General features: G+C 31.5%; 3 protein-coding genes across 7 annotated transcripts in view; 2 read left to right on the plus strand and 1 right to left on the minus strand.

Annotated features, from left to right (window-relative positions):
- Positions 1–8,999: 8,999 nt before the first annotated feature.
- Positions 9,000–45,647, minus strand: LOC107449777 (uncharacterized). Of its 5 annotated transcripts, none has more exons than XM_016065423.3 (6): positions 45,524–45,647; positions 20,561–20,842; positions 17,882–18,011; positions 14,128–14,239; positions 13,065–13,349; positions 9,000–9,447 (listed from the first exon to the last, which is right to left on the minus strand). In XM_016065423.3, the coding sequence occupies exons 2-6, from the start codon at positions 20,820–20,822 to the stop codon at positions 9,106–9,108; spliced, it is 1,131 nt and encodes a 376-aa protein (XP_015920909.1). In that variant the 5' UTR covers positions 20,823–20,842; positions 45,524–45,647; the 3' UTR covers positions 9,000–9,105. The 5 variants fall into 5 exon arrangements, with proteins under 5 accessions (XP_015920909.1, XP_015920911.1, XP_071039726.1 ...); XM_016065425.3 differs by lacking the exon at positions 45,524–45,647 and adding an exon at positions 41,154–41,303; XM_071183625.1 differs by lacking the exon at positions 45,524–45,647 and adding an exon at positions 35,203–35,321.
- A 5,911-nt stretch (positions 45,648–51,558) lies between these two features.
- LOC122270627 (uncharacterized) lies at positions 51,559–53,065 on the plus strand. Its single transcript, XM_043048726.2, has one exon. It carries the CDS (start codon positions 51,725–51,727, stop codon positions 52,913–52,915), a length of 1,191 nt encoding a protein of 396 aa, XP_042904660.2. The 5' UTR covers positions 51,559–51,724; the 3' UTR covers positions 52,916–53,065.
- Positions 53,066–68,468: 15,403 nt separating this feature from the next.
- LOC107449776 (Golgi-associated PDZ and coiled-coil motif-containing protein) overlaps positions 68,469–72,089 on the plus strand; it is a 35,877-nt gene continuing 32,256 nt past the window's right edge. Inside the window, exon 1 of the mRNA XM_016065420.4 lies at positions 68,469–68,863. Within this exon, the coding sequence (XP_015920906.1) occupies positions 68,648–68,863 (216 nt within the window). The 5' untranslated portion in view covers positions 68,469–68,647. The remainder of the gene's footprint in view (positions 68,864–72,089) is intronic.

The following is a 72,089-nucleotide window of genomic DNA, read 5'->3' on the forward strand; positions in this document are numbered from 1 at the left end:
CAGTCACCATTTACTACACGGCCGGCTGGTTCCCACGAACGTGATTCCAGCGTCCTGCCACCAGGCTATCCCCACCAAAATAAATGCATCTACTGCTATAATTAAATTCAATTAGTATTTTTTGTGAGAGCTGGTGATTGTTATCACTTTTTAAGGTTACTTTTTTATAATAAAGCTTTTAAATTAAAATCTGAATCATCAGCGTGCTCTTAAATATATTTTAAAATTAGCAAAGCAGTGTTTTCATCATAGAAAAAAAATGGGTGAGAATTTCTCACCCTTTCTCAAAAACAGGGTGAGATTTCAGAAAGTTAAGTGAGATTTCCAAAAACTTAAAAAACACAAATAGACTTGGAAAAAAAATCATTTCTTTTATTATAATACATTTTTAACGTCTCCTATTTTTTAAAGCATTGAATATTCTTGCTGCATCATCATAGAAGATTTTGCCTTTACTAGGTATTTGTCTATCTTACATTAGTGCATAAAAAATTTGAACGTCTTATATGAAAAAACCTTACCTACGGTAAACACGTGGTTGCAGAGAAATGTGTTCTGAAAGGGGTTCCGTGGTTCGGTTGTGTTCTGTTGTTCGAAAAGGTTCTGAACAATACTGGTAAATAGGGAAGCTAGATAACGGAGCAAATGTTGAAAATAATGAGAGATCCAGGAAGAAAAGTGAAACGAATTTTATTCTAAATAGCGTAATTCGAAGCTTCTTCCAAAATGCGAGAAATTCGCGAATTTTGAAATTGATTTATAGAATGCGCGAATTTCTCGCAGTAATAATTTTTTAATGCGAGAAAAGAAAAAAATATGCGAGATTCTCGCGTTCTCGCGCTGTAGTGAAAACACAAGCTTCACAAATCTTTCAGTTTCTGGACTGCGCTTATCATGATGCAGAACTGATAGCCGAATATACATTTTTATCACCAAATAATAAAAAATATTACTTAATACGCATCCATTGTATCAATATTTATATTGATGCAATGGATATATATTACATAGGATGTAAGCAATTCAGTGTGTTTCTTAGTGTTCTTATAATTTTGTTAACCAATAAAGTTGATTACGTGTTCTTTAATGCAAAACAGCCTTCCAGCCGATATATTGGGTATAGACCGTAATTCGAATCCTTAGCTGGGTGTTTGATCTCATTTTTCTGTTAGTGTCTTATTAATTGGAATCCACTCTTAGAACCGTTGGGTGTTGGAGAATTTGGTTCTACCACCATCTCTTTGATTTATTTGTGGTTGTATAGATTTGTACTTACGCTTTTGGGTCATCCTTAAAGATGAATCCCAAAACCGTAACCATTAGTGTAACTCGTTCACAAAAGAAAATGAGTTTTAATGAGAAATGAGTCACTACTATTACACCCTTGCTATATTGTGTTCAAATTTTTAATCACATAGGACTCGCGATCACCCTTATTATTGATCCACGTATATTTCACATCCCAGCTGCACGTTCGCGATATTTTTCAGCCACGTGTATACCATTCATGGCAGCCTCACTCAGGAGTCATTTTTTCCTCATGCAATGCTCAACCACACGCAGCTAAAGTTGCCTTACCTGGTTTGCTTCGATCCCAAGATTTGTCACCGAATTTGGACCACTCTGAAAGGCAAGTTGGACCAAGTTTAATCGATCGAGTGAGTGTTTTTAATCGACTGTGAAACGGGATACCTCTGAACGTCATAAGAAACTTGCATGCCCGACCCTATTGCACAATGCATTTGAACAAGAGGGTACTAAAGCATATTTTCTTTTTTTCCTGCAATAAATGATCATTTGCTCTAAATCCCTTCTTTATATCAATGTAGTGCTTACGCATGTAAAGATTCATCTCATTCTGACAACTCTTTCTAGGTGAACTAATTTTTATGGCGATGAGTGTATTTCATAAGTATGTTATACGTGGCATTCCCCTTCTTGTTCTTTAATCTAAGCATAGACGTTGAGTCGGGAGAGGGCACGTGGCCCCTCAATATTTCGCCAAAATGCACATTTTTTCTGAATTGATAGTATTATTTTTTTTAAATGCTTAAAAGCGGGAAAAAAATTTAAGATTATTACATACACAAAGCCATTTTTTCTATTCAAATCTTTTCCCCTGCTTATTATTCTTATTTTGGATTCATCAAAGATAAGTTCTCATCAGATCGCCGAAGTCAAGCATCACTGGCTGCGGTCAGTGTGCGGGTGGGTAACCCACTTGGATCAGTCTGCGTAGGGACCGAGGGTGTGCGGTATCGGTCCTCGTTATACTGTTCTACCGTAAAGTGCTCGACTTCGCGTGCAGGTCGTCAGGCTACCGAAGCGGGGGTGCCATCCCCTCTGCAGAGGATCAAAATTGTGATGGCATGTCTTCGGATCATCCTCAGGGATGTTTCCCAGACCGTCGCCAATAGCCCATTGTGCAGCTCTAGTGCGACGTAAATCAACAACAACAATCATCAAAGATAAAAAGTCACTTTTAAGGTAGGTAGGTACTTATATGTCGTACTAGAGGTGCATAATGGACTATTGGCGATGGTCTGGGAAACATCCCTGCGGAAGACGTACCATCACAATTTTGATTCTCTGCTGAGGGTGGTGGCACCCCCACTTCGGTAACTTGACGACCTGCACGCGAAATCGAGCACATTACGGTAGAACAGTATAACGAGGACCGATACCACTCACCCTCGGTTCCTACGCAGACTGATCCAAGTGGTCACCCACCCGCACACTGATCGCAGTCAGTGATGCTTAACTTCGGTGTTCTACTGGGAACCGCGTCTTTACGTTCATTTCACTGCCGAACGCTTTTAAAAAGAGAACAAGGTTTTAAATTATTGGCTTAATAATCGTCTGCTTCAAGAAGCATTTTGGGTGTTTTTGTTCCATGAACTCTTTCGTTCTTCACCTGGGAAGTGTTGCTCGTTTAACGTTACCCAGTAGGCACCGGTAAACCTCAGTCACAGAGGCGAGCATCATTACCCACGCCACACTGCCACAGATACCAGAGTGGGCCACATTCACACAATAGAGAGAGAGAGAAACATTCATGCCCTGAGGAGGATTCAAACCGTAATCAATGGCTTCACAGTCAGGCACACTGATCGCTCGGCCATCTTTCCGGCTGTTTGTAAAAGCAGAGAAAGGGATGTTGTTGCTGTTCATTTACGTCGCACTAGAGCTGCACAATGGGCTATTGGCGACGATCCCTGAGGATGATCCGAAGACATGCCATCACAATTTTGATTCTCTGCAGAGGGAGATGACACCCCCGCTTCGGTAGCTTGACGACCTGCACGCGAAGTCGAGCACTTTACGGTAGAACAGTATAACGAGGACCGATACCACTCACCCGCGGTTCCTACGCAGTGATCACCCACCCGCACACTGACCGCAGCCAGTGATGCTTGACTTCTGTGATCTGCTGGGAACCGTGTCTTTACGACCAGATGAAGTAAATATCGGTCTTTTATTTTTAAGGGATTATTGATTACTAATATAGACTTCGGTAGTGCACCCATTTTCTGAAATGTACTCTCGTCCATAAGTTTGGTTATCTCAAAATAAGATTGTTTGTTTCATTTAAAATTAACTTTTAACACACGCGCGTAAGAAAAAAAAATTGTTTCTTTTACAAATTTGCTCTACTTCCATTTTCAAAGCAAATTGCATTTCTCTTTAGGTAAGTGAAATATTTTTATTTCAAGATAACAGAAAAAGTCATTTATTTGAATTGTATTAACTACATTAATGTCTAGCAATAAAAGATTATCTTACAAATTTTATCTGGATAAAACGTTAGTTAATAGATGTTTTGAATTCAAAAGTTGAATCAAAACAAAACAGGGCATAAATAAGAATAATAATTGCAGAAGGAATAACAATGCAGATGCTAAGAGAAGGAATAAAATCTTTCCCTTTTAATGTAATAAATATCATTAAAAATAATTTATTTATATTAAACTCTTTAAAAGTTAAAGCTTTTATGAGAGAAACTCATTACCATACAGTAATTGATACTTAAAGGCGAAATAAAAGGGCATAAATAAACTATGAATATTCATAATTCAATCTAAACCAGTGTTTCCCAACCTTTTTTGTGCCATGCCCCACCTAAGCCTTTCTAAAATTCTTATGCCCCCTATGTAACATATACATAATTATAAATATTAAAAAAATTGAATTGTTCGCTTAAGAAACTTAAATGATAGATTTTAGGAAGAAATCACTGGGGAATTGTTAACGAAACACAGTAAATTTTCAAACCATATAATGAAAAACTAAAATTCAAATTTAAAATAATTGTAATAAAGATTTTCTATAATAATTTAATATTTTAATTTAGTGAAATCCGTGCGCTTTATGCACAGAGATTTTATGTTAGGTTTCAATTTGGTTAGCTTCAGTCTCAAGTCTCACAGTTGTGTTATATCCAGCCGATTTCTTTATTTTTACCAGTAAATCATTTACAGCACTAAATCCTCATTCAGCTAAATATGAAGATGGGAAACGTTAACAATAGTTTTCTAGCACATTTGGTTGAATTTGGGTATTTGATTTTTGTTTCGACACACAAAGCCATGCCATCACTCCTTTTATATTAAATAAAATTTTAACTGACTCATCATTTTGCATTTCTGTGAGTTCTTCTTGATATATCAGACAAATCCACTAACATTGGCCGCATCATCCATATAGGAAAATCAATTTGATTTAAACTCGAAAATCTTTCTTTTAAATCAGCCGACAGAATTTTCAGATGATCGAGAATAACAAGTAAAGCGGTACCATTTACTTCACACTTTTGGAGCCAATAAAACTGTTCAAAGTTTTTGTTGTTAATAATGAAACCCAATATATTCGCTTTTGCAACCACAAGAGTTTTATTTGTTCCTTGAAGTTGCTTATTTAACATATTTAGTTTTTCAAAGATATCGACTAAATAACTCACAAATGCTTTATCATCGACTGTTAACAGATACTTCATTTCAGGTTTGTCACTTAAAAAATCACCAAGAGTATCAAACAGTTTCCTAAATCTTTTCAAGCAGTTCCCTTTAGAGAGCCATGTTACTTCAGTGTGAAGTAAAAGTCTCACATGGTCTGCATTTTGCTCTTCACAAAATAGCTTGAAGAGACACTCTCATTTGGCATTAGTTTTAATAGCATTGATACACTGAATGTAGTACTTCATTTACTGAATGTAGTACTTCATTTAGAACAGAGCTGTTTTTAGCTACCAAGTTTTCCCTATGAATAACACAATGCACAAAAATCATTCCTGGATTCTCATCTTTCATCAATTTTTAGCAGCCATTTTTCTTGCCCATTTTATTAGGATCGCCATCTGCAGCATAAGATGTTATATTTTTCATTGGTATATTATTGACATCTAAGTTCTTTAGCTTATTATATATATCTTTGGTGTCTAAGTTTTTTAGTTTATTATATCTAATCTTTTACAGAACAACATTTCATCAGCAAAATGCCCTTTATCAGTATATCTTACGTAAGTTATCAATACTGCCACACTGTCTATCAAAGTTGATTCATTCATATGCACTGAGAATTTTCTAGTTTTCAGCTATTCAACAAGTTGTTTTTCAATATCTTCACTCATTTCGTCTATTCTTCTGCTAACAGTATTGTTACTGAGTGGCATAGCTTTTGCATCTTTCTCGAGAACCATTTTAAGAAATGCTGATATTGACGGTTTTATTAAATTCTCTCGCATTGCATTTAAATCATTGGAAGCAAAAGGGTTAAACTTGTGTTGAGTCCATTTTTGAATTGCCCACCTTAACAATCAAATTGCCCCCCGGTGGGGCGTAGGCCCCACGTTGGGAAACACTGATCTAAACTGTCACTAATCTAGCCAAATGTTTGAATTAAATAAAAGAATGAAGCGAGAAACGTCTAAGTATTCCTGGTAATTTCAATTTCAACTTTTTCTTTTTTTTCTTAGTGATATGGGTTTTGTTTATTGGACATTTCCCCCCCCCCTTTGGGTATTTATTTTTTGATTTTTAAAGCTTATATTTATTGATGTAGTGCACACATTGAAAGTCATGAGAAATCATGGAATGTCACAAATTTCGGTATTGAACAAAATTTGTCATGAAATGTCAAAGATTTTAACTTTTCTTTTAAAAAAATCATAGAAAGTCACCCCACCCAATTTCATGGTGTCGAATATCTGAATTCGTAATAAAATCCCCACTCATATTTTATTAAAATATAAGATATTATTATCATGTTCTTTAAAAATTATGGTGTTCTTTCAAAAAATGAAAGAAAAAACATCATTTCTAGAGCGAATTATCTTTTAAACTTCTGTGATTTCAGTATTTTTGTTAATATTTATTTTTTTTATTTTATCAATTTTAATCAATCAAATTCTATCCGAATTTTTTTATTCCGAAATGAGAACAGAAAAATCAGGAGTATAATCTTTCCTTTCAGATGAACAAGAAGAGTATCTTTAGAATATAATTCCGCAGAAAAAAAAAATTTGCTTTTGTATTTTTTTCATCTATTTTATGGCTTTAACTCTTTCTTTACTCAGTTTTTTAAATTTAAAATCTATAAATATGAAGATGCAGAGTGTAGCAGTTTTGGTTATGCCAATCATTTCAATTAATCTTATTGTATAATGCAATTTTAAATTTACTGTTGCGTTTTTGTCGGAGAAAATAGTAACTTCGTTAAGCCATGAAAAATTCTTGAAATGAGTCATATCATGGAAAGAGTTATGAATTTGAAAATCTTAAATGTAGTCGATACCCTGTAAATATGAAAGCGTTAAGTTAAAATTGTGTTTGGGAAAAGCACAACTCAACTATGAGCACAACTAAAAAATTAAATTGCCCTACGAGCCCGTGGCATGATAATTTTGTTCTAAAAATTCTATAAGCATACATTTCGATTATATGTTTTTCATTTGCTTTTGTAAATATGTTTTATTTTCTGCCTTTATTTTCACCAGTAGATATTATAAATGTATGTTTAGAGTTTAATCGAAGTAAAATATTTTATAATTACTTTAAAATCTCACAATTGTTTTCTAATAGGAACTGAAATAGCTCCTTTTATTTCTTTATTAGCATACTTTATTTTAACGGTTCGCATTTTTACATGTTTGAGAATTTTATGCATTTTGGTTTCAGTGTAAATAATTGTTATCTCATATTGACTACAGTTTCAGTTGTTACTTTTATTTAATTTATGAAACATTTTTTGTGGTTTTCTTTAAACAATCTTTGCAGTAAGAAACAGTTTTTTTTTCTTCCTAAAAGTTTAATAAATATACTTTCAGATTAAATGTTTTTTCGTTTGATTTTGCAAACATGTTTAGAAAAGCTGTAATTTCTTTGAAATGAACGTTATAATAAGATGGGTATTCATTGAGAAATAGAACCTTCACTAAAACATTAGGATCTGATGAATATTTACTTAACTATCATATTTTCTGATACATTATTTAATTCGGATTAAAATTTCAATAAAAAAAATAGAGAAATTTCGAACTTTATTTTCTTTTTGAAGCGTTTTTTTAAATAAATTTATTATTTTAAAATTAAAATATCATGGATTTCAAAAGAAGACTTATTAATATGAGCCTTAAAAAAAAAAAAAATTATGACTTTAAAAATAAATTCTCGTATCCTATCTCCCCCCTAAACAAATTTCATCACGCTACGCCTCTGATTCTAAGGATATGAAGTAAACAAGACAAGAATTGTATTAAATATATGTGATACAATATACATATATATGTTACCGTACATTAATTTTATTTTAAGTCCGTCTTTGTACAGCCGACCCAATTTTGGGTTTACGACTACTGCTGTTCAACTCCGTAGCCTTGTAATTTTGAACACAATCCAGAAGACAAACTCCTGGATCAGTACCCCCAGAGGTATTGATTTGTTATGGGAACATGGAGGACTTTGCGACCCGACAGATTTATCGTGCCTCAGTCACCATTTGGACATGGGCTCAGTGCCCTACCATTGCGATAGACATATATATGTTACCGTGAATGAGCGAAATCAAGAGAATGTCGACTTTCATCGGTGAATGTCAATAGTCACGTAGTTGCTTCAGTGAATGTCCGAAATATTTGTTATATCCGACTTGATATTAATTTATTCGTTGATATTATTATATTTATTCGATATTTTAATATCTGCTGAGGATAGATTAGGAGAAAAAAACAGTGTTTAGAGCACCGGTTAAATGCATACTAGACAGTGGCACTTGACCTTAAAAAAACATTGATGTAAGACATACCGGGCAATGCTGGCACTGAACCTTAAAAAAACTTTGATGTAGGATATACCGGGCAGTGGAATGCCGGGCAGGGTATGGTATACCGGGCAGTCTGAATTTTCCTTTAATTGTCAAGAAAATGTTTGTACTAAAAACCTTTTTTCAATAAAGAAAATATATTGTAGTTTCAAACCTTTCATCCCAAAAGGATTAAAAATTGCTTTTTAAAGCTTTTTTTTTAAAAGTATTTTCATTTAGGTAAAATGGTCACCTAGGTCCTTAATGACGTTTTAGTGGGCGTCACTCTAGCGATAGGACCAAATTGAATTGTCCATTAAAATGTCATGACAAGGTGGATTTTAGCTGAGCATATACAAGACTTTGCGAAAAGAAGCCTTGTACTTACCTAGATTTAAAATTATTTTCACCTTGAGACTAGCTTTATGAAAGGATTTTTTCACGCTTGAAAACCCTAAGTAAACCTCGATTTAAGGTTTTCATATATAGGAGGTTGATTTCAAAGATTTTGGATGAGGATAATGTGCGTAGAATAGAGCAGAATGTCACAGATCTCGTTTCAAGGTTTACATGTAAACCGCGTAACAAACCTTTTTAGGTTTACATTGAAAGGTTTCAGTTGAGTGAAAATAAACCTTTTTTCGCTCTCTGGGTGTGAGTTTTAAATCAAGACGTGCGATTAGTTACAAAAAATTTATATCCCATTTCGTGTAACTAATTTTAATCTATTTTAATAAGTTTCATTCAATATTTTACAACATTTTGAATGAAGGGATGGCAGTTTCTTCTCAGAACGAAATGGCAAATTTTTTACAAGTCAGTCTCATGTTTATTATACTTGTGTTTATAAGTGTCGAAAGTTTCTAAATGCGTTTTCACCGCTTTGTTCAGGTCGTTTTCAAGCACCTCTGATGATGATGATGTGTTCACTTCTGTGAGTTGTGTTTTTTCTGTCGATGCGGGTGTTGTATCGATGATTTCTTCATCGATTCCGAATGTGGATGAGGGAATCGTTGTATCATCCGTGGAGCAGGGTTGATAGGGAGCAGGGGAGCCGCTCATTTTCAAGGAATCGAACATCACTCTTATGTCCTGTTTTTTCCAACTGGAAACTTCGTGTTTGCTGTCGTCTACTTCGTCAATAGCTTTACCCTAAAAGAAAAATTTTTCTTTTGAAATAGAGTAAATTATTATTCTAACGATCTTATCGTGATAAGCAAACAGGGTGCGTAGCGTTTTTAAAAAGTGCTTAAAGGTGTTTATTTTCGATTTTTAAAAGACGTTAAAGGTGCTTTTTTCATTGGGTGTTTTTAAAAAGTGCTTAATTTTCCCTTTTTCAGAATGAGATTTTTCCTNAAAAAAAAAAAAAAAAAAAAAAAAAAAAAAAAAAAAAAAAAAAAAAAAAAAAAACAGTTCGCATTGTTCTATTCAACGTTTTCACAATTTATTCAATCCCTATCTATTTCGGCGTATTGTCAGCCCGTAGCGTATGAAAACGCCATTCGTTTTACATGAATCAACATTCCCTGATTTTTGACAATTGTCAAAACAATGCCAATAGGTTTTTTTTTGTTGACATAACGGTTAAAACAAGATAAAACCGTCAATTGTCAAAAACTTTCCAAACCTGCATGATTATATTTTTTAAAGTGCTTAAAAATATTTTTGGAGTGCTTGAAAAGTGGTTAAAAGGTGCTTATTTTTGTTGAATAATTTGGCTACGCACCCTGGTAAATAATGTAAAGATTCTAGACTAATATATCAATTGTGAGCATACCAAATAGGAAATAAGTCTACAGTCTAGCAGCACGTGTGGTTCACCGCACGTGCTGCTTTTATATTTTCTTTTATATAAATTCTTTCTATTCTTATTATTTTCTTTTAAATTACTTTTTAAAAAAAATTATATTACTTGTTTTTCAATAATTTTATTATTTTTAATTTTAAAAATGATTATTTTTCGTTGTGGAGATAACAGTTCACGATATTTCTATACCCGTTCGTAAATAAACCCATGAAGAAATCATTTCTGAAATTATTACACAAATGTATCATTCTGATGTGGCAACACCTGCATTACTTATTAAAGATACTAATTTACATTCTTTATTGACACGGCTGCTGTTGATGACGACATTTCGAATTAATGGGACCGAAAAGGAAAAAAAACTTGAGCTCAACAACAGTGAGTCAGCGACTCCTGTCGAGAAGATAATAAATTAGCATAATATTCAATAAACACAGCGTTGTTCTTGAAGGTTATGGAGACATGCTCATAAATTCTTTTCCGGTTGAAACAGTCTCTTCTAATGCAATCTGTATTTACCTTAGTAGATATGGAAATTATTTTCCACTCTTAAATAATCCTCTGTCTTATGTTTTTTTTGTCTATCTTCGTGTTAATACCATGTACGAGCGGCAAAATTATAGTACCAACAACTTATAAAATGTTTCTTATATTTTTTTTATTCATTTATTTATTTAAGCACGAATTAGGAGGTACAGTCGTTCAAATGTCATTAGTATATTTTTGGCAATTTTAAGCTTTTCTTCAGACACGATACAATTGACTTGTCTGCAAAAATAGGCGAATCACAAATTTCCTTCGAATATTACGTAAGAAAGATGTTCCCAGCTTGTCGTTTATTTATTTATTTTTGCAGTAATTTAATTTTAGGGTCAAATTTAAAAAAAAAAAACAATGAAAATTTGCATAATTTAAAATTTAGGTCTTTTTTTATTCATTTTTTTTTTGTAATAATCTATTTTTAGGATTAAATTCAAATAAACAATGCAACTTCGCATAATTTAAAATTTATTTCTTATTATTTTTTTTATTATTATTATTTTATTTTGTACTAATCTAATTTTAGGATTGAATTCAAATAAACAATGCAACTTTGCATAATTCAAAATTTGTGCCGTATTTTTTATTTTATCTTTACTTTATTTCTTTTGTAATAATCAAATTTTAGGATTAAATTTAAATAAACAATGTACCTTCGCATAGTTTAAAATTTGCGTCGTATTTTTATTTTATCTTTTTTATTTCATTTTTATTCACTTTTTTTTTGTAATAAATTATTTTTAGGACTGAATTTAAATAAATAATGCATTTTTTGCATAACTTAAAATTTATGTCTTATTTTTTTGTTGTTGCAATAATCTAATTTTAGGATTGAATTCAAATAAGCAATGTAACTTTGCATAATTTAAAATTTATGCATATTTTTTTTCGTGTTTTCCTATGAGGATTTCAATTTTTAACCTTTGAAACTCATAGAAAAAAAAATTCCAACTTTTTCTTTCCGTGAACTTAACTTTTTTTATTTAAAATTTCATACAGCGTAATTTTGTTTAGCTTTTTATTACAAGTTTTTATGGAATTAAAACAATGTGATTTCAATATCTTACGTAAATATACTACCCCTAATAATAAATATATGCAATACTTCCCCTTTGTCAAGAAAAGTAAGCATATCACAATCGCCTTTCCTTTTTTAAGAGCTTATGTAATATTTGAATGGCCCTATACCATTAATATTTTTTGGTTAATTTCAACGCAGCAGTTAATTTCAACCCTGCAGTTATGGGCGTCGCAATAATTCAATTTTTGATTATGAACAAATTTAAATACACTGACCAAAAACTCTACACATAAAAATATTTCTTATGCTTGCTGAATATCTATTAAAAGATTCATTATTTTTATTTATTTCTTGTTTTCAACTTTGATGAATTTAAATCGATGATGAGTCAAATAAAACTATCCTTTGTTTGTCGGAAAAATTAAGGGGGTCTCTTAGTGATCTTGTTGAGAGGGCCTGTAGTTCTACTTAATGGCCCGCATAATATTATTTTCCCACAACTTAATTATTTTCGAACTTATTATCTAGTGTTAAATTAATTTTTCATCTTACTCCATTTTTCTGCGCACCCTCGTAACACACCTCGCGTAAGTTACTAAATCTAACAGACTTTGCATAGCGGAACAAAATGTAACGTAAACTTGCGGGGTTTTTAATATCGATATATGTTTTATTTTATAACCGTCGTTGAACAGCCGACCCATTTTTTTGGGTTCGCGAGTACGAATATGAAATTCAGAATTTAATCCAAAAGACAAGGAAACTCCTGGATCAAGTATTGGGAGAAATTGCCTTCGTGGAGAACTTTTTGATTTAAACCAACCTGCATTTGCTTTACATGGAGAGGAAAACCATAAAAACCTCCCATGACAGCAAGGGGACTCAAACCCATGTTCCGTCTCCCACTGGGGATATTGTACGTCGGCACTGTGGTCTGCGCGAGCCGGATGTGGAATTCAAACTAACCAGCCATTATCGGGATTTGAACCCGATTCACTTGATTGGGAGGCGAGCGATCTATCCCCTGAGCCACCACGGCTCATAGGGAGATGTTTTTTTTAAACGTTTTTATTTTATATCCGTCGTTGAGCAGCGACCCAATTTTGGGTTTACGACTACTAATGTTCAACTCCTTAGCCTTGTTATTTTGAACCAGTCCAGAAGACAAGGAAACTCCTGGATCATTGTCTCTATAGTTATGATTTGTTATGGGAACATGGAGGACCTATTGACTCGACAGATTTAACGTGCCTCAGTCACCAATTAATACATGGGCAGTCTTCGGACGGCGGGGATCAAAACAATGACCTCTTGGACATGGGGCCAGTGCCCTACCAAGCAGGCTATCCCATCCCATAGAGAGATGTTAAAATAAATGTGATAAATGTAGTATGATCTTACATGTGCTCGTTTATAGCGTCTGTAGAGCAAGACAAGAATGAGAAAAATGATGGCTAACACTACAACAGCTCCAACAATGCTACCGATGATGGTACCCAAGTTCAGTTTATCTTTGGCGGGGGGTCGCTTCATGCTCCTCGTCATCTCGTAATAGTCAGTCAACATATCGTTGAGGCCCTCATAAAAGTGACCAGCTGAAAACTGAGCTTTATTTTCTAAAAATATCCTGTAGGCTTCTTTTAACGAAACATAAGCTGACGTGGCTTTCCCCACGTCGGTGTAAGCCTGAAAAAGGGAAAAAAAACTTGTAGTTAATCAACATTTGTGATACAAAATGCATGATTGTTGCACGGATTAGTTTATTTAATTTACAACAACTATAAAAATATAAATTTTAAAAAATTTATTAAATTTTATTTAAGACTAAACTCGTACGCTATTTTCTCACTTTTCCCTTCTCCCTTACCTTGCTTCACCGCCTCGCCAGTACGTCTCTTAAGATGGAAATACACTAGTGGGGTGGGGGAATAAGATTTGTTGAAACCATGGTAACGGAGACGGGATGTGACCTCGAGACATTTTATTTACAAAGAGTATACAGCATGTTTATAGTTAGTTATTTTCAATGACATAATGCTTGCCGGAGGTTTTGACGACAGAAAAATTCGTTGCCCAGCTACTACAAAGTTGCAATTTGTAGTGGAATGACACTTGATGTTAATACAGTTTTTTCAAATATTAATATTAATATCACCGCTGTCTTTAAGTATTACTACCGTACAACTAAAAAAAAAAAAGATTTTTTCCCCATCTGGCTTTAAGTATTATTACCGTACAATTGGAAAAAAAAAGAAAAAAAAGTAAGAGCTTTTAGACAGATTTTGAAAAATCTCCTTGACAAGTTTATTCACTACAGTTATTAAAAAACTACTGTTTTTCATACAAAAATGCCAAATATAAAAAAAATCTCAATAATGTATTTTTCTTCCATTTATTCTTCGGTTGCACGATAGTATTAAGGGGATGCAACTTAAAACAACTTGGAAAGAATGAATTAATATACCAATCTGTCGGCGGTGGCCACTATGATGAGTATGTCGTTGTCACACTTCCCCAGTTGCCACTTTGACCTCAACCTCTCTGTAAATGAACGAATGATTTGAGATGGATGCTCACTGAAAAAAAAAAAAACGAAATTATTCTTCATCCGATTTCCCTTCTTATATCGACATTAATATGTAAATAAAATACAATAAAAACTCAATACAACGATTACAGAATAATAATGGAAAGTACGTTTTAATAACAAATGACCTATATTAAAGATATGCCAAATATTCAGCTAAATTATAGATCAATATCGATTTAAAAGTTATAATTTTAACCAAAAATACTATATAAAGATGTTTTGACTCTCATTTTTGTTAAACGTGTTCAGTGCTTTAGTTAATAGAATTTACAAATTTTAATTAGTTTTCAACATTAAATTAGAAACTAAGCAAAATTATCCAGCTTTTAAATAGTGAATAAATTTTATCATAAACTCTTCTCTTTATATACAAAATGTACTTTCAGCTGACATAGTTTTTACAACTTCATTATTTTATTTTTGTATTAGAATACATTTAAAAAAATAGGCAGAAAATTCTAAATTGAATTTTAAATGTAATATAGAAATCAATAGCATAAATTAAGTATTATATATTTGGCAAATTGTGCTTGGCCATATAATACACAGTGTTTCCCAAACTTATGACTTTTGTGTACCCTTTCTAAATTTTTCGTAACGCTGTGTACCACTAATATATTTTTTTAAGAATATTTTTTATTTGGAACGGAGAATGAAGTTAAAAATCACAACTGGCTGTTGGCACCACTAGTTATTAACTGTTAACTCTGAAAAAAATAGCCAATCGAAAAGTCATCATTTCATCTTCTTGATAAAATCACTGTTATCAAAAGTCATTATGTCATTCTCTTGATATGTTTTTCCCGGTTCTAGACATTTCATGACGTACTACATCATTCAGTCTGCAGTCTTACTCTAGATATGCAATTTTGTTCAAAATTCAACAAATGTTCAAAATTAAGAGGAGGGAAAGAGGTGAATGTATCTATACCATTTTTTTAGTCCTTTAATTTATATTTTAATATTTTTATTTTATTTCATAACCGTCATTGAATTGCCGATCCAATTTAGGGTTTACGGGTTACTAATGATCAACTCCGTAGCCTTGTAATTTTGAATCCAATCCAGAAGGCAAGGGAACTCCTGGATCAAGTATTGGGAGAAATTTGCCTTCGTGGAGGACTTTTTGATGGAACGGAGCTAACAGCATTTGCGTTACATGGTGAGAAAAGCAGCGAAAACCTCCCATGGTTAGCCTTACGGCAAGGGAACTTTGACCCATGATCCGTCTACCACTGAGGATATTTTATGTCAGCACTGTGGTCGGTGCAAGCCGGTTGCGGAATCCGTATCGACCAGCCATCGTTGCATTTGCGTTGCGTTGCACGGAGAGGATATACGAAAATCTTCCACGGTTTGCCTGAAGGCAAGGGGACTCGAACTCATAATCCGTCTACCACTGAGGATATTTCACGTCACCACTGGTCCCGCAGTGGACTCATCGTAAAGACGCTGTTCCCAGTATAACACCGAATTCAAGTATCACTGACTGTGATCAGCCTGCGTATTAACCGAAGGTGCGTGGTATCGGTTCTCGTTAAACTGTTCTGCCGTAAAGTGCTCGACTTCGCGAGCTGGTCGTCAATCTACCATAGTAGGTGAGTCATCCCCTCTACAGGGGATCAAAATTGTGATGGGATTTCTTCGAATCATATTCAGGGATGTTTGCCAGACCATCGTCAATAGCTCTAATTACGGCGCAAACCTACCTACTTCAACTCTGTGATCGGTGCGAGTCGGATGCAGAATTCGCATCTATCCTTGGAATTCGAAACCCCTCATTGGAAGCTCTATCCCCTGAGCCACCGCGGCTCGCATATCCTCTATTGACAGAAAAGAAGCTCAGCCAGTCTTTCACCAGACTGCGGCAGGCAGTATAAGCCAATTTGCTAAACAGTTAACTACTTTGAAACATAATTATTGAATAACATCTGAAAATTAATTAGTATGGGATTAGTACTGTCAGAAATTTTACAAATTTGCTAAAAAAAGTTACTGAGCATCATTTTTATCGATCTTCGTTACCTCGAAAACCTTGTTATGTCAAAAAAATATTTTTCCCCTGTTGCATTACATATCCACTTAATGTTAATTTGAATTCCTATGTCGAAGAGTTTCTTCTCAAAACCTTGTTATGTTGAATTTTTTTCGAAATAGCAAATGAATTTTTTCAGGAAAATCACAATGTAAATGTATCATAATGTAAACCAATTTTTTTTCTTCTATTTAATACATAATTATTTTCGTCTTACTTTTAAAAATAATGTTATCATTGTTGTATTTAGACTTACAGTCAACTATCAACGCATTTATTAGTAGTTTATACTCATATATCATATGACTCTAGTTTTTTGAGTATTATTTTCGAGTATATTTTTCTACTTCTTAGAACATATTTAGTTCTGAACTTGTTATCTCGAAAACTCGCTATCTCGAAATTTTTTTAACGTCTCTTCACCTTTTGAGATATAGAGTGTATACTGTCATTTCGAGACCTTTGTTTATTAAGATAACGCATTAACCTGTTGCATAGTTCGCTTCCACTCATGAAATTTGATTCTTCTATTATAAGTGTTTCATTATGATCTTTAACATTTTCCCATCCATGCGTCGATAGGGGCATTTTGAGTTTTTTCTAGCATGAAGTAATTGGCATTTCCTCTAGTATGACATAACAGTTTGTTTAGGTTCTATACCCAATTGACTTGGCCGGGAAAGACTGGTTGGCAGGGCGCTGTACTCACGCTCGTGAGAATCGAAGTTCGAATCCAGACGGCCGAAGACTCCCTCTCCGGGTTCCAAAGTACTCCATGTTCCCATAACAAATAAAACCTCTGGGGGTACTGAATTTAAAATCTTTATTATGAAAAAGTAACCTTAAAAAGTGATAACAATTCCCAGCTTTCACAGAAAATACAAATTTAATTTAATTATAGCAGTAGAGAAATTTTTTCGAACCGGAATAACCTGGTTGGCAGGGCACTGGACTCATATTCGTGAGAACCAGCCGGCCCGAAGACTCCCCGTGCAGTAAATGGCGATTGGTGCATGTTCCCTTAACAAATAAAGTCCTCCTTGTTCCTTTAACAAATGTACTGAATTGGGTTCAGAATTGGAGTATTTTGGGTACTGAATTGTAGATTAATCGTTCTTTGGTTTTAGGTCAAAATTACGAACTGTGGATGAATGTATAAATGGGTCCGCTCTATAAACGGGTGTGACGTATGGGTGTCACAGAAGTAGAATTCTTGACCATAGATGGCACCACTGGAAAACTACAATAACCCAATTGACTTTGAATTTCCGTTAATTTTGCTATGTGCTTAAAATGAACTACAATGATTTTAATCTTTTTTACGCATTTTGAGCGATCAAATTTATTGTGTGACATTCAATTTACGAATATCATACTTTTTGTCCACAATGGATGTCAAAATATTATTTCCACTGATTTGGCGAAAGTAAAACAGTTCGGGACTTTTAAATCGATCCCATATATTACTGTTAAAAGGATCATCTCAAGCACAGAAATGTCTCAGGAGTTCCTCTATATTGTCTGAATTTAAGGCCAATATTATCGGTCATTCACAGTAATATATATATATATATATAGTGGATATTAACTCACTTGTAAGGCTGGAAGACATATTTTAAGAGAGCTATTCCTATGACAATTCCACCCTCTTCACCATCACAGCGATCACAAATGCAGGGAGTCTCTTTGAACAATTGTCTGATGTTGGCGTCCAGCTTGTCAGCTGAAATAACAGAACTTCAAATACATTGTAAATAGCATCAAAAACTATGTAAACATTATGGACAAGGAAGAACCAGCGGAGCGTGGATTTTTGAAGTGAGTATAGCTCGTTCACCCTTAGCTCCGCCTTCACCGCGTGGTATCCGACAATACTATTTCGCTATTTTTGGCAAAAGGATGTGAACAATCCTGAACGAGGCTGCTATTTGGCGATCTTATAATATATTTATCTTTATGTGCATTTTTTAAGATTAAAAATTTCATAAATTCGATGATATTTCTCTCTTTTGAGTGAATAGTTTGCCCTTTTTGAGACGTTTTGCTGGGAAAACGGCAGTTTTCAAATTTGAAATATATTTAATTAGCTAGAGAAGTGAAAGGTATAATAGCAAGTGACTAAAAAAGAAAAAAATAGTGCGTGGAGTCCCACCGCGCGGAAAAAGTTAAACTTCGTAACCTGCGACGTTAATTGTAGAAGAATCAGCAGTCGTAGAAGGAACACTAGTTCTATTCAACCACTCTTTTTCCTGCTCCGCTCGCTTCCGTGTTCTGTAATAACGGTAATATTGTGCATTTTTCCCTCGTGGACTCTTGAACCAGTGGAGGTGCTTGTCGTTGCTTCATCGTCTCGCCATGGAAAATGTATTTGTATTCATAATGTATGTGAATGCGTCATAATGTAATTTCAAAAGAGAAAACCTAACTATCAATTGATATTCACAAGAGACGTACCTTGACATAACCTTAAATCCGTCGCATTGTCCGTGGGATTGTTTTTACTCATTTTTTACAATTGTTATCCACTAAATTTGAAAATAAAAAATACTATCCTATTAAATTATATGTGTAACAAATCAAACTAAAAAAATATTTATAGAAAAGCAATACTTTTATGACTTTCATTATTTTTATGCTAGTGAGAACACAAACAATATGGAAATAAATGAGGGAAAACTGGATCCTACCACGTGATTTCCCGGCCAATAAAAATGTAGCGTTAAACGTTTAACGCAACCTTGTTGGAAGTCGCATGAGAAGTATAACTTCAATGAACTGTTTACGTTTGGCGAGCAATAAGGGTTGTCTCAATTTCAAGCGCGGAGAGAGTTCTACTCCCACGCTTAAATGAACTCTGCGTCCGAGGATGTGGAGCCAAGTGATAACTCCTGGCGAACGAACTATAGTTTTAACATCTTTCAGGATTCTAATTCTACTTACACCTATCTGAGGACAATATCAATACATGACAATTTAATATTGAAAACTTTTGACTTACTGACGCCAAAAAAGTAAATCACCATTGAATGAGCCGCAATGGCTCAGGTGATAGAGCGTTCGCTTTCCAATGAGGTAAACCGGGTTCAAATCCCCAGCAATGACTGGTCGAAACGAACCCGCATCCGGCTTGCACCGACCACAGTGCTGAGGTGAAATATCCTCAGTGGTAGACGAATCATGGGTTAGAGTCCCCCTGCAGGCTAACCGTGGGAGGTTTTCGTGATTTTCCTCGCTATGTCATGCGAATGCTGGTTAGTTCCATCAAAAAGTCCCCCACGAAGGCAAATTTCTCCCAATACTCGATCCAGGAGTTTTCTTGTCTTCTGGATTGGGTTCAAAATGACAAGGTTACATAGTAGAACATTAGTAGTCGTAAACTCAAAAATTGGGTCGTCTGTTCAACGACGGTTATAAAATAAAATAAAATACCATTGAATAGAGATGAGATTTTTTTCTGCTCTCTAAACGGTATATCATCAGTTGACATAAAAGAAGCTCATCCCGTCTCACAGCCGGCAATGAATAAAACGTATTTGGAAGCTGCAACAGGCTGTATAAGCCAATAGGTTAAACAATATACTACTTTTAAACATTGATATATGACAGCCCAGGGTGCATCTTGGCTTTCTCTGGAACATTTTTCCATGCAGTTCCCTGCTGATTATTTTAAAATCCGCGTTAACGGAGTCCAGCATCAAAGTTTTGGACATACTTTAGCTTTACAAGAAACAATAGGTTTTTATTATAAAATTTTGTGTGGTGGATTATTTTTTAAAATTGTTATTTTATTTCAGCTTTTGTTCACAAAAGTCAAAATTTTTGCTATAGATGGACCAACATAATCTCGATGGTAACCATCAATAATTCCATCATAAATCATTATATTTTAGTTCGTAACCAAGATAGGTAACCATCACCCCAATGTAGGAATTCGAACTGATTTATGATGGTCCAACATAAGAATAGCAACCTGTTTTGATTCCTGAGAATCAAATCATAAACGACCATGGATCATCATGGATTGTTAGTCCATGAGAATCAAACTTCTCTTGATGGTTAAACATCATCGTGATAATATAACATTTTCCATCATGGGATAATGGAAGTTAGTTGACATATCAAACGCCATGAACCCACAATGATAAATGTTGGATGATGATAACCATAAAATGATGTCGGACCATCATGAATCACACTGTAACCAAGATAAATCATCAAATGATTTGATGAGACCATCAAGAATTTTGACTTGGGCGTTCTCATCTGCCTTACCTTGTTCCTTATCTAGAATCATATCAGGATCACATATGTAAGAGGTCTTCATCCTATTGCAGAATCGGAAGTTGTCCTGGGGGTGGGGGATTTCATCGACATTCCATCGATAGATGTCCTTTTTGTCATCGAAATCGTACGCTTCCGAATAGTACTCGTCGTATGCATCGTTTATGGGCACCGGTATGGGAGTTCTGTCCGCATATCGTTGGCATGTTCCGAATCGCCATATCACCATGAAGACAAAGACAGGCAATAGCATTCTTTATTCTACATGCTCTTCTGTAAAGAGAAAACACCACCATGTTATAAAGTGCTATATGGGCAGTCAATAAAACAATTATTTGGAGGAAAATAGAGAGATTTTGCATCTTGCCCCTTGAATTACAGCGTAATATTAATAGAGAACCGATATTGTACTCCAGAAACTAAATATACATGAGGTACTATGTTAATGTGCTAAAACTTCCCATTATCCACAGTTCTAACTTAAAGGCAATAATCGGTTATAGCTTAAGGGTAATAATCGGTTACAACTTAAAGGCAATTATCGGATATAACTTAAAGGTAATTATCGGATATAACTTAAAGGAAATTATCAGAGGTAATTATCGGATGTAACTTAAAGGTAATTATCGATTGTAAGCTTATGGTAATTATCGGTTATAACTTAAGAGTAATTATCGGTAGGAACAACGCCAGATTCTAGTTTACACCGGATAATCGATAATATGCACTAAAAATGAAAATATCGTAATCATTATTGATAACGCAACGCATAAAAAAAAAAACATCGCAAATATTATATGTAACTCTAGTTGAGCCGCGGTGGCTCAGGGGATAGAGCACTCGCCTTCCAATGAACCGGGTTTGAATCCCAGCGATGGCTTGCTGATACGAATTCCGCATATGACTTGCGCCAACCACAGTGTTGACGTTTTTGTTTTTCCTCTCCATGTCACGCAAATGCGGGTTAGTTCCATCAAAAAGTTTTCCACGAAAGCAGATTTCTCTCAATACTTGAGTTAGGAGTGCCCTTGTCTTCTGGAATGGGTTCTAAATTACAATGCTACGTATTTGAACATTAGTAGTCTTAAACCCAAAAAAAATTGGGTCTGGTGTTCAACGACGATTATAAAATAAAAAACTACACAAAACGATGTGATACGAATTCCGTATCCGGCTAGCACCGACCACAGTGCTTACGTGAAATATCCTCAGTGTTAGACAGATCATGGGTTATAATCCCCTTGCCATCATGCTAACTATAGGAGGTTCTCGTGGTCTTCCTCTCCATGTAACGCAAACGCGGGTTAGTTCCATCAAAAAGTCCTCCACGAATGCAAGTTTCTCCCAATACTTGATCTAGGAGTGTCCTTGTCTTCTGGATTGGGTTCAAAATGACAAGGCTATGGAGTTGAACATTAGTAGTCGTAAACCCAAACAATTCAGTTAGCTGTACAACGACGGTTTTAAAATGAAAAAAAAAATAATAACTTAGTTATTTTATACGATATTAAGTGCGTCGACAAATTTTATGTAGGTAACAAAATATTGGCCTATGTAGAAATAATATACATAATTAAATTGGAAAAAAACCCTCATGATATATTATTAAATATTGACATTTTATTAAAATTTTACATCTATCGCTTATAGGGACCAATGTTCGTGAAAGCGACAACACAGAAAAGTAATCAATAGCACATAAATTGATTGTTTACTAACTACATTGTTTAGATATTTAAATCATTTTTAAAAAATATATATAAAATTTCTTTTGAAAAATTAATAGTTTTGTACTAAGCCATTATTTTAACTTTCAAGCATCTGAGTAGATAGTTAAAATAGTAAATTAATATGTCATCTTAATATCTACATTGTTAACATGTATGAAGGAAGGGGTTTATTAATTTGAACTTTCAGGAAGTTGCCTTTCAGGAAATTTTTTTATTTTAATATTGTCTTCTTATTTTCTACCTCTGCGTCATTTGCTAAACAGAAATATTAGAAACCTTGTATTTTCAGAAAATAAATAAAACTTTATTTAGTTGGTGCTTATTATTACGCTATTTCAATGAATTTTCAAAAGGAAATATAAAATTTTCATTTTAGGTTGCTGTTAGTTTAAATATATATATGAAATGAAACTATATTAGGTGCACTGAAATTATATTAGGTTGGGATAGATTAGATATAAGAATAACTTTCAGAAAAATTAATTTGATTTAGATGATAATTTTGCTTACCACCTTCAAACAATTTTATTTATTGATCAATAAACAATTTTCAAAAAAAAACTTTCAAAATAAATATTTGAAAGGATTATTTAATGTAATTTAATTGTTTTAAATTTTGATGAAAGCCAAATATGCTTTGAATTTTATCCAAATATTCCCTCAATAATACCTTAATTTTTTAAAAAGTTTTGTGTAAGTCTTGAATTTACATTTTTAATATAAAATTACATGCTGTAGATATTACCCCTGGTATAAGATGTACATACTACGCTGACTTCAATAAATATGCATCTTTATAGTTTTCCTTTTTTTGATTATTTTATAATTGCTTACGTCCATTAATGAAATATCAATCGAGGGTAAAATTTGCGTTATGATATAGAATTATATATTATAGATCATACTTAACACAAAAAACATCATTCTACGTATTTCAAATTTTGGAACAAAAAATTTAACTGTATGATTTGGAATTTTACTGTTCCATATTTCTTGCTATTCATTAATTACCAATCAAGAATAAAATTTGCGTTGTATTATAGAATTATCTATTATAGATTTTATTTAGCATAAATAATTCTGTGCAACACATTTCAAATTTTAAAAATATACCTTTATTAGTTTGAGTTTTTTAATGTTAATTACTTGATTATGTAAATTCATCAAGATTAAAACTTACGTTATAATATAGAGTTACCTATTATACATATCATATCACTATGACATAAAATCATAATGGTCTAACACCGTTTTCCATTGCTGTCGGCGCATTTTTATTGCCCGGAAAATCACGTGGTAGGATCCAGTTTTTCCTCATTCATTTCATTATTGTTTTGGTTGTCATCAGCATAAAATTGACAAAGGTCGTAAAGGCATTGTTTTCCTTTAAATATTTTTGTATCCCTAATTTAAAGTTATTTTCCAGTACTGCTATTATAAGCGAACATTTTAAACAATAATATATCGTTGTAATGTTAATTACTTGATATGTTATAATGTTAATTATTTATTTTTTAATGTTAATTACTTGCTTATGTATATTCTTCAAGATTAAAAATGACGTTACAACATAGAGTTATCTATTATATATATCGCATATATTATTAAAAGCGATTGATATACATTTTAAACAATAATACATCGTTATTTGTTTGAATTATTTTGCTAATTACCATTCAAAACTAAATTCATTTCATATAAAAATCACCGTTACGTTCATTTCTAAGTATTTTGATCAGCTGTTTAAAAAAGAATCGTTTAAATAAGTCAGTTATTGAAAGAAAAAAAAATTTTTTTTTTTTAATCATACCTATACAGCAAGAAGAATATGTCAATCAGCCGTAGATCTCACTGATGATCCAAAAAATTTTTTAATTAGCCATGTGGGTCAATAGTTATGCAAGTTCGATTGTGTAAGTTATTAATGGAGGATCTCAACATTAACTCATACACCTGCACGTAAAACATGGAAAATGCCTTTGTTATAACTTTCAGACTTTGTTGATGATAAGGTAGAAAAGAGATAACGCTTATCATTAGAAAATTTCGTTAAAAAATGCGGATATTTATCTCATCCTTTTTCAAATAGGCAGTTTTATGCGGGCTCTGACTTCGTTTTAGCAATCACCCTAAGAAAGAACGTACTACGTTTGTATAGCTCTACAAATATCACCTAGATGAATGTTGGTTTTTCTAAAAATTATTTTGCAATTTAAACAGTATTTTTATTGTTTTTACTAACTTCTTTATCTGTTATGGGTTTTGTTGCTTAAATTTTCCAATTACTATTATTAAAGTTTTTTTTCCATAGATAGTAGCACTGAAATGTTATTTTGTTTTATACATTTTTTACCTATTAGTATCTACGATAAAGCTAAAAGGGCACTCATTATATATTTTCTTCTGAACAATTTTTGTTAACTGTTAAATTAGTATATTTAATAATAAACACATGTCTATTTTATTTTACTTCATATCGGTAAGTTTGTTTTCTGCTTTTCTTCTTTAATCTTAAACTCAATTAAAATCACACTTTTTAAATTTTTTAGACACATAATATCGACACATGAATAATTTTTCTTTATTTTGAAATATCTCTGTCGTAAAGTAGTGTAGCATATATATATATCTTTGTAGAGTATTGTGTGTTGTATATCTTGGTAGTGTAGCATATATCTTTTCGATACATGGAGTTGCGTTTGCAAAGGTGAAACGCAGGTCTCTTTTAATTTCCAATCTATTTTATTTGCAATACAATTGAGACGTTTAACTTACAAAAATAAGTCGACAATGTCCTGTAAGCTCTTTCTAATAATTATTTCACATTAAAGACTAAAATTCTATAAATGATTCCTCTCCAATTTTGTCTTTTGCTAGAGATTCATTTTTAAGTCCGAAAAATTCTTTTTTAAAAACATTAAGAACTTCTTCAACTGACTAACTAAATAGATTTTAAATTCAATTTAACTTCTCACCAGACAACAGTAGAAACATTTCTCTAAATTCATTTTCTAAACATTAAAAGAGTCTATATTAAAAATCATTCGTAAAAAGCCATGAAAAATGATTTAAAAATTAAAAAGAATAACCCTTAAAATTTTTTGTTAAGAGACTTATAAATAATTCCTTCAATTTTGCAAATTTTTATTTTCATGGACATGCAGACATAGAGAGAATTTTGAAATATTAAAATAAAAAGCTAACTATTTTTATTTTTGAAAAAACTGCTGATCTTCTGCGCATTAAAATTTTGCACCTTTTTTCATTATCAACAAAGAAGACGTCGGCTAGAGATAATCAACACTTAACCTGGAAGATAAGAAAGTTACAATACGAACTCTCAACTATTATAACATTTGCATGGTAGTTCCCAAAAAACCGCTATTCCATAGCATTAGTTGCGAAAAAGCGTTATTCCTCCATAGCATTTCATTCAAATTTTCATTCTTTTTCTACGTATTAGAATTTGCCAATATTTTTATTATCAATATACACTACCCACCAATAATGGAAGAGACACTTTCAGTTTTTGAGATTTTCTAAATTTCTTCAGAAATACTTAAAAGATTATTTTATAACTTTAGAGGTGTTTAGTTCATGATATTTTTTATACTTATCATTAAAATTTAAAGCTTTCAGAAGCATGAGACATCTACAGTCCCAGGCCAAATTATTCGACGCACTTTTAGATTCTATGTGAAATCTTAATTATCAGGTTATACTGTACAGCCTTGTTTTTATGTGACTGAAACCGGTTTGCACTTGCTTACGTTCGTGCATCAGTTGGTTAAATTAGACGATATATCATATAAATTCGACGATTGGATAAATTAGACGATATATTATATAAATATAGAACATTTATTATATCAGGTATTATATTAGTATATTATAATAATTAGACCAAACTATTAGACGCCGTATAGTTTTTTAATAATGACATGTTTTGCACGAGTTTATAGGCAATACTTTTATATTTAAACAAACATGTAATGATTTTTAATTCAGGAGATTTTTAGTATACTTCCTATTTGTATTTATTTTTAACGTATTGCATTACAATGTTAACCCATTGATACACGAACGTAAACAAGTGCAAACCGGTTTCAGCCACGTAAAAACAATAAAGCTGTATAGTATCACCTGATAATTAAGATTTTGCATGGAATCTTATAGTGCGTCTTATAATTTGGCCAGGGACTGTAGTTTTCTAATTTTAGTTTTTAACTTTTGCTGTTAATAAATGAAATAATAAATGAAATAATGAATTAATAAATGAAAGCATAGAAAGGCACTTTTATGGTTGCATATTGTTCGATAGCAATAGTTTATTAATTGGGATGTCTAATTTTAATACATTTTCAGATATTTATGCATTATCTTTAAGAGACAAAAACCTTAAATGCTAATTGTTGAAAAAATTAATCTTTGAGCATATATCTTAATAGAAATATTACACATAAGTATTTAAAATTAAGGCGTTATAATTAAGACACGTAAATGTTGTGAAGGATGACATTGAAAAATACATTATGAAATCGGGAGAAATTTTAAGCATTAATAACTTTCTTTTTTGAAGACCGGGATTTTATTTTCTTTAACCTTGTACATTTCTTTTTCTGTTTGAAGTTACCAGACGGTATCGATTTCAATGACTAATAAAATTTCTGCAACTTCTAAAAGAAAAACATAATGTTTTTTTTTTTTTATTTACAGAAATTCTTCGAGTACATCTTATAATTCGTGTCACCTTTATATTTTCTGAAGTAAAACATGGAAAATTACATTTTCGCATTTTGTGTTTTATAATAATTCTTGCCGGTAGCTATTTTACTGTTATATTTTTTCAATCAGTTGAGAATTAAGTTGCTTGAAAATAAAGGAAAACAATGAATGTATTGTTACGAAAACAGTGCCGTACGAAACAATTTATTTTCAAAGGGAGAAGTTGATGCTACGCCACCGTGACGTCACTGACTGAAATCAGAAGCTCGAAGCGGACCTAGCCCTTCTATTCAATCTTTAGCCCTGGTGTATAAGGCGCTGGCTAAAGCTAGATCACAAAAATAATGCATGCAACTTAACAGCCATGAAAAAAAATTTAAAAAAATTAACATAGTATTCGCAAAGAGCCACGATGGCTCGGGGCTCAGAGCGCTTGACTCCCAATGAGGTGACACAGGTTCGAATCGCAGCGATGGCTGGTCAATACGAATTCTGCTTTAGGCTCGCACCGACTGCAACACTAACATAAAACTTGCCTCACTAGGTATAAGAAAAAAATGGTTAGAATCACCTTTCCGCTGGGCTAACCGTGGGAGGTATTCACGGATGTACCTCTTCGCTTGACGCAAATGTAGATTAGATCTAACTACAGTGCACTCCTGATTATCCGGGTTAATCACCGGGACAGGTCGCACGGACAATCGAAAAACACGGATAATCCGAAAACTCCCTTTATTAAAGAAAAATTCAATATCAGTACAAAAAATATAAAAATTTCTGACATTTGCGCGCATAACATCAAACTAGGAATTTTCCTTATTAAAAAATGTATAATACGCCATATATCGATGCACATATTTTACGAACCGCAGTAATGTCACCGTAATAAAATCCTCCCATATAATCTAATAAAGTTTCAACAGAGCAGCAGAATGAGAAATTGTATTTCATTCATTTACTACATCTTCGGCATCAGTTACTATCATCACTATTTGATTTAACAACATAACGATGTCTTCATCAGTCAAATACTGGAAGCCAGGCTCACATGCATCACTTTGAAACTAATCTTCTAAATTTTCTTCATAAAGAATTTCGAAACCTTAGATTTCTTTTGGCTTGTTCGAGAATACTGTTATCATATTTTTCTTGAACATCTGAAGAGGATTCTCCACGATCGTGATAACGTAGACGATTTTCCATATCATCCATAACGTAGACGATTTGTTCCATATACTGCAATCCAATAACGAATATTGCTTTCCAAAAATTTGGTAGTGTTATAACTTCATGAATCAAATTATTTTAATCTTGAAAAAGTTTCTCTTTATATTTTTTGTGTGACTCCGGAATGAGCACGGATAATCCGCAAACCGGATAGTCGAGAGTGTACTGTACTTAGAATGAAGTGAAACCTCCGGGTGTACCTTCCAATGAAGTGCACCGGGTTCGAATCCCAGCAATGGCTGGTCGATACGAATTCCGCATCCGACTTGCACCGACTATAACGCTGACGTGAAATATCCTCAGTAGTAGACAGATCATGGTTTTGAATCCCCTTGCCGTCAGGGTAAGCACTGGATGTTTTCGTGGTTTTCCTCTCCCTGTAACAAAAATGCGGGTTAGTTCCATCAAAGGCTGTTCAACGACTGTTATGAAATAAAATGCTTGATATAGGAGTTCTCTTGACTTTTTGGCTTCTGAGTTGGATTCAAAATTACAAGTCTATGGAGTTGAACATCGATACTCCTAAACTTAAAAATGTGTCTACTGTACAACTCCGGTTATAAAATAAAATATTTCTTATGAAAATGCGATAGAACGAAGAATTATTTGAAAAACAAATTTAATTAAATTTAAATGGCAAACACTATTTTTAAATATCACCTTCATACTAAAAATGAAAAAAAAATTTTGGAAGATCTTAAAAAAACTTACTATTAAAATGTAAAGAAATGCATTTTCACATAAGCTTAACGAATCTATTTTCAAAAATAGCAACTTCCGAAATCTAACACATAGAAATAAAAAAAAATTTATAATTTTTATTTTTATTTATTTATATTTTTGTTTAACACAGGAATAGATTTTTTAACACACATATGTGCAATAAAAGCTTTTTTTCTTCTATAAATAAATTTAATTAATAAAATTTATTTCTGTTACATTTAATTTAAGTAAATAAGCATGTGTTTTCATTCTTTTAAGAGAAAACCTACTCACTGCATTGAAAGAACAATGCAGTCAAAATAAAGTTCTAAAAATATTGAAACCTTTGATTTGTAAACATTTGATTCAATTCAGTGGCGCAGTTTTAGGGAGGGTCTGTGGGTCAAAACCCCCAACGAATTTAAATTTTTCTTCATTAATGAACTAATGTACGGTAAGCGGGATATAGACATAAAAAAAGTTTTCAGTATTTATTTACAAATAATAAAAAATGAAAAAATTTCTGATAGATGTTACTTATTTTAGCTTTCTTTTCAATTTAATTAGTGCTTAAGTAAGCGTCAAGCTACTGCAAACTTTTTGAAGGTGAGCAACCTTTGCTAAAATAAAAACATTATGAAATAATTTGTGTAATTATGTCGGTAATTGTCTGGGAAAATAATATTATTAAGGAACAAAAATGAAACAAACGTAATAAAGAATGACAACAATGTTGCGGTTCTTTTTAACAGCGTAAAATACGAGCTTACGTCAAACATTTCTACAAACTAAACAGATTTTTTTTTTTTTTGCAGTGATTACTTTTTCTGTAATCATAAATCACTTACTTTAAACTTATTCTGATGTTCTGACGTACAATCCAAAGGAAAAAAAGGAGAGATTTATATCTGGAGATTATTCTATGGCATTTTCAAGAATGTTTCAACTATTGTTTTTTTTTTTTTTTTATTAAATGAGNTTTTTTTTTTTTTTTTTTTTTTTTTTTTTTTAAATGAAAATAATAATAATACAACTACGCTATTTACTAACAGCTATTTTTATTCTTATCAGGGTCAAAATTTTGTGTAAAATATATTTTAAATTTACATAATTGACTCTTAAATCAAGCCATCTTTCTTCCATTAAAAGATAACTGAAATTTACTAATTTAATTTAAATGTCATCTTTAAAAAAAACGTCATTTAAAATAAGTGTACGTACGTTTTAATGCAATTAAATTTATCGGAAGAAAAAATATTGTTTTTGATTTCTTTTTTTCTTATCTAATAAAGTTTATGACAGCAAACTTAAAATTCTTACGTTATCATGAATAAAAAAACTAAAAAAGAAGTAAAATGGGGAAATAATAAATAATTTTTTAATCATTTGGAAACTAATTGGAATTCTTTAAGGACATCGATTTCTTTAAGTTATATTTTTTTATAAATTGCCCGTATGCATGTATCTTTAAAAAAAAACTAAATAAATATGTATTATTGCATTATGCTAATTAAAATTTAAGGAAGGAAAACAAACAAAATTTTTATACAGTCTATTGAAATCTAAGAACTACTACTGAGTAAAGCGGGACTGAAGATATCAATTCCTATTTTGATTACCGAATGAAACAGAAAAAACTACATCTTTCCTCCCGCAGTGAAACTTAATGTTTTTTTTTAATACCCCATCTTACGATACTGAAATTTGTTCCTTGACCGGGTTCGAACCCTGGACCTCTCGGTCTACCAATTTCTTTGCATCCTAGCACGCAACGCTAATGACCACGCCTCATGCACACCTGCGTTACCGAAATTTGTGTGAAACAAGAAGTGTTGATAAACGATAAACATAAAAACCAGTAGGTCTGAAAATCTCATTGACGGAATAAAATCAAGAGTATGAATAAAATCACGCATACACAGTCGCTGGTTGCTAAAGATCGAGTAAAAATATTCTAATGACAAGAAAAAAGAAGACTTATGAATCTATGTTATGAGGTAACAAATTATTCTAAATAGTGTACCACTTTCATAAACCGTTATAACCATATGTGAACACAATTAGCCAACCTTCAGTAATTTTTATTTATTTATGAAAATGGTGAATATTTGAAATAAGAGCAGAATTTCATGATGTCGAAGTATGAAACAGTTGTACTCCACTACATTCAAACGAAACTAGTTAATCAAGGGGCTCTACATTTCCTACTGCCTGAAGAGCGGTCTGCATTGTATTTTTAACTGCAAGTTTAGCCTTTAATAATTTTTGAACTGTTAATTGTCCAATATTATATTTTTTGTTTCATCCTACTCCCTGATCATTTTTCTACTCATCTTCGTAATTTTTAATTTCTAAGTCAGATGTTTTTTGAGCGACAAAACAAAAGGTATTGTAAAGTTAATCACTCAAAAAAGCGGCGGGAACGCTGCTCCGAATTCTTGATGCAGGGGCATAAGAAATACATCATAACATTCAAAAGAGGCTGAATTAATGGCATAATTTAAATTTAGTACGGAAGAGCTATGATGGCTGAGGGGATAGAGCGTTCGCCTTCCAATGATTTAAACTGGGCTCGAATCCCAACGATGGCTGGTCGAAACGAATTCCGCATCCGGCTTGCTTCAACCATAGTGCTGACGTAAAATATCCCCAGTGGATCATGGGTTAGAGTCCCTTTGCCGAAACACTAGCTATAGTTCAAGTAGCAATTGATACACCTTTATCATGTAAACTAGTATCTACTATTTATTTTATCAATCTTAACCATAAAAGACATCTGCATGGAAGGGAAGAATAGAGCAAAAATTTATCCAGTGTTACACTATCATACTATATACATTTTCAACTAAAAAAACTAAATTTAAGTATAAAATTATAGCTACATTTATTATAAAAGTAATTCTAGACATACTACATGCGTTCCATATACATTACCACATGCGTTGTTAAGTTTAATGGCTACTGATAAAATCCGTTCATTTTGTCTTGAGTTTTTCGTTTGAAATGCAAAGAAAAAAAGGGGAAGAGATTTTAACGCTTTCTATAAAAGTAAACTGACTTCCAAAATCAACTCAAGGTCATTTCCCCCATATAATGTGTTAACTAGTTTGAAATATTTTGGGAAATAAGGAAAGTGGATCTCAAGGAAAAGTTCGCTAAATAGAAAAATCACTTCACTATTTGGAAGTTATTTTACGAAGAAATTTCCGAAATGTTCTTGATTCTTCAAAAAAAAAAATCTCAAAATAGAGAAATTCGCAAAATGGAAGTTCGTTAAATAGAAGAACGAGGCTGTAACAATAAAATCTGAAAGATGAAAGACACATTTTTCCCTTTTATTTTGAACAACTATTTTAATATGAAATTCATATCTATAGTAGACCACTGATTGCTTATAGAATATAGAATATTTGGGAAATTTTCCAAATGGGAGAAGAAAAAAAGTTGGAACTAAGTCAGCGTTGTAGATGCATACTCAACAAACAAGAGGCACATTGATTGTAGTGTATCTACCACTACAAAATAATATAATTCCAATTCGCAAGTATATAAAGCATGTTCACTCGATTCTATGGAGGGTTACCTTTTTCATTGATAAAGGCTGAAATTGTTGATAACTACTATCCCCACATTGGTGACCCGGACGTGACATGAACATGCCTACCTTGATAGAAATTCCCACTTCGATATGAACACGCCTATCTTGACAGTCACGCCCACTTCGATATGAACACGCCTACTTCGATGGATGGTCCACATTGAATAGTTAACTTGCTACTTGTGACTGCGACATTATCCATCTCCTCGCGCTGTTGTTACTCAGTCTCGATCACACACAACGTATACACTCGACGGCTTAAGGCAACACAGGAGCGACCACGACCATGAACTTAATTCAACTCTCACGATCAGCACTCAGAAAGTACTTCGATCGTAATACAGCTCTCCCGGTTTCTCACAAAAAAAAGCAATGAATCTACTAGTTGTATACATTCATCGAATTCTATCACAGATATAATTCTGGTGGAGTAGGGGAGAGTGGGGTCAATTGTAACAGGGTACGATTGTAACAGAGCAAAAATTTCGAGTGTCGGGTTCTAGATTTGGTTCCTAGGTGGTGCACAAGGTGTATTTAACAAATCTACATGTACACCCCTGATGGCAACCATTTTTATGTACTTTTGAAAGAGTTACATCACAAAAGATATTTTCACGCCACGCAAGTACTTTTTTTGGTATTAGAATATTATATTGTAACAAAGTAATTTTGTTTAAACAAATAAAAATTAGTAACCGAATATGTAAGTGGACACTTTAATTAACATTTCAATAAAAAAAAGATTAGTTTTGCTAATTAACTAGCATTGTTTTTAACAAATGAAGCTGAAATGGCGTCTTGGGGACAATTGTAACAATAAGTAAAGGGACGATTGTAACAGCTGAAAATAAATAATCTTATGTTTACAAACCATTACTTAACTCTTTAAGAACCACCAATAGTTTCCTATATCATTTATATTATGTTGCATGTGCATTATTTTATTTGTCACCTTTCACAGCATAAATTAAAATTTTTAACCCCTTAAAGTTAAAAGTTTAACCCTTTAGGTCTCTGCTCATTATTATTTTTACTCCTAAAATATCACTACTATTTTGATCAATAAAAAAATATATCACAACTATGATAATATGTATAATTAACTATGTTTTAGTTGAATTTATGAACTGTTACAATTGACCCCGTAAGTGGGGACAATTGTAACAAGTGCACGACTGTCAAAAATTGTTAATAACTAATATAATAATATTTAAAATCAGGTATTTAATTTTTTTTCTAGTAGAGGATAGTCTACTTTACTCGTCTGTCAATTAATACTAATAATATATTGGATTTTTTGTTAGTTAAAAACAGTTAAGTAAAAAATGTTACAATTGACACCACTCTCCCCTACTGTAGTGTTTCTACAACTACAAAAATATACAATTCCAATTCACTAGCAAATAAGATATGTTAACTCGATTCTATGTATAGTTTGTATGTATAGATTCCATATATAGTCAATGTATAGTTTGTATGAAGGATGACATTGTCGATAGCTACCATCCCCACATATTTCTCTCCAACCAAAAAGAAAAAAAAAATTTCGCAATTGCTGGATGTTAGAGATTTTTAGCTCGTTATAAACGTACAACTTTTGTTTATTAAATATTAGCATTTTGACCGTAACCTGAAAACTTGTTGCAGCAGCGAACTTCTAGTTAGTCCTACTCATTGCATCGAGCTTTTAGTGTTATTTAGAGTGTGAATTTCGGATAACAACAGATATCAAATAATAATACACTTCGCTTTATAATTAGTTTCCAGTTTAAATAGTGAAAGACTTGAATCATTCAAAAAGTCATTAAATCATTCTACGTCTTATGAACGTAATGTGATCAGCGGATCATTTAAGAAGGCCATTAAAGATGAATGTAATATAATTATGATGAGCAAACCCCAACAGCGAAAGTGCGACTCATTGAACTTGAAAGAAGATGTAGTAGTACGAGAGACGAAAATTAAACAATAACAAGTCAACGAAACAATAAATCAGTCTTAACAATGCAATTTTCTTTTGTGTGACTCAGTTGGTGAAACTTTTCACAATAGAAGTTTTTACAATTTATTTAAATTATGCTCTTTTTCAATGACAAAAAGAAACATTGTCAAAATTAAATAGTTTTGAAGTTATTTTTTGAAATCATTTCTCTTATATTTTTTTTTTTAATTTTTCGATGCATTTAATCGAACTTTTCTTTACAAAATTTCTATAAAAATATAATGTTTCTTTATTACAACTTTGATTTTGCCCGGTTGTGAAATTTACCGAGGGAGAAAATTTTTCTCCTTCATAACTAATTTAAAATTCAAAGTAAATAAATAGTGAGTTCAGTGAGTTATGATATAATAACTTAGGGTTACGTAACGGAGAAGTTCTCTTCTAGTAATTTGTATGAATTTTAATATTTTGAAGTATTTTTTACAGCAATTGAAACTCCATGATAGCTAGGTTCGCCTGAACTTACTCTTTTTTTTTTCTTTTTTTTTTTTTTTGAATTTTAAATTATTAATGAAGGAGAAAGAGAATTTGTGACGAAATTTTTTTCCCGCGGTATGGAAAAGAAATTGTAATTTTGCCAATGTTTTGAATTGATTAAGCTACGTTATGAATGAGTTATCGGGAATTAAAAACAACCAAAGCTACTAACCATTTGTTGATTGCAGTTATTTCTTCTTAAATATCTGGGGGAAAAAAATTTTCAAAAAGCGTTTTACCGTTAAAAGTATGAAGAAAACAATTTTTACCACAAGGCATTGAATATTTTTTTTCTTTCTAAACGATTTAATAGAAATTTTACGAAAAATATGGGCTTTTCCTCTTTTTAACACCGATCTCGAGCTGTTTACATTTTTGTTAAGTGTATTTTTCCTTCCTTATTTTTTTCCCTTCGTTCAACCTCAATTTTTAAGTAATTTTCCTAAAACGTTTGTACAACTTTAGATATTTATTATATAAAGATTTCTAAGCCTTGCCATATTCAGAACCAAATCATGTTTACTCGCTTGAAAAAAAACTTGTTATTGTTTACAAAAACCAGAGTGTAAAATGTTTTTGGAAAAAAAAAATTATTAGAAATGAAGTATTCTTACTCTCAAAATTCGCTCATTTGAAGCAATACCAATGAATTCTCATTATTTTATTTAATTTTGATTTATTTGTGACATGATGAGGAACAATTTTAACTCCTAAGTTTTAAAAAAATTAAAATGATACGTTCAAACAAAAATTATTTTATCTATCTAAATATTTATAATTTATCGCAAAAATACAAATGAACTGTGTTAAAATATACTTAAATGACTGAAATTTTTTTTAAAATAACTAGAACAAAAATAAATATAGAAAATACCCCTGACATGTTACAGGACCCTTTCAATATATCTAAAAATATTTATTTTTAATTGCTTAAAAAGTTACAAATAAGTATTTTTTTAATTCAATTCTTATTATTAGTTCACGTTCTCCCTGTATATCTTGTTCAAATTTTCAATTGTTAATAAAATACTTTTTATTCATACACTCAACTTCAAATACATTTTTTTTAACTTGTGATAAGGATGATTCATTATTTAAGTTATGATAAATTCATTCATTAAATAGGGATGAGCAAAAAACGAAAAGGAATTTTCTGATTAAGTGTCAGCCATTGTTTTTCAATTTTACTATAAGCGATTCATTTTTTCACATCTTTTTTAAAAAATAACATAACAATAAAAATAACTAAGTAGGAATTGACTTTAAAAAAAATTGTTTTTATATAACTTGTTTTTTAAATAATCAACAATATTTTTCATATAGGGGAGAGTCGGGTAGCCCCGCCCACAGTCAATTTCATGTGTATAGAATATTTTTTCAAGTCAATGGGCCATCGGACATTAATTGTTGTATTAAAAAAAGATTATTTTCAAAGTTTCAAGTATTTATGCAGCTGTTAACATGGTAAACAATAGTTTTGAAAATATGTTGAATACAGTAGTCATCAAATTAAGAAAAATTAGTTGAATGTTTCGATTAAACTTCATTTTAATACTAAAAAAATAATTTTTTCTATACTTACAACATTAAAGTATGTAGTCCTAAGTTTAATTTGCACGAAGAAAGAAATTTGTATGTAAAAAATTGTTCGAGTAATTACAAATTTACAAAAAAATTGGATTTCGGGTAGCCCCGCTCACATGAATGTCGGGTATCACCGCCCAATTTTATTTCGTCGATAAATGTACGGTTGCAAAGATTATTATTTTATTGATTCAAATTTGAGTGTTATATGCATTTTTAACTACAAATATATGTTTTAATATTACATGAAACATAAATTTATATATTTAAAAATGAAAAATTAAATATTTTTAAAATGTAATTGATATATCCAAATTAAATTTAATATCAAGAAATCATAAATATTATGATAAGCTATTTGCTTACTTATTTATTTTCACTTATTTGTGAACGAATCAATCTACAGAAGCATTTGAATGCAATCAAAATACAAAGTGAATTTGTAATTTTATAAGAAGTATTTTATATTAAGTTTATAAGAAGAGATCAACCAAATAAGTTTATATTGAAAAACAACTATTGTTATTAATTATTGTTACTTAAATTAAATTATTTTCGTTAAATATTTAATATAAATATATATTAATATTATAATATATTAATATACATTAATAATGATAAAAAGTATGACATTTGTTGTTATTAAATGATAGAATTCACTAAAAGTATATAAATATGTAATAAATAAAATAATTTTGTGATAAAAATGATAAATGAGGTTTATCTATTGTCAATACATTGGTCATTCTCATTTACACCTGAAAAAATAGCCAAAAAACACAATTTTTGTAACTGGGCGGGGCTACCCGACACATTTTGAAAAGAGCTGAAAAACATGTTTTTTTAAATTTCTATTTTTTTAAGTTTAACTATTCTTTTTTTGGTTTATTCTTTTTGCATTATTTAATTGGATGATAAAACAATAGAAATATACAAAAATGTTGATTATTACTCAATATTATACAGAAATATAAGCAATACTCCTTAAGGGAGCTGGGCTACCCGACTCTCCCCTACGTGTAAAAGTAAATAAAAAAAGTCTTTTTATAAGTATTTTCAAATTTTTCATTGAAGAGCAACCAGAGGGGGAGGGCGGATATATTAGAATTGCAAAATTAAGTGAAAAATATAGTTTTTGTATTCTATGTTGTATACCAGCTGTAGGAAATAAAGATTTCATGCATAAAAGACTCTAGCGAATTCCATACAGACAAACATATTCAATACAATGAACTAGTCATTAAGCTATTCTAGAAATTTCCTTTTTTTGTATCATAAAACAACGAACAGAAAAACTCTTTTTAAAATAAAGCCTTGTTAAACTCTTTACTATACCTCCCTTCCCTTCTCTTAAAAAAAGGAATAAATATAAAACAAACAAATGTTAATGAAAGTTTACAGAGCTCTTTCGTCTCGTCGCAATATTATAAAAAAATTACAGAACTCGAAATAAGTTCAGGAAGGTAAAAAATAATTGTTAATAGAGACATTATCTTATTTGTTATAGTAAGGTAAACTTCCTTCGTTAGTCACAATACTTTCTTAAATTATAATAACAGTATTTTTATGTGAAATCTGTGGCATGTGTTGCCACAATCGGCATTACATATATTTCATAGCTTTTAAAATTTCTTTAATTTAATAAACTTATTTTTTTAAATCATTATTAATCAAATTATAATTAAATTAAACCAATTAGCTAAATTAATCAATTTTTATTGAAATTTATGAAAAGCGAAAGCAAGATATTTCATTCTTTTTATATCGATCAATGTAACGGCTTACTTCTTATTTCAATATTAATGTAGACTCATTAATTCACTGTCACGCCTAATCCAAGACAAAAATCTATTTATAACTCTTTATTCCTATTTTCTTACCACAAATAAGTTACATAGTTTTACTAATTCCCACAGTCTTGTTGGCGATTCGCGATCGCCAAAGTATTCTCAAACCTAACATTGATTATGGGGGGTTCGCTTTATTTTTGGCTCTGTTATCTTTCAATAATTCGCCAACCTTCGATCTTTCCCATGCTCCTAACTCTCCGTTGGGAACAATTCATTCGATTTCGAATTTTTGGCAATTTGGGGTGCCTTTTTGGGCTTCTCAGTCCCAACCGTTTAATATGAAAAATGCTAACTAAAATTGTCAGTGTAGGAGAATGTTTCATCTTTATCCCTTTAATGGATTTCTTTTTTTTATATTTTTGAATTATGGCCATTTTAATAAACTAATATATCAATTTTTCTTAAATGATTTTATTTATTTCTCCGAGACAATTATTGTTTTATTACATCGAAATGAAGATATATCTACAACAGCCAAAAAGTCAATAATGCTACCTGTACATATCCACTATTTTAAAACGATCACCGTCATAGTAGGGTGAAACAAAAGGGCCTTATGACATCTAGAAAAAAAAAGAAACTTTCGAACAACGTCAAAAGACATCCAAACGTTAAAAAAAAAAAAAAACGAACTAATTCTAAAACATTTTTTTTTTGTCGAATTTGTTCAGTTAATTCAACTTTTTAAGCCACTTCTGAATCGGCCGATTGTAGAGACCTGGGGCCGTTGCTTAACAGAAACAGTACCAGTGTTAAGCGCCAAATTGAAAGAAAATTACTTTTGTGGAGCGAGTGGAGCTGGCGATCGTAAGATCACAATCATTCTTGAATTAACCGAGGGAAAAGATGTGAAAAGGTGGAAAGTCTTGCTTAAGTTTCGAAGATTTTAGTTTTATTAGCAAATAGGGAAAAAGAGTCGTGAACCCGAACTCCCGCATTCCGCTTGCACCGACCACTGTACTGACGTGAAATATTCTAAGTGGTAGACGGAGCATGGGTTAGAGTCCCCTTGATGTCAGGCTAACTGTGGGAGATTCTCACAGTTTCCCTCTCCATGTAACGTAAATGCGGGTTAGTTAGTTCCATCGAGGAAGTCCATCATGAAGGCAGATTTCTCCTAATAGGGGAGAGTCGGGTAGCCCAACCCACAGTCAATTTCATATGTATAGAATATTTTTTCAAGTCAATGGACCATCGGACATTAATTGTTGTATTAAAAAAAGATTATTTTCAAAGTTTCAAGTATTTATGCAGCTGTTAACATGGTAAACAATAGTTTTGAAAATATGTTGAATACAGTAGTCATGAAATTAAGAAAAATTGGTTGAATGTTTCGATTAAACTTCATTTTAATACTAAAAAAATAATTTTTTCTATACATACAGCATTAAAGTATGTAGTCTTAAGTTTAATTTGCACAAAGAAAGAAGTTTGTATGTAAAAAATTGTTCGAGTAATTACAAATTTACAAAAAAATTGGATTTCGGGTAGCCCCGCTCACATGAATGTCGGGTATCACCGCCCAATTTTATTTCGTCGATAAATGTACGGTTGCAAAGATTATTATTTTATTGCTTCAAATTTGAATGTTATATGCATTTTTAACAACAAATATATGTTTTAATATTATATGAAACATAAATTTATATATTTAAAAATGAAAAATTAAATATTTTTAAAATGTAATTGATATATCCAAATTAAATTTAATATCAAGAAATCATAAATATTATGATAAGCTATTTGCTTACTTATTTATTTTCACTTATTTGTGAACGAATCAATCTACAGAAGCATTTGAATGCAATCAAAATACAAAGTGAATTTGTAATTTTATAAGAAGTATTTTATATTAAGTTTATAAGAAGAGATCAACCAAATAAGTTTATATTGAAAAACAACTATTGTTATTAATTATTGTTACTTAAATTAAATTATTTTCGTTAAATATTTAATATAAATATATATTAATATTATAATATATTAATATACATTAATAATGATAAAAAGTATGACATTTGTTGTTATTAAATGATAGAATTCACTAAAAGTATATAAATATGTAATAAATAAAATAATTTTGTGATAAAAATGATAAATGAGGTTTATCTATTGTCAATACATTGGTCACTTTCATTTACACCTGAAAAAACAGTCAAAAAACACAATTTTTGTAACTGGGCGGGGCTACCCGACACATTTTGAAAAGAGATGAAAAACATGTTTTTTTTTAATTTCTATTCTTTTAAGTTAAACTACTCTTTTTTTGGTTTATTCTTTTTGCATTATTTAATTAGATGGTACAACAATAGAAACATACAAAAATATTGATTATTACTCAATATTATACAGAAATATAAGCAATACTCCTTAAGTGGGCGGGGCTACCCGACTCTCCCCTAATTGATCCAGGAGTTCTTCTGGATTGGGTTCAAAATTGCAAGGTTACGTAGTTGAACATTAGTAGTCGTAAACCCAAAAAATTGGGATGGCAGTTTAACGGCGGTTATAAAATAAAATAGTCTTAATTTTAGTATGATGACATTATATGCTTACTTAAATTTACTTAAAAAGAGTGGAGTAATAGCTGAACAACCCAATAAATTTTATCTTTCAAGTGAACATCAAATCATAAAAGAATGAAGTCTATAAACCAATAATCGAAAATGATTACACAAAACTCACTTGCCTTCACATTATTCGTAAATTATTCTATCTTCTGAAAGCATAAAGTTCAGATATCGCCAGGAAATCGTTCGCTATCTAGTATGAAATGGCGTGAGTTTGTTGTTGCTAAACCCCATCTTCGGCGCTACAGCCTAGAACAGGGGTGGCGAATCAATGCCACCCCTGTTCTAGGCTGGGTGGCATTTATGGCACGCGACACAATATTCTGGGCACGCCACCGATCACAAAGTTCACTATGAAGAATATCAACAATTAAATTAAAATTCACAAAAAAATAAAAATAAACAATTGGCAAAAAGAATTAACAATTTCATGCCAAAAAAGCAATAACTGTAAAAAACAAGCTAACAATAAATAACTAGTAAAAAAATTAACAGTCCTGCTTAAACTAACATCTTACAACCTAATATAAGTCATTTGTCTTCTAATTTGCAACAACAGAAGTCACATTAATGTTACTTTAGGCTGAATTACGCGTATAATTGAGATATTATAAAATGTATTTTTTTTTTGTTTTTTTTTCATAGTAAATAAAGAGTTCTGAGTTGATATTATTTAATATTATCACTTTCCCAATAATCAAGAAGTCAAAATTACTTAACGGCACGTCTATGACCTCATTAAACAATTTTTTGAAAAAATGGCACGTTGGTGCATAAAGGTTCGCCACTCCTGGCCTAGAACATACTAAGGCTGTTCCAGTGAGCTTCCGCCATCGCTGTTTATCCAAAGCCTCTGTTCTGACACCTAACACGCCAAGATCTTACTGTACATTGTCCTTCTACAGAGATCACAAAATGTATGCATTTTTTTAAATTTTAATTTTCCAATTTTATTTTTAGAATCAGAGTGCGTGTATGCATCCTGAATTAAATAGTCTTATTTAAAATTATATCATAAAAAATATATCCACAGGCAGGTAGATATTTTATTTGCATCTCACTAGAGCTGCACAATGGGTTATTGGCGACTGTCTGGGAAACATCCCGGAGGATGATCCGAAGGCATGCCATCACAATTTTGATCCTCTGCGGAGGGAATGGCTCTCCTACTGCAGAGGTTTTTCGCTGCAACCTGAGATAAGCAGTATGAAATTGCTAAAGAAAAACACGTTTATGTAAAGTTAAAACAACATGTTTGTCATGCAACAAAAGAGTTACACGCGAAACGTTTGTGATGTTCGTTCGTTTGACATTTATTGTTATGAATGAAATAGTTTTGTATTCAGTCATTCATTTGTGCAAACATCGTACTATTAACTAAATAAACAAGTAATACATATAAAAGTAATATCCTAAGTAAGTATCCTAAGTAAATTCCTACTTAGGTCAACAAAGAAAAGTTTTTTTTTAGTATTTTTATTAAATAATTAAAAAAAATTCAATAACTAAATTTAATTGATGAATTAATATTTGAAGAAACTGTATTAACATCAAGTGACATCGAGTACAAGTTTTTAAAAAATGTATTTGAACTTGAGTGAATGAATAAAAAATATTTTATGAACGATTGAAAATTTGAACCTTTAGGGATGAAAATTTGAACCTATAGGGATGAAAATTTGAACCTTTAGGGATGAAAATTTGAACCTATAGGGATGAAAATTTAAACCTTTAGGGATGAAAATTTGAACCTATAGGGATGAAAATTTGAACCTTTAGGGATGAAAATTTGAACCTTCAGGGATGAAAATTTGAACCTTTAGGGATGAAAATTTGAACTTTTAGGGAGAGTGTGAACTAATAGTAGGAATTGAAAAAAAAATTATATTACTGTATGTCTTAGAGTAGCTCTTAAATGCATACATTATTTGTTCATACCTTCACCCCTGGTGAAAAAAATATTTATAAGTGTGACACCACAGAAAAATATAAGTGTGACACCACATAATTAACATTTTCATATTGCTTGTAGGACAAACTAACCAGTGAAGGAACACTTAAGCTTCGCTTGCCTTTTAAAAAATCATATTAATTTCAAAATTCGTAATTTTAGTTAAATCACAGTGTCAACATATTTGCTACTAATTCCAAATTATGTAACAAAATTGTAGAGAACTTACATAATATTGTTTTAAAGTTTTGGAGGTTCAAATAACAAGTAGTAAGAAGACCAAGTGAAGGAACAGCTCTTACCAGTGAATGAACACCCAGTAAAGGAACACTTAATTTTGGTTATTTTTTAATGCTCTTTATGAATTTATAAGCCATACAAATATTTAAAAACAAGCCTATTCTTGAAATTATAACATATAAATACTTGGAAAATGTTAACTTTTTTTTGTAATCATGAATTGAAAATTAAAGTGTCAACATATTAACACATACTGTTCATTCACTGGGAAATCTATGCCCAGTAAAGGAACATGCCTGTTCCCTCACTGGTTAGAAGTTGTTTTTCGTATTTTTAACATACTTTTGATGCGGAACATCACTAAAGGTACAAGAAAATTAAAGTTTATCTTTTATTTTCATTAACTTAGAAAAAAAACCAGTAAAGGAACACTTGTTCCTTCACTGGTTTTTCATCGTTTGGTGATCCAGTGAATAAACACCCCCTTATCTCAGTACTTTATTATGCTATGATGCTTAAAAAAAATAAAACGTAACTTCAATAACTATATTTTGAATTCTCTTTTTCACAGTGAGAAAAATAAAACTATTACATGCAATTAATTCCACTTCAAACATATAAATACAAACACTCACCTTATAATTTTTTCAAAGAAACAAGGTGTTGCAGAGATAATAACAAATTCAAAAATTTTTCCAGAGAAGTCTATTTGACCAGGTAATCCAAAACATTGCTAGATGACTTCCTATTGTTTGGCAGTAAGCTATTGTTACCAATCAATCTAAAGAAAAACTTTAAAATTCTTATTTTTAATCAATATATATGAAATGTTCCTTCACTGGTTGATTTACCCTATCCAGATTATACTTTTCTTCAAAATAAATACCATCGTTGTTGTCACAAATGCCATAAAAACACAGAGTTGATGCTCAAAAATAAAATTTTACCGATGATATATAACATACATTTTAATTCTGAACTAATATAATATAGAGTGACATATGACAAGGTGACATATGGTGAAGTGTGACACTTTGTGACAAAGGGGAGGAGAGATTTAATAAAAAAAATAGGACCTAATTCATGAATTTTTGGGAAAGGAAAATTATCATAATTTTGTACAGTGCACAAAAAATGCAAAAAACTGAATAAATATACGACTTTTTTAAAATTTGATTTCTCAGGCACTGTTCAACCATTTTCGTTCAAATATCGTATTTTGCAATACAATTTCAATGTCAAAAAATTATTTTTCGCATGGAATTGTCTTTGGATAATCGAATTTTATACTTGTTTTAACATTTTTTTCGATTAGTTTGAAAATTCTCGAGATGGAGCGAAATAAAAAGTAAAGATAGCATTAAGGGATCCAAACCTTGGAATTATAAACTATTGATATTTTGAGGGACAGAAATCCAAATCGGTAGAGAAAAAGGCGAGTTTATTTAGTGAAAGTACGTTTTTGTATCTGATTTCGTAACTTAAAACATCGTATTCACTAATTAATTAGCATATTTGAGAGCACCCCCTCGAACCCTTTAGACTGAAATTCCCCTCATTAGATCAAAAGTTATTCAAGGTGAATTTCTCTCTCTCATGTACACTGTATAACAAACAAGCTTTCGATACTAAAAAATATAATAAAGAATCAGAGTTAAATTTTTTAATTAAATCTTTCGAAGAAAAAAAAAGATATTTATTATTATTTAAATATTAACTCATATATATTTTTATATACCTTATTAAATAACTTGTACAAATAAATTGAAATTAACCTTTTAGCGTCTTCAATTTACAATATGGATTAGAGCTTTTATTATGCCTTTCTTTAAAAACATATAATTTATTAACACTATATTACCCAAGGAAGTCATTATGACTGATTTTTAATTTCAATTAGAAAAACAATGATGACACAATTTCTTAGAATTTTGTGACTTTTTGTACAACATATAATTCTTTTTTATTGTTAATATTTACTAATAACTTGTTACATAACTGTAAATAATATTTAAAAAAATTAATTTTAATCACATTTCAGTAAATTCAGTTTAAACAAGTAACTATTTGTAATATCTTTACATATTAGTTACTCCTGTCATTTTGACTGCTTTCGGGCAATGTAGATACAATACTAAGATTCAGGCTTTCTAGTGTTAATAAGTTGATATAATATTGGTATTTTAACCTTTATTTATTTCATAAAAATATGCATTAGGAAATAATTAGAATTTTACATTTTGTGAAATCTTTCCGAAATATTGACAGAAGGAAAAGATTCAATTGTAAATAACTTACAGTGATATTGTTTCTGACGATTGGAATAACAAAAACAAAAGTTGTGGAGGAGAAAAATTATTGCCTCATTTCCCGATTCTATTATCTCAGGTGTAATGTGACAAAATCTCCTTGTCATAACAAGGGAAATGAACATTGTGAATAATTTATTTCTTTTTGTGGCGCCATCTCATGCAAACAATACGAAACATTAAAACCTTGTTTTTTGTTAAACTAAAATTCTTGTTCTTTATTATGGCATTCAAGAACTTAACACAGAATCCTTATCCAGTTATTTCATATAAGTACTCTTTGTTTTAGTATTTGATGAAGGAAGAAGTAAATGAACTAGTATTATTCTTGTTTGTCAATGATTAATATGATTAAATAACTGAAATTCAATAATCTTAGACCGATTTATATATTTTGAGCCCCTTTTGGATAAGTTGTTGGTAAAACAGAGTATTAATTGATTTTTTTAAAAATCAATTTAATTACATAATGGGACATTATTTTATGATAATGCCTAGCTGAAACCTGAAGATGCTTATGATAATCTTCTTTCAACTCCAGTCTGTTTTCTACGGCAATCAAACAAGTTTTAGCATGTTGCACACTTTTCTACCTCAATCGTAATTTCTTAGATTTGAGCGCGTTTTGTTTTCTCTCGCTTAAATATTAATCTGCGATCTTATCTTTATCCTTTTTTCTTAAAAGTATTCTAAATTTATAAATATTACGGGAGGTACTTAACCAGTGTATAATAAAAATTTTGCTTCAGAATTTTCTTTAACATTTAAAGCTAGCTAACGAAATTGGTGCACTTAAATAATCTCTATAAAATTAATTATAATCTCTAAAAATTAAATATACCCTAATTCCGTTTCAATTGTTGTTGTTGTCATAGGCTACTAAGGCACTGGGGGTGCGATTTTTCTTGTTTTCCAGTGGCACCATCTATGGCCGAGAATTCGACTTCTACCACACCCATACGTCACAACCGCTTATCGGGTACCCCCATTCATACATTCTATCCATTCATCCACAGATCATAATTTTGGTCTGAACCAGAGAACGATCATCTGCAATCCAGTACTCTCAGAGGTATAATTTGTTATGGGAACATGGAAGGCTTTGTGACCTTACAGATTTAACGTGCACCCGTCACCATTTGCATATTTAGGGTTTGGGTACAATAGATTTCTGGTCGATGTGCCCTGCTCTTTAGAGCTGAGTCTAAGTCTTACTATACCGGTTCTTCGACCGATCGGATCCGAACCCACGAACGTGAGTCAAGCGCCCTACCAATCAAGCTTTTCCGGCCCCTTTATTTCAATAGAAGGAATAATTTATTTTTAAATAATCCAACAAGTTTTTTCAAAATCGTGATGTATTTCTTGATTTCAAAATAAGAAAGATGAATTAGCGTTCGGTACAAATTGAAATATAATAAAATCGAAAAAAAAAAACATTTAAACTAAAACTTTCATTTTTAGATTCTATGCATTCTGTAATGTTACATCATATTTTACGTTTCTTATTAACGTCGACAATTTTCAATATTTTACATTTCGGGAACTATAAAACCGATTTCGTCAAAATTTTGAATTTTGCCATTGAATTTCAGTGTTTTCGCATTTCGCTAGATCTGAGAGCTTTTAAAAAAAATTTGCACAGTTATTAAAGTTGCTTATAAAAAGATAATTCCATAAAAATAATTTTTAAAATTATTTATTATTTTTTGCCATTTTATTTATTAATGGTGTTGAAAGAAGTTTAGAATTGTAAAGTATGCAAATTTTTTACATAATTTAAAAGAACGAAATTCTCTCTGGCAAAATTCAAAATCTGGGTGAAATCGGTCGAATAGTTCCTGAAAAATTAAATTTTTAAAAGTTGCTTATTTTTAAATTTGATTTCTGAACTGATTTCGCTCAAATGTTTGTATTTACCCATTTAAAATTATGTTCTTTAATATTATGTAAATAAAATTGTATGTCTTGCAATTCAAACATTTTCGACCATTATTAGACATAATAATAATAAATAGTAAATATTTACAAAAATTTAATTTTTGCTTAGAATTATCTTTATATAAAAGAGTTTTATAATTCTAAGCAAAATGTTTTCAATTTGCTTTAAAAAGTTTTCGAGATATGGTGAAATATGTAAAAAGTAAAATTAACATTAAGGGGTCCAAACTTTGGTTCGCTCTCCCGCACAAACAATAGGGAACCTATTTATTAGATTTCGGCTATTTTGGGGGTTAACATGTTGACCAAAAGTAACACTGATTTTTTTTATTTATTTATTTTTTTGTTCAGTGATTAGTTCCTAATAATATTTAACTTGAAAAATTTTATTTTAAGATAATAATAATTTATACAAACAATAAGCGCTAACTAAAATGTGGAATAATATGTAATATGAGTATAAATAACTGCTAATTATTGAGACATCCTATATCAAAGCTGGAAAACACACTCAACTTATTTGTTCTTAAACACAGCGTAATTTGAAGGTTAAATAACAGCCATTATCATTTCAAAAATATTTCCTCGTAACGCAAAGATTGCTGAATTACTTTAATTTCCCCAATTATACCTGATTCGAAAATTATACATGCTTCTCATTTTCTGAAACTTGATAGCATTTATCATGAATATGAAGAAAACAGTTTTCATTCTCAAGCTCAATGAAATTATTATCATAGGAATTAATGCTCTTATTTTTATTAATTTTAAAAAGTAAGCAATTTCTTTTTTCGTTTCTTTTCTTGTAGTTGTAGTTCATTTACGTCGCGCGCTAGAGCTGCACAATGGGCTAGTTTATTTTTATTTTACAACCGTCGTTGAGCAACCGATCCAATTTTTTTTGGGTTTACGGCTACTAATGTTCAACTCCATAGCCTTGTAATTTTGAACCCAATTTTGGACAAGGGAACTCCTGTATCAAGTATTGAGAAACATTGCTTCGTAGAGGATTTTTTGATGGGGCTAACCCACATTTGCGTTGCATGGAGAGGAAGATCACGAGAGCGCCTCACGGTTAGCCTGACGACAAGGGGACTCAAACCCATGATCAGGCTATCACTGAGGATATTTCACGTCAGCCCTGATGCGGAATTCATATCGACCAGCCATCGCCGGGATCGAACCTTGGTTCACCTCATGGGAAGGCGAATGCTCTATCCCCTGAGCCATCGCGGCTCTTTACAATGGGTTATTGGCGATGATATGTGAAACATCCCTGGGGATGAGCCGAAGACATGCCATCACAATTTTGATCCTCTGCAGAGGGGATGTCACCCTGCTTCGGTAGCCCGACGACCTGCAAGCAAAGTCAAGCACTCTACGGTAGAACAGTTTAACGAGGACCAATACCGCACACTCTCGGTCCTTACGCACACTAACCGCAGCCAGTGATGCTTGACTTCTGTGATCTGCTGGGAACCGTGTCATAACGATCAGTCCATTGCGGGGCTTCGTTTCTTTTCTATAAAAATACATGTTGAAAAATGATATTGTCGCGGGTGAAGGTAGATACTTGTACCCCTAAATAAAAAAATCATTTGAATGAAACCGACGTTTGGAGGTAGTGCGCTATAAGTACCAAAACTACTGTAGTCGCAATTTATTTTCGTAGTTTTTGGTGTAGTCCGTTACTTTTTAAAAGAAGTAGTGCAATTTGTAGCGCAGTAGTTTGTAGCGATTTCTGGTAACTACTTTTATCGTTTAGTAAAGGAACAAAATTTAAAAATAAATTTTCTATTTCTTAAAATATTCGACATAACAAGATTTTGAATCGAAACTCTTCGACATAGGAATTCAAATTAACATTAAGTGGATATGTAATGCCAAGGGGAAAAATATTTTTTGACATAACAAGATTTTCGATGTCGAAGTTCGAGTTATCGAGAGTCTACTGTGTGTGTGTATATATATATATATATATATAGACGTNATGTAAAACAAAAAACGATTAAGGACTTTTTTTTAAGTAAAAACTCTTTAATTCTCGCAATATATATATATATATATATACACACACTATACGGCTTTATTGTTTTTACGTGGCTAAAACCACTTTACACTTGTTTATGTTCGTGTATCAGTAGGTTAACATTGTAATGCAGTACGTTAAAAATAAATGCAAATAGGAAGTATATGAAAAATTCTCCTGAATAAAAACCCATTACATATATGTTTAAATATAAAAGTATTGCAAATAAACTCGTGCAAAACACGTAATTATTAAAACACTACAGCGCGTCTAATCATTTGGTCTAATCGTTACAATATAGTAATATAATACCTGATATAATAAATATTCTATATTTATATAATCCTAAAAGCAAAGTTAGAGCGTGTATTTCTGACTTAAATACATAGGCTTCTGACAGCTTTGTTACACATGACCTGGAAACAAAGAAATAATCGATAGGATTTCTTTCAGTTTCGGAAAGTTTTATTGAAAAAGATAATAAAATATATAAATATCAAAAACCTTTATTCGTTTATTTGTCTTCTAGTTTTTTTAGTCGTTACATATAAATATGATGAAGGCTAAGATGATTTTTCTACTAATAATAACTGCTGTAAAACTGTTGCCACCCCCCAATTCATAAAGAATAGTAGGTCATGGGTGGCTAATATTAATTTCTTCGTTTGATTGACAGCTGGAATAATCATATTTTCGTATTATTGAACAACCAAGGGGTGTTATTTAGTATCCGTAAACATATAAGTAATTGAATATCTATAAAAAGGAGTTCATTTTCTGCAATATTCATCTCGTTGCGAACTGTCGTTTCTCTCTTACTAATTTATCGTTTGCTATATTTTTTTTCCAACTCATCTTTTTTCTTTGAAAAGATCTTAACACTCAAAGGCGGTTGCTCTGAAATTGTTTGTCGATCTTGTTATTTATGTGTGAGTTTAAAATATGTTTTAACTTCAGAAGTACTATGACTGTCTAACGAAACATAAAAGATGCCAACGACTGCCTCACAAAAGTTTTGACATTGTTTTATTTTGTTTTAAAGAATGCTGAATTTATAAGTTTAGTATCGCTTTACGTTCATAATTTGAAAACGATATAAAAGTTGTATAATCAGCTTCGTGATTACATTGCTTACTTCAACTGTACGGATTTTCGTAGCAGTGATCAATATAATAAATTTTGCTTTCCTGTTGAAATTGATTCAAAGATGGACTTTTGGAGCTGTGGTTTTTCAACTTTGAACGGCAATTACTGTTTTGGAACGCTTGTCTTTCAACTTCGTACCACAATCAATACATTGGAACATACGTTTTCAACTTTATGTACCACTTTCCATTTTGGAATGTTTGTTTTGCGATTTCACAAAATTACTGTTTGGTAAGAATTTTTTTGATGGAACGTATGTTTTTGAATTTTATGTGACAAGTCTGTTATCAGAAATTTTGCTTTTTAAATTTACAATTATCACTTTGGAACATTAGTTTTTCATCTTTACACAAAATTACTATTTTGGAACATTTCTTTTTCAACCTTAAACAATTACATTTTTGAAATGTGTCATTAATTACCATAGCGAAAAAATCATATTTTAGAATAATGAAAACTAGCAAAATTATTAATTTTCCTCGAGTTTATAGCTGTAAGACAAATCAGACGGAAAAGGAATTTTCAACGTTCTATAGAGTTGAATCATCGAATGTATTGATATTCTATAGTAATTCATATTCTGATAATAATTGATCTAGTAATTGATATTGGATAGTTATTGATATTTTATGTAACAAAAAAATCATATTTTAGAACAATGAAAACTAACAGGATTATTAATTCTCTTCAAGTTTATCGCAGTAAGACGAATCAAACGGAAAAAGAATTTTCAACGTTCTATAGACTTGAATCATCAAATCTATTGATATTCTGCAGTAATTCATATTCTGATGATAATTGATATAGCAATTGATGTTGGGTAGTTATTGATATTTTGTGTAACAAAAAAATGAGATTTTAGAGAAATGAAAACTAAAAATATTATTAATTCTATTCAGGTTTATTGCGGTTAGACGAATCAGGCGGAAAAAGAATTTTCAATGCTCTATAGACTTGAATCATCGAATCTACTGATATTCTGTAGTAATTCATATTCTGATGATAATTGATGAAGCAATTAATATTGGATAGTTATTGATATTTTGTGTAACAAAAAAATAAGATTTTAGAACAATGAAAACTAAAAAGATTATTAATTCTCTTCGAAATTATAACTGCAAGACGAATCAGACGGGGAAAAAATTCTGCAGACTCGAATCACCCGATCTAATAATTGATATTCTGTGGCATATGGGCATAAATTTCGAAATCACGGCGATTAAATCACCATGCGAACGCGTTTTACGAGTTTTTACGTCTTTTTTGTGCATCGGTGGAATCGTGTATTCTCTATCCATAAGGGTTGTCGATTTCATTCTTAATGAAAAAGGACCAATGGCTGTTACTGAAATTCTGAGTCTACTGAGTTGCTCTCTACTGTGGATATCTGTTAACAAGAAAACCCACAAAATAGTGGATGTCAATGAAAACATAATGCAGTACGAAAATGACCGTAACAAAAAAAACTTCAAGAAAGCATTCATAAGCGTTATATGCTTCTTAACAATAACCCTACCGACATTTGCCAGCGCAGCAGTGATGTTAATTGCCAAGGTAACGCAGGACGACGTGCACAAACACCTCACTTTCCTGACGTTTGGAATTCAAGTCGACGTTGGAATGTACTATAAATACATTCTTCTGTTCGTGTTGAGATCGTATGACATCACTAATTGTTTTGTGTACGCACAGATGACGTGTCTCTTATTTTCTGTCATCTCCCACAACGTCAGTTGTAGTGTCGCTGAGACGTGTGAACAGATGTCTGTTTGCGCCAACGATATCAACACGTTCTGCGCAGCTCGGAGAGCCTTCCTAGGTTACAAGAAGATACAGAACACTGTTAACGACTTGGAAAATGCCATATCCTTACCACTGTTCTATGGTATGGTGTTCCTCTTGAGCGAGCTTTTCGCCTTGATGACGAATATTGTGCCGATGGTGCGCCTCCATAAATCCATTCGTATTTTCGTGATCGTCTTGTGGGCGCTTCTGACCACCAGTTTCCACTCGATGTTGCTCATATTTCGTGTTTCAAGGATAGAGGAGAACTACAAGGCAGTGACCAGAGCTTTTGTAAATTTTCCAGACGATGACATGAGTTCGGTGCAGACCAGAGAATTCCTGCAGCTGTTGAAAATGTCTGTGTTCCGAGACGAAGTTCAAGTGACGGCGTGGGGAATGTTTCCAATCAGGCGAGGATTTATATTAACTGTTGTCGGAACTCTAGCTACTTATGGTGTTTTACTCGTCCAGTTCAGTTAGAAATAAAAGCCGATTGTTCGAACAGTAAAGTAAAACCTGGCTACAATAATATTTTGGGGAACAAATAAATATATTGTTGCAGAGGTATATACTGTTATATAGAGGGCCTACTTACTTTGGAGACACAATAAGATTTTTTTTAAATTTTAATGTTATCTATAAATGTATTTATATATTACACAAAAAAATTTATTTGCAGAGTGTTTATTATGGTTAAATATTAAAAACAATTTAAATAAATTCAGAAAATAAGATCCTAAACATACCTGAAAGCCATTTTTATTGAAAATAATCCGATATTTTTGTTTCTTTATTCATTTTTTTTTACTATCAAGTCAACCAACAAAGTATGCATTAAGTCCAAAGCACGAAAATCATAATATTGAGAGGAGCATGTCATTAATTAATATGCAAGTTCGTCGGGACCACGAAACATTATCGCAATAAAAGGAGTTATTGTTGTATTGGATATCGTAGTAGCGTGAGTTCACTGTATTAATATCAGTAGCCAAATTAGGAAATTATTTCTTTTAAACCTGTGGATATGTTTTTTTTTAAAAAATATAATGACTTACTTCTTCGGAGCCGTCGTAAGGGAAAGTAAAGCAAGACAAAACCCAGCATTAGCATTGTTAATATTTGAAGAAGGTTTCTAAGTCAAAAGTTAGCTAGAACGTGTTTTGACTATAAATTTCTTTTGGCGGATGTGCTAACAAAAATGTTTGGTGGGTTAATACTGCGGTTAAAATCCTGTTGAAATCGGTTGCATCACTATTTAGGAAGGCGGTATGAAACACGTCAATATTCGTTTCGATTTTTGGAGTTGTTTTTAATAATCCTCTTTCAATTTTCTTTGAAAGAGTGAGCAATCGTAAAACAAATATGTCTCTTTTAAGTTTTAAGCATATTTTTCGAAGTTCAACATTTAAAATTTTGTAACTAGACCTGCTCTCCTTATCCCCTTCTGATTGCCAGAGGTGGCCAAAAAAAGAGTAATATACTCTGTCAATCAAATAGGCTTTGATGTTTTCAGTCCTGCTTTCTTCAATAGTGTTTATTTACATTTCGGTTTGGGTTTTCCTTCACCCCCTTCAGGAAACATTAATTGTCGTGTGTATAATTTTTTAGACTTTATTTTTGGAAAAGAAAATATTTCTATTGTTCATTAAAGAACTTGATTAATTTGAAATTTCTACTATTGAATAAAAAATTTTCACTATAGAAGTATACCTCTAAATTTGTGCCTCAAACTTTAATAACTAATTGTTAGATTCCAATAACATTAAAGCGTATAATTTAATCTATCCAACTTTGAAAAAGCTTCAACTTATTCATAAGTTTCTGCTGATTATAAGTTATGCCAATTATATTTCAATCGCTTATGCATATAATAAGAAACCTAGATTACATTGCTTACTTATCTATGGCATATATGACATCCTTCATCTATGACATCCTTCATCTATGACAGTGTTTCCCAAAGTGTGGTACGCGTACCCCCAGGGATACGGGAACAGTTTAGCTGGGGTAAGCGTTTTTATGCGAAATATCTTACAACAAATAAAAACTTTAAAAAAATTTATTTAAAAACAGAGCTAGCCATGAAAATTTACGATTACGTATTTTTCTATTGACTATTTTTTGCAGAGTTAACAGTGAATAATTAGTGATGTCAACAGCCAGTTGTAATTTTTAACTTTTGTGCAATTTTTTATAGTAAAAAATGTGTTCATTTTTTCATTAGTGGTACGCAACGTTACGAAAAATTTAGAAAGGGTACACAAAAGTCATAAGTTTGGGAAACACTGGCCTAGAATAACTGTTATTTTGTATGTCCAATGTAATTATTTAGTTCAAAATCTTTTTGGAGCATAAAAACTGATTTACCCCGATTAAAAAATACATCTTGTTTAATGTCTTGCAATTTTAAATGTATCTAAAAAATTTCTAATGGACGGTATTGATTATAGTACTGATTATTCAGATAATCAAAGTGAAATTATGATAAATTTATTTACAATAATTTGTCTTTAATCTTTCGTGAATTACACTTTCATATTACTATAATCTGAATAAAATATACAGTGACTCTAAAATGTGAGTATATTCTAGAACAACAAATTGAATAATTTAAAGCAAATAGGAATTCCGCAATTAACTCATTTGAAAATAGTTACAGTGCTGAAATATGCATCAATAAACAATGCATAATAATGCATATAAAATAAAATATATCAACACAGATTAATAAATAATGTGTAAAATAATCATAAAAATGAAGGAAATGAAACAATATGAATAAAAGCACAAATAAATGCTCAAAAATATTGCTTCGATTACTACACTCAACTACACTCAAATTATTGGACGCACTATTACAGGGGTGGCGAACCTTTATACACCAACGTGCCATTTTTTCTAAAAAGTTGTTTAATGATGTCATAGACGTGCCGTCAAATAATTTTGACTTCGTGATTATTGGGAAAATAATAATACTAAATACTATCAACTCAAAACTCTTTATTTACATTGAAAAAAAAATACATTTTGCAATGTCTCAGTTATAGGCGTAATTCAACTTAAAGTAACATCAGTGTGACAATCTGTTGCTGCAGATTAGATGACCAATAACTTATATTAGGTTCTAAGATGTTAGTTTAAGCAGGATTGTTGATTTCTTTTGCTAGTTATTTATTGTTAACTTGTTTTTTATTGTTATTAATTGTTTTTTTAGCATTAATTGTTAATCTTTTTATTAATAGTTGTTTATTATTTTGTTTGTTTTTGTGAATTTTAATTTAATTGTTACATATGCTTCATAATGTAATAACATTTGTGTAATAACAATTCATAGTGCAATAACAATTGCGATCGATGGGGTGCCCAAAATATTGTGACACGTGCCATAAATGGCACGCGTGCCATTGGTTCGCCATCCCTGCACTATTAGATTCTATGTAAAATGTTTATTGTTTTACGTGACTGAAACCGGTTTGCACTTGTTTACGTTCGTGTAATAATTGATTAAATTAGACGATATATAGTATATATTACACGATATATTATATAAATACAGAATATTTATTATATCAGGTATTATATTAGTATATTATAATAATTAGACCAAATTATTAGTAGCATTGTGGTGTTTTAATAATGACATGCTTTGCACGAGTTTATAGGCAATACTTTAATATTTAAGCATGCAATGGGTTTGTATCCGGGAGATTTCTTATATGCTTTGCATTTATTTTTAACGTATTGTATTGCAATGTTTACCCATTGATACACGAACGTAAACAAGTGCAAACCGGTTTCAGTCACGTAAAAACAATAAAGCTGTACAGTATCACCTGATAATTAAGATTTTACATAGAATCATATAGTGCGTCTAATAGTTTGGCCATCAACTATATAGACTAGAACCTTCCTCTGAATCGAAACACAAAATAACTAGAGTAAGTAACAAGATTGTAATGAGGGGAAAAAAAAGGGGGGTTACCAATATGGGAACAAGCTTGAACATGATAATATAAAAAACGGGAGATAAGAAACCTTCCTTCATTTGGACACTATAAAAATATTAATCAATTACAAAACATAATTTCGAAAAATTAAATCATTTCAGTTAAAATGAATACTCAATATTTGCAACTCACAGTTCCGAAATTTTGATAAATTTAATAAATAGAAAGACTGTGCCAAACACAAATGACATTAAGAGGAAGTTATATTGTCAGAGAGCCTTTTCATGGCATATTCTGTTTCATTTCCACATAATGGTAATTTAAAATTTTTAAGTCAAAAAAAAAAGAAGAGAATTTGAACAATTCATTGAATTGAATTGAACAATTCATTTATAATGCTGAAAAAATCTTTTCAATGCTACAAATTTCAAACAAATTTATTGCAGGATTACTTCTATGCGTAATCCGGCCTGATAAAGGTTTGTATTTTGAGGCAAATTTTTATCAGCAACAATAGAAATTTTTTTTTTTCGAAAATTTACATCATCATTTAAAACTTTATAGTTTACTCTAGTTTTACCTGAACTCACCTTTAATTTTTGCATAACTTACGTAGTTGAAGGAGAATTTGCAACCAATGGTTTCTCTTACCGTATGGGGTCCTTGATACAAACTTTCACGATGGTGCTGTGAGGCAAACAAAATAAACATAGGGTACTATTCCCAGAAAGCATGTAACCTTACTGCAACCTTTGTCGGAATTTTATTTTTATTGTCATGAAAATGTTTGTAATAAAAACCTTTTTTTCAATAAAGCAAAAATATTGCAATTTCAAACGTTTAATCCAGAAAGGATAACAAAAGACATAGATCCATATATTTACGTTTTACCCGACTACACACTAGCCATAGGATCAGATTGCATGGTCCATTAAAATTTCAAGACAAGGTGGATTTTATCTGAGCATACAAGACTTAACGACAAGAAACCTTACAATTACCTAGATTTAAGATTATTGTCACCTTGAGAATAGCTTTATTAAAGGTTTTTTCACGCTTGAAAACCCTAAGTCAACCTCCATTTAAGGTTTTTATTTAGAAGGTTGGTTTCCAAGATTTAGGATTAAGGTAATGTGCGTAGAAAAGAGCAGATGGTCACAGATCTCGTTTTAAGGTTAGAAGGTTTACACGTAAATCGCATGACAAACCTTTTTAGGTTTACATTAAAAGGTTTTTGCTGAGTTAACCTTATTTTGCTATCTGGATACGATGGTGCTATGATGCAAACAAAATAAACGTAGGGTATTATTAATTTTCATCTGAAAACAGACAACGGGGGGGGGGGACAGGGTCATCAACTGACGTTCGGAATTATTAACCTTGATTTGTAATAACTAGAGCCCGGATTTTGATGACCTAAAAAGTCTCAACTAATGCCCTTAAAAAGTGCAAAAACTGCCCTTAAAAAGGGCAAAAAATGCCCTTAAAAATCCAAAAATTGCGCAAAAAATGCCTTAAATAAACTAAAAATATTGAATTAAAAAAATGTTTTGCTCTTTAAAATTATTATGAGTCATTTAAAAAATATAAAGCAATGCAATACTTGTTCTACGTTCATTAAAGTTTGAAAAATTTGTTTTACATCCTAAAATAACAAAAAAAGGAAAATATATTGACACCAAAATATTTTTATTTTGTATAGAAACTTAAATGAATATAACAACTTCCATCTCATAATATTACTAAATATCAGAATTACATTGGATTATTAAATGTTTTTTGATAATTTGAAATGTAAACGAGCGTCTCTTGTCTGAAAGTAAATTTTCATTCCTGCAGAAGCTTCTTTCAACGTCTACTGATGTTTTAAGTGCGTACTTGAAAAAGACGGTCTCACTTACTAACAATTTTTCGTCAATTTGAAAAGATTTTGCTTCACCTGTTAATATTCTACAGATTTTCTTCATTGTTTGGAAGCCAGTGTAATAATGAAAATTGATGAAAAATAATAAAAATTGGAAAAAATTAACAAAAAACTTTAAAAAATGCATTAAAATGCAAAATACGCCCCTAAATTTAAAGAAAAATGCCCTATAAATCTAAAAAAATGCTCTAAAAGACAAAAAATGTCCAAAAATGCAAAAAATGCAAAAAAAATGCAAATGTCATCAAAATCCGGGCCTTAGTAATAACCATATCCCAGATAACAAAATAATGTTTATTTTAACTCAGCAAAAACCTTTTAATGTAAACCTAAAACGGTTTGTTATGCGGTTAACGTGTCAACCTTGTAACCTTAAAACGAGATCTATGACAATCTGCTCTATTCTGCTCACATTACTTTAATTCTAAACCTTAGAAAACAACCTTCTATATAAAAACATTAAATCGAGGTTGTCTTAGCGTGAAAAAAATCTTTGAATAAAGCTTAAGGTGAAAATAATCTTAAATCTAGGTCATTATAAGGTTTCTTTTCGCAATATCTTGTATTCTCTGCTAAAATCCACCTTGTCATGATATTTTAATGGACAGAGCAATTTGATCCTATCGCTAGTGTGACGTCAGCTAAAGCGTCATTACGGACCTCAGTGACCATTTAATCTAATTGATAATGCTTTAAAAAATATTTTTAACCCTCTTAGGATGGAAGATTTAATACTGCAATATTTTTGCTTTATTTGAAAGCGGTTTTCAGAGCAAACATTTTCGTGAAAATAAAAATAAAATTCCGAAACAAGATTGTCGTAAGGCTACGTGCTTTCTGGGATATCATTCATATGTTATTTTTGCGACCGAGCTGGACAATTATTACTCCGTACGAGATCATGACTCCCATCGTTGTCAAAATAAAACTTCGGTTGATGTTAAACATTTTCCAGCCTGTGAAGCACAGCTGAGATCCTCCCAGTACGGAGATCAATATAACGTACGAGAGGTTATTGCTCATAGGGACATCAGAAGAGTTGGTGATTTCTTCTGCCAGCTTCTGCAGGGACCTCTTCACGTCTTCAGTTCGTTCCGTTACTCTGGATGCGGTGAGCGTGACAGTCAAGAAAGCAACCGTAGTCAGCAAGAAGACTATAATGTTCTGAAGCGCCGTGATGAAACTCCTGGGTTCGGTATCACTCGATATGAGAACGGTGAGGGCGTAGAATTGTCCACTGACCATTAAACCATACAGCAGCAGCACGCACGGGGAGAGGACTTCGTCAATTTCGGCCACCACCCTACACAGGCGGTTATATATGCACAAACAGTCACAGGTGGTGAAATGAGAAATTCCATTTTGCATTTTAATTCTTAGATCGAGAGTGGCAACGATCCTTTTCACAATTGTATACACAATGCAACAGAAAGTGAAAATAACGACAGAGATTCCGTACGCAAAGTACATTTTTACAGGCCCCAGAACCATGAAAATGTAGTACATCCAGACCTGGTAGCCGTTTTGGTTTAATTTGAACATGAACTGGATGGAATGTTCCTGTTTCGCTCTTTCCGCTTGAAGGTGACAGCTGTCCAAGACCGAAGTTGCAATGGTTAAGGCGAGTGTTAGCGCACACCCAGCTGCGATGTGGAGTCTAAGTGACTGGTAGCGCATTCCGTAGTGGATATCGTCGTATAACTGAATCAGATTTTTAGCCATTTGCGGGACTTTTCTCTTGCAGAAACCCAGAACGAATCTCAGAGATATGGCCAGAAGAAGCGTCAAGCTGGTAGAGAAATGCAGAGTGACAGAACTGTATCGTCTCTGCCAGAAAAATATGTTGATGATGATTATGAACAGAGCGAATAAGTTGTAGGACATTTCGAACAATTTCGAGTACCAGCTTGGTTTTCGTTTCTTGTTTGAATTCAATGACGGGAAAACAAGTCCCGCCAAAAGCAAGCATTTCAGAAGGATGTTGAAATCATTCGTGAGAGTGTTAGATCTAGTATTTTCAGATATGTTCGAATCAAATTTTTGTAATTGAATAAGTTTATGACGATTGTAACGCACCATTATTACCAGAATGTGTGGCAGTTAAACAAATTCAAATTTTAGTGCGTGAATTCTTCATACGATAAAAACCGTTTGGACTGCGGCTTTTATAAACACCGTATATTTTTACTTCAAGCCTTCAAAAGTATCGTTACACTTTGTCCATTTTTAATTAAATTCAAGAGAGCATTTTCTTCTATAAAGTTACTTAGAAAGTTCCAATTTCAAGCAACCTTGTCAAGTCATTTGTTGCAAAACCATCACTAGCTGACATTATGGATTAAACATATTTTTTGCTTATGTCTCACTCGAAATGCCGCCAATCACAAATTCACAAACACTTGTCGCCAATAGCTTGGCAATACCTGCGTATCTAACGCGATCATAAAGAGTCATTTCAAATGTAATGCACCCAAATGCTTAAATTCGCTATTCATCGCCAACGAATTACGACCTGGCATGATCGCAATTTAATTCCTTCAATTCATTCCCAATTTTCGTTTTATTTCGAATTAAATTCTATATATCTAATCAAGCACTCAGACCTTAAAATAATCACGAACTCTTAAATGACGAAGTTCTAACTTCAACTTTAGATAATGTTTTCGCAGTGTCAGAAATTACATTATTCACTTGGAACATTAAAGAAAACACAGAACTCGAACTCGATGATTATGGCAAAATGTAAATTTCCGCAATTTCCGTAAGAAATGCAAGTTTGAAGTGCCATTTTTATATCTAGCTCTTAATATTTGAAGCATTGTATGATTGATTTATTGTTTTATTTGAAAACGTATTCCGCCACAAGTGGTAAACAAAATGTAGCTTAATGCATTGGGGGGGGGGGGGGGGTNTGGGGGGGGGGGGGGTAATTGAGGACATTTCATTATGAGAACACTTCAAGCCACAGCAGGAGGTTGCTTTCAAATGTTCTTCTGCGATTAAGTGAAGGTAAAGCGTTTTATGGCGATCCTAAGAAAATATTGTCAACAAGTGTTTTATTTAAAAGAATTCAATCTTGTTTCCATGGAAACGTTTTATTATGGAGACATTTTTCTTCATATTTTGTAATATGAAAGAGTACCTAGGAACACAAATAGAATAAGTACTTAAAAGACATAATTGAGGAAAAATTAAATAATGTATTCCGTGTTAATTGTTAGCAATCATTGAGCACAGATGCAACTATTGAATTGAACAGTTTTATTTTACCCGTTGTGGTTGACGGACAAAAGAGCATCGGAAAAAAGCACCTCATTAATGTAATGACAAATTCGATTCTTGCAGTTAAATCGAGCAATTAAACTCAAATTTAAAGAAATTGAATTATTATTCGAACGTAATTAGATATTAATTAAAAAATTAATTAAATTATAGGAGGTCTAGTGTAGACATGTGGCTAAGGGAATATGTTTAATAATTTAGTTATTTATTAGTATAGTGTGTCTACCACTACAAAAATACAATTCCAATGCACTAGTATATTAGACATGTTAACTCGATTCCATGTTGTGGTACCTTTTTATAGTTGAAGGTTGACATTGTCGTTAACTACTATCCCCACATTGGTGACTTTCGAACGTGATATGAACACGCCTACCTTGACAGAAACTCCCACTTCGATTTGAACACACCAACTAAGATGGATGGTACACATTGAACAGTTGACTTGCCACTTGTGACTGCGACATTATTCACCTCCTCACGCTGTTGCTACTCAGTCTCGATCACACACAACGGCGGCTTTCGCACTCTCCGACTGCTAATGGCATCATAGGAGCGACCACGACCGTGAACTTAATACAGCTCTCCCGGCTTCTCACAAAACAGCAATGAATCAACTAGTGGTATCCATTCATCGAATTCTATCGCAGCTATAATTCTGGTGGGGGAGTACTGTAGTGTCTACCACTAAAAAATACATTTCCCTTCACGAGTATATAAGACTTGTTAACTCGATTCTACGTTGGAGTACTTTTTCATAGTTGAAGGTTGACATTGCTGTTAACTGCTATCTTCACAATTGGTCAAATCTCCTTTGCAAGATAACATAAATATGTAACATTGGTGAACGCATCCATGCGCAGTTGCAAAGTCACATTGTGAATATTTTGATAGAAACTTATAAAAGAAGCTTTTTTTAAAGGAGCCTGAAGTAACTTTCAACTTCTCTTGAAAAGTATATAATAAATGACATTTATTTTTATCTACTTTCACATTAACTTTTGCTCTGTATAATTTTTTTATTTTTTATAACCGTCGTTAAACATCGAACCATATATTTTGGATTTACGATGATTAAAGTTCAACTTCGTAACCTTGTAATTTTGCACACAACCCAGAAGATAAGGGAACTCCTGGATCAAGAATGGGGAGAAAATCGAAAATTGTCTTCGTGGAGGGCTTTATGGCGGAACTAGCTCGCATTAGCGCTACATGGCGAAGAAAACCACGAAAACTTCCCACGGTTAGCCTGATGACAATGGGACTCTAACCCATGACTCGTCTACCACTGAGGATATTTTACGTCATCATTGTAGTCGGTGCACGCCGGATGCGGAATTCGTATCGACCAGTCATCGCTGGGATTCGAATCCAGTTCACCTCGTTCTGTACAGTTTTTTTTTAAAAATTTTATAACCGTCGCTGAGCCTTGTAATTTTAAACCCAATCCAGAAGACAAGGGAACTCCTGGATCAAGTACTGGGAGAAATATGCCTTCGTGGAGGAATTTTTGATGGAAACCCTCATTTGCGTTACAGGGAGAGGAGAACCACGAAAGCCTCCCATGGTTAGCTTCACGGCTAGGGGTCAGCATTAGGCCCTACATAAACAAGCAGGTTTCTACGTGGGACTAATGTAGAAACTAGTACAGGCATGCTTTAAATGGATTTTTTTTTAATGAGTTGGTCGCTTAAGTTTTTTTTTTTTTTTTTTCATTTTAAAATTGCAATTATATTAGATAGATATAAATAAAATGATACTTCTGGACAATGCCGACTCAATAACAGTTAAAGACTTTGTGCTACTCATGTTTGTTTTTCCTAAAAAGTAAAAAAAAATTGTGTTTTTCATTATATTGGTGGAGTGAAAGTTGTTTATAAATTATGATGTTCAATTCACAAAACTGCTACATATATTGTTCTTCAAAACATTAAATTTTTCATTTTTCCAGAAAAAGAAAAAAGCAATTCGTAAATCTAAAGAGAAGTAACCTTCCATCTCCAGAGACTGGTTGCGTTACCAGGACTGCATCTCAATATATATATTTAAAGTTAACATTTCAAAATTATTTTTTGATAAAATAAAAAATATAGATACATATCTATGACAAAATAAAAAAATTAAATTATTATAAAATACAAGTAAAAGTACAAGTACAAATCAAAAAAAAGTATGGATTTTAAAGTAAATTTCGAAGAGATAGAAAAGTATGTGTAAATTTTGTTAAAAAAATGTTAGAAAAATTATTCAAAATGCATTACAGTTTAATTTAAGTGCAGGAAAACGTTACAAAATCCTACTGAAAGTGATCATTAAAAATATCTAGAAACCAAATCAGAAATCAAAATTCAATGTTTGCATATAAAAAAGAGTTTTAAATTATGTTAATTTTAAAACTATTAATTCTTTAGAGATTTCGTTTTCACTTTCGAAATTTGTAGAAAACGCATTCATTTGTTGTTCAAATTTGATAACATTATAATTTTTGCTTAAAGAAATAAGTAAAATAAAATATACAGATAAATCCCTTAAAATCCAATAAAGTGAAAATTATATTTCTTTTAATGACTGCTTTTTTACTTATTAATTTTTCAATAATCAGAAATTGAACACAAAAGTTACATTTTTAATGAATTAAATGTATTTACAGTAAAATTCGTAAAAGGAGAAAAAGTAATTTTTATTCAAAAAACACAGAAATAATAGAACACAAAAATTTTTAATGATAATTATATTTTAATTAAATGAAGCATAATTTTTATATTTTAAAACGTAAATGCCAAAAAATTTAAATTTTGTGCAAAAAATGTTTTATTTATTAACATCAAATAAATTGAAATTATTTAGAAAAACAAAGACGAAGTTGACGAAAATGATGTTGGTCAAAAAAAAATGGATTAAGGCATTTTTCTAATCGAGAACAATCATATTTCTTAATATTACATACCTTGTTGTTGTTTTTAAAAAGATTAAGTCTCCAAAGTACTTCACTCCCGTTCTTTGTCTCAAACCTAACTAAACTACATAATAAGACTACCTAATATGAACTACATAATAAGTATACTTATACTTATTGATTTAGGGTTTCGTGTAAAAAAAGAAAAGAAAAAAAATTTTTTTTTATTTTTAATGGGTGCGGCATAGGTTAAAATACATCAAAGATACATAGAATTTGTTACTTAAACAACACTATTTTCAATGGAAAAAAAACCCTGCTCCCCTAGAAAAAGAAAAGTGATACCACCACCAATCCGAAATGATAAGGCCCTCGATAGTTCACTCCCCTCTCCATTGCTACTCACTCCCCCTCCCCTACTTAACGAATGTGCTAATTCAAAAACGTTATATGTAACAGGAGGTTCCGTAAATGTTCCGATAAACTCCAACGTGAGTTAGAGCACATCATCAGGATTAAAACTGTACATTAGCTCATGTCTGGAAATATCAACATATGCGGCTAGGGGCAGTTCAGAAGAAACTGTTCATAACAAAAAAGTACACTTAGAGACATAGGACATTTGCAGGCATGGGCTTCTATGCAGTTTTAATAGTGATGATGTGCCCTAACTGTCCTACAAGTTTGTCGCAACATTTACTCAACCCCCGGTAATATATAACGTTTTTAAATTTGTACATTTCAACAAAAAAATTAATTAAAAAGGTCATTTTGGGAGGAAAGAAACTGTGGCTTGGAGAGTGCAACCGATTGCAGATTTGAAATCAGTGATTTCAAATAAATTATCTATGATTCATTTTTAAAAAAAATCTGATATAATAAGAAAAAACTTCCCCTATTTTTTTCTATAAGAAAAACATTTCCCAGACTTATTGGTTAATGTAATAAGTTTTATAAAAACGCAAATGATCTACGTTATTAATTAATCATTTTGGTTTATATATGTTTAAAAACCAGTTACTGCACGCAATTACTGTGTTTGTCACATATACGAAACGTAATTGATCAGAAATCAATTTTTGTGAATCGCCTTTGAAGAATCTTTAACTAAAAATTATTCTATCAAAATTCATTCCGCGGTATTTCATTCAATGAATCATCAAATGTCCGAAGAGTCTGTACTGGTCTAATACAGGTACATAAACATGCAGTATTATTTGATGGGCACATGTGCACAACAACCAATCTTTTCTATAATTTTTATATCTTATAACCGTCGTTGAACAGTTGATCCAACTCTGAGTTTGAAACTACCAATGTTCAACTCCGTATCCTTATAATTTTGATCCCAATCCAGAAGACAAGGGAGCTCCTGGATCAGTACCTCCAGAGGTATTGATTTGTAATCGGAACATGGAGGACTTTGAGACTCGACAGATTTAACGTGTATCAGACACCATTTATTACACGGGGAGTCTTGATCCTCTGGAGATCGAACCCACGATCATTTCGACATTGACCCAGTGCCCTACCAACCAGGCTGTCTCAGCCCAAGAACCAATCTTTAACGTATATGACCTCCGCACTCTAATACGGCTTAAAAACGAAATGTAGAGATGGAGGGTGACACGCCAGTGGCCTTGGCCTATCTCCACATTCTAGTCCAGTGGCCACACCTGCTATAGCGAACAACTATTTCGGGCAGCGGTGAACTGCACTCAGTAATTACCTCAATTGTACCCCCACCCCTCAATTCTAACAGTATGCGGATTGTGCTTCTCGTTAGTTGCACTTCTTGGTAGCTTTCTCGTCTCATTCACATGTATGTGAGGGATGCAATTCGTGAAAATTTAAGCATTATCTTGGCGATAAACTTCTACTTGTCCAAGAAATGTTAAGCCGAGATTAAATTTGAGAAACTGCATTCAGGATTATAAAATACTTCTAGAATATAATGCATTTCGAATATAATCGTGATGTGATTTAAATCATTTGATTTTTTTTTTTTTTTTTTTTTTTTTTATNGGCATGAGTCCCCGTACAATGCTTTTTTTTTTTTTTTTAATATAATTTAAGAAACCACTCATTCAAATGAGCTGTGATTTTTCTTTAAAAAAACAGTCACTTAAACATAATTTTCATAACATTTAATTTAAACAAACTTAGTAAAAGAAATTATTTAAGTTTAAAATACTTAAATATAATAAAATTAATAAATACATTATTTTAAAGAATGTTTATTAATGAGTGATTTCTTTTACTATGAAATAATAAAAGGCACTTGCATTGAAATTACCATATCATCCCTTTCATTATTTCATTAAAAATGTATTGACTTAAATCAATTATGATTTTTTTTTTAAATAAATCAATAATTTAAGCAAACTGATTAAAAAAATTATAGAATGAAAAAAATATAATTTAAGCATAAAATATTTTTATACAATAGAATTAATAAATATTTTCTTTCGGAGGCGATTTTTTCAATCTAATTTTATTGATAATGAGGATTTTTAATTAAGAAATATTGAAGGGAATATGCATGTGAATTATTAAGTTTCAAACTAGACTATACGTGAATAAGAGTGATATGAAACTTTAAAATTTTAATTTTCCATTGAATATATTTAAAATAATTTTCTGGCTAAAGACATTTTTCAATTTGCCCTTTTTTTGTAATTAAAATGCAGTTCTTTTATATCTTATTAAATATGCAATTAGCATGACCTGCTCAATCTAGAGTAGAGCTTTTTTCAGAAATGTTTTCATATATATATATATATATTTTTTTTTTTTATAGAAAATATAAATTTAACATGTTTTTATAATCAAACATGAGAAAATTAAGCGCCCTTATCAGCAAAGATTCTTTTCCCCTTTGCATTATAGAAATGACCAATTTTTACCAAATGTATTTACACTAACATTGCTTTTCATAATCAATTATACGTTTTTTAACTTATATTTCAGCGTTTCTTTTTTTTTAAAATTTTGTACCTTAAATGTTTTTTTGTTTTAAATCTTGATTATGGGGTGTTTGGTATTTACATTAAATATTTTGTAAAATTTTCACAAATAGTTATTTATTTTTAGAAGGTTAGGTTTACTAAGGTTTGAGAGTAGTTTCGAAGATTTGACGGAGTATTTTTTAAAGTTAGGTAAATATTGCGGTTTCTTAATGTCTTAGAAAAGGAGTGCTTTTTGAGGTTTATTAAGGAATGAAGTTTTTTTTAGGTTTAATAAAGGAAGTGGTTTTTAATGTTCGATAAAGAATTCTTTTTTTCAGATGTGCGAATGAATATGACACTCACGTTTGACATATAAAGCAATCTTATTACTGTTTGGTCAGGCTGTTAGCTTGACTAAGGTATGAGAGCAGATGAGGACGAAAAGGTTTTTTAGTATATTTTATTGTTGCAAATATACACATAACAACAAGGAAGATTTAACAGAAGTAAAAACGACTTGTATATACATTGATTTATATTACATAACAAGAAAAATATAAATTAATACTTTTGGAGCTAATTATACAATTTGACAGACTAATGTAATTTGTAAAATAATTCATAAATGTATAGTACAATTATACAAACAAAATAATTATAAATGAAAATAATTTATTTCTGTAAATTCAGTTAATTTATTTTAAAAAAATTTTTTTTCCTAAGGCACCGTTATGTTATTTAAAAATAACGTGCCTCAGAGAAAAATTTCAATTAATAATTNAATTGGATACACCGGAAATTTTCTAAATTTCTTCCGGTTTAAGGACGCTTGTTATTGTTTACATTAGACCACCCATCCATTTCCTTGTAAGGAATGAGAATAGCTCTTTAGTCCCTTTTTTAAAACTATAAGGTAAACTTTTCATTCTTTAAATTCGCATCCGCGATTACTTTGTGCGCAAAGAGAATACCTCTTTAGTACCTTTTTTTTAAGAAACCTAAGCTGTAAGCTGATTTCCCTACTTATATAATGATCGAATTAATTGTAATCGTAAAAGAAATCGAGACTAATTGTTTGTTGTCTGCTGAAGTTGAACTTTCTGCATTTGTAAATATTTCTTCGGATGCTCTATTAAAGTTCTGTAAATGTATTTTTTTTTACGCTGAAGTATAGAATTCTACACAGAAAAAGGGATTAAAATATACCTTACCACTATGGCTATAGGAGCGACTGGTATTCAGTGGTTAGATTTACTCGAATCAGAGTTTGATAAATCATTTGTTGATTTAGATATGCTGATTGGCGAGGTTGACGAAGATCAAGGGGATATAGTTTATGCAGCTCGACAAAAACTAACTGCTCTTAGTACAGCTTTCGCGCAATTAACTCATAAATGCCAAGTTGTATTTGAAAACAGCATTAAAATTGAGGTAGGTCGAATGTTTCAACCTTAAACATTGTATGGATGATTATTTTCTTTCATTTTTTTCTGTTAAAAATCATTTTGCTAATATGCATTCTCTTTGTTCCTTTCCTTACACATAATTTTACTCACAATGCACAAAAAATAAAAAAAATACCTCTCTGAATAATTTTTGATTTGATGATCGGATCTTCACATTCCAGCACTTGATGGTGCGAAAGCTGGCTTCAATAATACTATTTAATAAATGTAGATGGTATTTTAAGTTATGAAATCAGACAAAGACGTATTGTCTGGAAATAAACATATCTTTATATATAGCTGCTACTGCGAAATATGGTCCCAATAGCTTGGGCCAGATGAACAATCCAAGTTTTAACCACTAATGTTAATTTTACTTTTTACGTATTTCATCCTATCTCGAGAACTCTAAACAAATTGCAAAATTTTTGCCCACAATGATAAAATTTATTTAATCAAAGAAAATACTTTGTAAAAATTATTTTTAATAATTATTTGGGACTACTATTTTCATATCGTGATCTGTCACGCCAACTTCAATCGCCAAGGTGCAAAATGGATTTTAAACTAGTAAATGTTTTTCAAAAAAACTTGTAGATGTTTGCTCAGGAATGGCTATGAGCTATACCTTTCGAGTTTGGCCAATTTCTGTGATGTTTTAAGTTTCTTGCGTGCTGCTGCCAGGAAATTGTGAAGACTTGGAAATTATTTTGCGACAGTTCATGTTACATAAATCTTCCCAATTATTTACTGTTATTTAATATTGTAATAATAGTTTTAAAAAATTTGAATTGTAAAGCATAAATTTTTTTTGCATCATTAGAAAATTTAATTATGTTGCACAATTCAAAGTTCTTGAAAAATACGTTTAGTAGCTCCCAAGAAGAAAAGTCGTATTTTAAACTCAATTTCAGAATAATTATTTGACCGAGTTGATATTTAAGCCTAGTGATTATTTTGAATATGGAAATCATCCTAAAATGATAGTATTTTAACTACATTAATTGTATTTTCTTTTTGTCACTTTTTAGTTAGTTTCTTTCCTACTTGTTTTGTTTGGTAAATTTGTATTTCAACACAACAATGGGTAAAATAAATTAAATATAATTAATGATTACTTAATCTGCATTAAGTGGAATTTTTGTGTAAATTGGTAATTAGCAAGTTAGTGAAGGAAGTCAAATAATTCTTAACAATTTAATCTTTTTGTATACAGGATACAGAGCATTTTAAAAAGGTGCTTATTTTTAATTTTCTTTTTTAAAGCACTTTAAGGTGCTTTTTCCATTGGAGTTTTGTAAAAAGGGCCCAATTTTCTGTGATTCATTACACAAAAAGCACAATTTTCTTACTGTTCTGTTCTACATTTTTACTACTGTTCATTCAACCAATATTCATTTCAGCTTACCATTGTTGTCTGTATGTTACAAAAGTCACAATAATTTTATACAGCAGATGAATTACTCATGGGTCCCCATTCTTGTTAACTGAGCTGGATTCAGTTAAAAGGATTCTTTTAACCACGCATGTAACTTTACTGCATTTTGTGAGAAGTTAAAAAAAAAAACATTTTAGAGAATATTTAACTTTGTGTGCATATTCTATGATTTTTTTAGAAATGTGATTTTTTTAAGGTGCTTCAAAAATACTTAAAAGATGCTTATTTTTTAATAGGAGAAATTTTGGTTACGCACCTATGTGTAGATATTTCTGTATTTTGGACATTAAAAGTATTACTGTTTAAAAGCTTGGAATATAAACAAAGAAAAATATTCCACACTATCTACCAATAAGTATTCGGACCCGTGTGATTGAAAAGAAAAACAAACTTTATGCCAATAGTTGGTAACTTTATATTCAATAGTTGGTACATCCTCCACGAGAGACAATTACAGCGTGAACCCTCCGGGGCATACTTTCCACAAGTCCTTGTGTGACGGCTAGTGGTATTTTCTTCCACTTGGTTTGGAGAAGGCATAAAAGTTCTTGCACCGATTTTGGACGGGGTACACTCCTTAATTCGGCAATCCAACTCATCCCAGAGGTTCTTGATAGGGTTCAGGTCTGGACACTGGGCAGGCCAGTTCATTCGATTAACCCCATTGGCACCATACCAAGCCTTGGTGACCCTCGCAACATGACAGCTGGCATTATAGTCCTGGAATTAATAGGGGTCCACCCTGTGAAACTGTCACAACGTAGGAAGTATACTGTCATCCAAAATAGTGCAGTAGGCATCATCGTTGAGCTTACCATAAATGTATACTGGCGGAAGGCGTGACGCATCTCAGGACTGCAGATATAGTCATTTGTCTAGGTGTCCAAATACTTATTGGTAGATAGTGTGTAAGTTAAATTTTTTTATTGTCAAGTTTTTCTTATAGTTATGTCTACTTTCAGCATATGGATTATATTAGGTATGCTAGCAAAGTTAAATGGTGTTTAATACATTTAACAAAGTTTTTTGAACCTCTTTCTTCAAGGAAAATAAAAAAGCCACAGTTTCAGTGCCTTACATTTGAAGCAATGCAATGATTTTAAACTATAGATATAATCTTGCTGTAAAGAATTATCTTGGCTTTAGAAGGGACAAATAACTAAAATATTTTAAAAGTTATTAAATTTTTTTAAAATCACCAATTTGGTGCCATATATCCACATCCCATATATGGAAGAAAATTATCAAAATTATTGCCTGAATCCCATTTTTTGCAAATTTTTCTGGACCCAGATAATATGGCATTGAAATAAAAATGTAAATATTAAAAAAAAATTGGACTTCAGATGTTTTTCATTTTCTCAAAACTGTGTCTTTTCACCATTTTAATGTTTTGTGCCATTTTCAGAAGAAAATATAGAGGGCGCTGGCTAAATTTTACCTAACAATCATGAGTAACTGTTGCAAACTCACTTCAGCTATGAAATTAGCATACTATTCTCAAGAAAGCACCAGTTCGTGTGACTGCAGAGCCTTCGAAAAACAGCCTCAAGTAAACGAGTTATGGTTGTTCTTCAATATTTCCATATAAGTATCCCTCAAACTTGGTGTAATTTGTAAACAATTTTCAAGAAATCAATATAACTATAGTTTTTAAGGAAATTCCAATAAAACAGCAACTTTTTTTTAACTACTAGGAGGCTTATTACACTATCGCTACACTTTCCAACTCCTGTACTCAATCATAATAGTTTTGTTTCTTCTTAAATCTTTT

Source organism: Parasteatoda tepidariorum, chromosome 1, assembly GCF_043381705.1.
Source record: "Parasteatoda tepidariorum isolate YZ-2023 chromosome 1, CAS_Ptep_4.0, whole genome shotgun sequence".
NCBI classification, from domain to species: domain Eukaryota; kingdom Metazoa; phylum Arthropoda; class Arachnida; order Araneae; family Theridiidae; genus Parasteatoda; species Parasteatoda tepidariorum.

What these genes read in the sequence shown, in the direction of transcription:
- LOC122270627 (XM_043048726.2), top strand. Translation starts at nt 51,725, where the DNA reads ATGAAAACTAAAAAGATTATTAATTCTCTTCGAAATTATAACTGCAAG.
- LOC107449777 (XM_016065423.3), bottom strand. Translation starts at nt 20,822, where the DNA reads ATGCTATTGCCTGTCTTTGTCTTCATGGTGATATGGCGATTCGGAACA. An exon ending in TATGTCTTCCAGCCTTACAA is followed by an intron (nt 14,240 to 17,881) that starts GTGAGTTAATAT and finishes TTTTTTTTTCAG; the next exon opens with TGAGCATCCATCTCAAATCA. An exon ending in TGGCCACCGCCGACAGATTG is followed by an intron (nt 13,350 to 14,127) that starts GTATATTAATTC and finishes TCCCTTTTTCAG; the next exon opens with GCTTACACCGACGTGGGGAA.